The sequence below is a fragment of the Phaenicophaeus curvirostris genome, chromosome 1 (genome assembly GCF_032191515.1).
Source record: "Phaenicophaeus curvirostris isolate KB17595 chromosome 1, BPBGC_Pcur_1.0, whole genome shotgun sequence".
Lineage (NCBI taxonomy): Eukaryota > Metazoa > Chordata > Aves > Cuculiformes > Cuculidae > Phaenicophaeus > Phaenicophaeus curvirostris.
Genome location: NC_091392.1, coordinates 203,753,591 through 203,822,364, shown reverse-complemented (window position 1 = coordinate 203,822,364; position 68,774 = coordinate 203,753,591). Strand labels below are relative to the sequence as shown.

The 68,774-nt window shown below is 42.0% G+C and overlaps 1 protein-coding gene across 3 annotated transcripts; it reads left to right on the top strand.

The window, feature by feature from the left end:
* The first annotated feature begins 14,419 nt into the window (after window positions 1-14,419).
* On the top strand, window positions 14,420-62,674 carry ELMOD1 (ELMO domain containing 1). Of its 3 annotated transcripts, none has more exons than XM_069883437.1 (12): window positions 14,420-14,549; window positions 33,785-33,879; window positions 43,161-43,306; window positions 43,460-43,488; window positions 44,694-44,791; window positions 48,050-48,179; window positions 50,766-50,899; window positions 52,063-52,131; window positions 52,424-52,447; window positions 54,926-54,976; window positions 56,443-56,576; window positions 61,635-62,674. In XM_069883437.1, exons 2-12 carry the CDS (start codon window positions 33,863-33,865, stop codon window positions 61,805-61,807), a joined length of 1,005 nt encoding a protein of 334 aa, XP_069739538.1. In that variant the 5' UTR covers window positions 14,420-14,549; window positions 33,785-33,862; the 3' UTR covers window positions 61,808-62,674. The 3 variants fall into 3 exon arrangements, with proteins under 3 accessions (XP_069739538.1, XP_069739540.1, XP_069739539.1); XM_069883438.1 differs by lacking the exon at window positions 14,420-14,549 and adding an exon at window positions 39,554-39,694 and having other exon boundaries at window positions 33,864-33,879; XM_069883439.1 differs by lacking the exon at window positions 52,424-52,447 and having other exon boundaries at window positions 14,421-14,549.
* Window positions 62,675-68,774: the final 6,100 nt, after the last annotated feature.

Genomic DNA, 68,774 nt, shown 5'->3' with positions numbered 1-68,774 from the left:
AGTTTGGGTTGAAAGGCACCTTAGAGATCATCCAGTTCCAGCCCCCCTGCCATGGGCAGGGACACCTCCCACTAGATCAGGCTGCCCAAGGCCCCATCCAACCTGGCCTTGAACACCTCCAGGACTGTGGCATCCACAGCTTCCCTGGGCAACCTGTGCCAGTGCCTCACCACCCTCACAGAGAAGAAATTCTTCCTTATGTCTAGACTAAATCTGTCCCTCTCCAGTTTACACCCATTGCCTCCCCTGCTTTCTTGTAGCCCCCTTCAGGTACTTCAGGTTATCTCCTGACCCAAGACAACTACATCTCACAAATCGATTAAGCACATCAGTAAATTCTCATGACCCTAAGACAGGTTATCACTTGACCTAAATCTGCTACATCTTACAAGACAATTAGGCATATCAATAAATTCTTGCAGCTCTAAGGGAGTGTTTATTCTTTCAGGTTATTTATCCATGTCTGGAGATTGTATATATTCTCTTGATACAAGAGAGATTTATATTACAAGATAATTTAACATATAAACCAGATGCAGCAAAACATCAATTTTCACAGAGTGGTGGTAAATGGAGTTAAACCCAGTTGGACAGTGGTTACAAATGGTGTTCCCAGGGCTCAATGCTGGGTCCAGTCCTGTTCAATATCTTTATCGATGATCTGGGTGAAGGGATCGAGTGTGATACAAGAAGTAGTTACTATTACAAAACGTGGAATATTTTTATTTAAGCTAAGGTACAGTTAAGTTTCCTCTAAGCAGCTGTGTTTTTTGAAAGTTAGGATGTCCCTCTGATAGCAAGCTTTCTTCTCTGATAGCATGTTTTAGTTTAAACAGTGTTTTTTCCAGAAACTGTTCATTCTTTGGAGATGATAAAGTCTAGTGTGAAGTATGATCTGTGCTGATCAGATGTCCCTTCTTCTGGAATCACCTCTGTTTGGAGTCTCTCCCTGTCTCAAAAATAAGGTCAAGCAGCAAGCTGGAGCTAGCTCCAAATTAGCAAAGTTTTGACTGTTGCAAAGTTTTATAATAACATGAAAATTAGACCTTGGAAACTAATAGAATATGCATAAGATTTCTGGGAAAATTATACATAGGCATGTAAGTGGGAAATCTGTCCCCAGCTCTTGTCTTGCTGCACACAACTGATGGAGATCGCTCCCTTCTGTTGCTCAGGCCTGGTAAAGGTTGCTTTCTAAAACTCCAAACAAGTCTTAGAGAGTTTTATTTGCTGGCATTTTCAGTACCAAGTGTACCCTTAGTAAGTTTGCAGATGACACTAAGCTGGGAGGAAGCGTCTATCTGCTTGAGGATAGGGAGACTCTACAGAAGGATCTGAACAGGCTGGATCGATGCCCTGAGACCAATGGCATGAGGTTCAACAAGGCCAAATGCCCAGGCTTGCACTTGGGACACAACAACCCTGCGCAGCACTGTAGCCTTGGGGAAGAGTGGCTGGAAAACTGCCTGATAGAGAAGGACCTGGGAGTGTTCATTGATAGCTGGCTGAATATGAGCCAGCTGTGTGCCCACGTGGCCAAGAAGGCCAATTGCATCTTGGCTTGTATCGGTAAAAGTGTGGCCAGCAGGACCAGGGAAGTGATTGTGCCTCTGTACTCATCACTGGCGTGGCTGCACATCAAATACTGTGTTCAGTTTTGGGCCCCTCAGTACAAGGAGGACATCGAGATCCTGGAGTGCATCCAGAGGTGGGGAATGAGGCTGGTGAAGGGTCTGGAGCACAACTCTTACGAGGAGCTGAGGGAACTGGGGTTGTTTATCCTGGAGAAAAGGATGTGATGCATATTGCAATAACATTTTCTTTGTAAATGCATCAAGATTTTATTTCTATGAACAACATTCTCACACAGGAAGATCCCACCAGTTACAAGGAAAACAGTTAAAGGCTGGTTATAGGGTTTTTGAGGAGAGTGCCAAAGTTGTTGAAGGGGCTGGAGAACAAGTCTTAAGAGGAGCGGCTGATGGAACAGTGGTTGTTTAGCCTTGAGAAGAGTAGGCTGAGGGGAGACCTTATTACTCTCTACAACTACCTGAGAGGAAGTTGTAGAGAGGTGGGTGTTGGTCTCTTCTCCCAAGAGACAGGTGATAGGACAAGAGGGAATGGCCTTAGGCTGCACCAGGGGAAGTTTAGATTGGACATAAGAAAAACTTCTTCACAGAAAGGGTTATCAACCACTGTCAGAGGCGGCCAGGGAGGTGATTGAGTCACCATCCCCAGAGGTACATAAAAGATGGGTAGATGAAGTGCTTAGGGATGGAGCTGGTGATCTCAAAGGTCTTTTCCAGCCTAATGATTCTATGATTCTAATACAAGTTTATTTTGGTAAAACCAGAACCATTATTGCTGACGCACTATGTGGTCCCTTCTCAAGCTAGATAACGTGGATACAGACGCCTCCTACAGTTACCACAATGGTTAACAATATTGTCAGTGACTAACCCACAAAATAATTCACAGAAGTGGGGATCCAAATACATTTATATTTGATGTTAATATAATCTTTGATTAAAAGTGCTTTGGGACAAATCTTAGTATTTCTAAAAAAACCCCCATTTTTCATAATGATAATATTTTGTGTTTAAAATCCAACAGATAACACTATGGGGTTAGCTATTTTATCTTTGCAGTGTTCCCAGGGCAAGTGAAGGCATTTGGCTTTTACTTCTATATCCCCATCCCCTTGATATGATAATAAGTTAACATATGCCACCACTTCTGTTTCCTTCAATAAAATACAGGTTACTGGTCCATATATGGAAATTCAATCTCACTCCCTTTTATATCAATGCAAGCCAAGCCGTGCTTTAGCCTAATGGGATCACACTGGATTTCCATCACTTTCAAACCCAATTAAAAGAAAATCACAGGAAGATAGGATTTGCTGTATCAAATCTCTTGATTTAAGAAGCTGCAGTTTAAGAATCATGGCAAATAGGATATGTTTCAGGATAGCAGTTTGTTACAGATATAAGAAGAAACCTCTTAGCACAAAATCCAGCTCAAAATCACCCATGACTAGTACTGTAGCGGAGTACCAGAGTAAATTATGAGACACAAGATGGATTGTTCTAGGATAGCATTCCTGCAATACCTAAGGACTTTGACAAATATCTGTTGACCTGAATTCAAACTGTGCTACTGCTGCTGCTTCTGATAGTAAAATTCTGCATAATGAACCTCTGCAATGCCAAGGGATTATATTTTTCTGGGAGACAGCAAAGGCTGGCTCTGTGCTGCATGCCATTTTGATTGTGCGTTTCTGCTTTTCAATGCTAGACTTCATATTTATTTATTAAAAAAGAACAACAGCCAAAAAAAAAGTAAGAATTTTTTATCAATTGCATAAGACCAAAAAGAGATTATTTTCAAACTTATTTTCAAATACTAGAGAAGAAATATCTTTTATTCTCAAGAGACTTGAGACATCAAGTAATATCAATTTCTTGTCTGATTTCTAAGATCTAGACTACAGTCTCTTTATACCTTCAAGCTTTTTTCCACGAACATAAGACTTTGGTGCACCTTTTTCATAGAATCATAGAATCATACTATAGTTAGGGTTGGAAGGCACCTTAAAGATTATCCAGTTCTAACCCCCCTGCCATGGGCAGGGACACCTCCCACCAGAACAGGCTGCCCCAGGCTCCATCCAACCTGGCCTTGAACACCTCCAGGGATGGGGCAGCCACAACTTCCCTGGGCAACCTGTGCCAGTGCCTCACCACCCTCAGAGTGAAGAAATTCTTCCTTATGTCTAGTCTAAATCCGCCCCTCTCCACTTTATACCCGTTCCTCCTAGTCCTATCACTACAAACCTTTGTAAACAGTCCCTCCTCCACTTTTTCTTCTTTTTTTCATTTCTTTTCATTTTTTTCCCTTTCCTTTAATAAAAGCTGATTTTTTCCTTCAATCTCTATAGACTCAGGGTACTGGAACTCTAAGAAATAAATTAAATAGCATGAATCTTAAGATAAAGAATGGGTCCAGAGGAGGGCCACAAAGATTAGCAAAGGGCTGGAGCACCTCCCATATGAGCACAGGCTGAGAGAGTTGGGGCTGTTCAGCCTGGAGAAGAGAAGGCTGCGGGGACACCTTTTAATGCCCTTCCAGTACCTGAAGGGGCCTAGAAGAAAGCTGGAGAGGGACTTTTTACAAGGTTTGTAGTGATGGGATGAAGGAAAAGGGCTTTAAATTGTAAGATTTAGATTAGACATAAGGCAGAATTTCTTCACTATGAGCGTGGTGAGGCACTGGCACAGGTTGCCCAGGGAAGTTGTGGATGCCCCATCCTTGGAGGTGTTGAAGGCCAGGTTGGATGGGGCTTTGGGCAGCCTGATCTAGTGGGAGGTGTCCCTGCTTATGGCAGGGGGGTTGGAACTGGATGATCTTTAAGGTCCCTTCCAACCCAAACCATTCTGTGATAATATGATAAAATTTTAAGTTTTCAGAACTCTCGTTTTGTGGTACAAATGCATGATTATTGGCAAGTTCAATTCCATCATTATGATGTACCGTCCTCTTGTGAAGCACGTTTCCTTGGCACAAAACCACAACTTTTTCTCATCAGGCAGATTTCAGTTCTCTGTTGAGGCAGCTATAGATGTTGTTATCCAGCGAACTGAACTGGTCAGTGAATGTTTGGGATTGGGCAGAAGGGAGCTAAATTGAGCACTTGTGCTGTGCTGAGAGTTTGTATGAATGCAATGCAAGACATGGTATCAAGAGGGTAGAGGAACAGTTTTGACTTCTGTTGTCAGACAAGCTGCAAAGGTGTGCCTGCATCACTGGGTCACCATCAATATACTGCTAGAACTGGGAGTACGGTTCTGTAGGCTCCAATAAAGAGAAAGTCTTTGATCCCTTCCTGCAGAGTCCTCAGAAAATTCTTGTGACCTTTCAAGCACAAGACATAAAATACTGTAGTTACAGTGTGCGTGCCGCACACCTGAAGAACTTCAGTTATCACTACTGCCAGTCCAAAGCTCCAACTCTTGCAAGGTTCCTGCAACGTGTGCACACAGATGTCAACAGAGAGTTTCCTCATTTGATTAAGGAAGAATGTAGGAGATGTAAATTTCCTAAGCACAATTACCGGAATGCATTGTATCCATGAAGATCAACTAAAAACTCCCAATGCAGTTCCTGGTGTGTTGTCTTCTGCCAGCTTTTTCTGCTCATATAAAACCTCTCAGTGAATGGTCATCAGCATTCACAGTCCCACGTGCACCAATACTAAGCAAATCACACTCTGCAGGCAATTATTTTACCCTCAGTTTTAATTTTCTAAATTTTCTCTGGCCTTAATCAATCTTGGAGAATTAGGGCATTAAATTTTTCCAAAGCCGTGCCTTCTCTGCTTAGGGATTCTACTGACATTTCCACTCTCGTGCAGTTTGGAGCAAGCTGCCACTGTCAGGTTCTCATTGGGCACTGTGCACCTTTATCATCACAGTTTGTTTGAAAATACTGTAAAACTACAATACTACATGATAGGACTATGGACTGCCTACCAGTAGGCTTTGAGATTATTTTTAAATCCATAAATCATTGCTGAAAATGCTTCAAAATATTCCTGGATCCTCTGTGGTTCTCTACACATCAGGAGCTGCTACTTTCACTGCCCAGGTGACTTCTCCAGGCTGAACAACTCTCTCAGCCTGTCCTCATAGCAGAGGTGCTCCAACCCTCTGATCATCTCCGTAGCCTTCCTCTGGACCCATTCCAACATCTCCATATCCTTCTTACACTGAGCATTCCAGAACTGGACACAACACCGCAGATGAAAGAAAGTACTGGTAGAACCATACAAAATATTGATTGCCTTCCAGAACACTGAACCCATCAACACGTGGTTTAGTCCAGCCTTGAAGACATCACTGTTAGAAATAGTTGAACAAAATATTTCTTTTTTCTCTGTCAGAGAACTGGAAGTTATCATCTCTTCTTCAAAGCCTGCACGTACTTTATATTCTCTTTTTGCTCTTTATGCTTGTTTTCTATGATGAGACAGGAAATATTGGGGTTTGGAATTGCTGATTGAATTATATTATTCTCTTCTGTCCCTACAGTCAAAATCCAACACTAACCTGGCAAAACCCAGTTCTGTCACGTGCAATTAGGATTTGGTAGGCGTTCAGAAAGTAATGTGACCCTACTCAGGGATCCACCCTTGTATCTACATTAGGCAGACGGTCTGCTTTTCTGCATATCTTTTGAAACCATAATTTCTTACTGTTATCCTTCAGGGCATAAATGTATCATAAGGACTATCATGGAATATCAGGCAGTGAATTTGTCTACTTCATCAATCAATACATTTTTAAGGATATAGTGCTTGAAATCCAAATGCAATCAGCAAAGATAAGGCATAGTATTGTTTACATGCAGAGAACTAAATATTACAGTTCCACCATAAGTGAGATCCTAAGTGCCTCCAGTGAAACTGGAGAGAATACTGTAATGCATTCCTTAGACTGGGACTCTATCCTTTCAGCCCCTTTCAGGCATCATCCCAGGAGTTCTCATTAGGTGTTGTTCATGCAATAGATGCTCCTTCATTGGAAGAATAGCTATGCAACCATAAGTTAAAATTTTCTACATAAAAATGTGGGGAGTTTCTTAGGTCACCCCACATGCAGCTCTTGTAATCCAATTTCCAGTGACTTCTCTGGGCCTGTACACATACTCAAAACAACTGAAAATTACAAGTTGTAAGTTTTCCAGCCGAATAGGCAAAAAAAAGAGGTGCATTGAAACTTGGTGGAATTTGTTTTTACGAACACCATTTCTCTGTGTCTCAGTTTGCCAATCTGTATGACATTTGCATAAATGTTTACCCGACTCACCAAGGGTTGTGAATTTCCATGAATCATTGTTTGCGTAAGAGTGTGTAATCCTTGAATGAAACGTAGCATATGCAGAGTATGGATCTGATTAATAGCAGAGGATAAATGGAAAGAATAGATACAAAAATGATCACATCTTTTTTTTTCCCCTTGTTTAAAATCGGTTTCAAAGAAATTCTCTATTACAAATGCAAATCTTCCTTTTTCACACAGATATAATATGATCGGTACACATCTTAGTGAAGTATGGATCTGATTAATAGCAGAGGATAAATGGAAAGAATAGACACAAAAACGATCACATCATTTTTTTTCCTCTTGTATAAAATCAGTTTCAAAGAAATTCTCTATTACAAATTCAAATCTTCCTTTTTCACACAGATATAATATGATCGGTACACATCTTAGTGAAGAAGATTAGGACATAGTCCGATGTCAGTCAGCATATTCGAGTTCGTTCACTTGGATTAAAATAAAGCAGGTATTGTTAGCATATAGTATTTGAAATTCATGTCTACATCACTTTATTTTACTCTTTTCTATGTTGAAATATCACAAAGAATGATTTTAATTAAAACTATGTAACACTAAATGCTCTTTATTCATACATAGACAAAGTCCTTTGTGGCAAGATTCTTTATGTCAAGAGATGGGTAAACTAAATGAGCATACTGGCTGCTTCACTTCACTGTCATCTCTCTAAAGGCTGTATGAGTAAGCCTGACACACTTCATCTCTCATGTTATCATCTACATGATTTTGTTATTGTCTCTCATATTAAAATTTACAGCATCCGCAGTCGAAGTAATATGAGTGAAACAAAGTGTGGCACTGTAAATGAGCAAAGTAACTCAGAAGTTTAAGAAATAATCATAAAGGTTATGTGCAGGCTGCTTTAGTTGCTGTAATATCAGTGCATGAGAACCATGTAATACATCACCTCAGGACAATTCTGTATTTGATGCTTGTCCTGAGCTAGGCATAAAGAACCACTAGCCGCTCAATATTTCCAAGTAGAGTGTTGACACAGATTTGAGGCATCACAATGACTTCATAGTCATAGACTTCATAGACTTCATAGATACTTGAAATATATATTCAAATACAGCAAGAATATAGTTTTTAATTTGGGGAACCATATTCTTTTGCACAAACAAAATGATAGAAGTTAGAGATTGGAAAAATATTTTGTCGATGATCCGGTGGGTCTCTTCCAACCTGGTTATTCTATGATTCTATGATTCTATGATTCACTGCAGCAGGATGGTTTGTTATGACAAACTTCTATAGTATTCTGCAGCTCAGTTGTATGAGTGCATTTTAGGGGCGAGCATATCTGCATATCTCCTGGCTGTCAGTTACCCAGGATGATGTCCCAAGAACAGAATCAGCAGCTACTTGAATATATAATACATGGAGACCAAAGAGGGAGATCACATAATTCAGGATCATGCCCATTACCTGAGCACTGCTTGGAATGGGGAGGAATAAACAAACCCGAGATCCCACCCAGTAAATCCCAACATGGATATACTTGATTATGTAGACTAAAAACAAATGGCTCATATATATGTTGTGCATATGTTTTATCAAACATAAAACTGAGATGCTAACTCATGGTAGCATATGAGTAGTGCTCCAAAAGTGCCATAATTCTTATATATAAGCAAATCTACAGATGTTTAGTGTTCTGTTTGTAGATTCTCACAGATCCCCAAGAGGGCCTGTTTCCATAACTTTTAGGTTCTTATTTCCTTTATTAGAAGTAAATTACAAAGCTCCAGGCACAGCTATAAAAGTTTCTGGCTATACTGATGCATAGGAGTAAGAACTGTATTAGGAGCACCTCTCCAGCTGCATATGTAGTACAGTCCAGCAGCTAGAAATCAATTTGGTATAGACACCTTTCACTACAGAGCTCACTGTAGTTAAAGTACCTCTCACATGATTCCTGCTGTCACTGGCAGACTCCAAACCTCCATATTCCACCCCTGCAATGACCTTCACTGAAGAATTTTCTTAGCAAGTGATTTACACCTCAAATTCGTGTGTGCAGAATGGTGACAGCTGTGCTTAGACAAATCTTGACCTCCCATCTGCACTTACCTGAGTGTCCTGTTCACCTGGACCCTGTAACACCTTCCAGAAGACTTAGCTGGATATTTGCTTGATGACATCTTATACCTAAGGTAATCTGAGCTTGATTCTCCTCTGAACATCTTGACAAAAGCTGTACTTAGCATCAGACTCACTAATTAGGGCATTCTTCTGTCATCTGCTTACTGCTAACCTTGGAAAGGCTCCACTTTACCACATACCAGTGTTTGGTCATTTCTTACAGAGGTCTAACACCAAGAGCCTGTACAGTTTCATATAAACATACAAGTTTCCAAATGACAAGCGGCATGATGCCTCTTCCTGTGGAGTGAGGACAAATAGCTGTTTAAACTGAAAGCACACTTCGTGTGTTCCAGTACCAGGAGATGTGCTCCAGGCTCATTTCATGTGTTTCCAGTGCTAGAAGAATGTATAGCTTTTTGTAATGTATAGGTTTTTGTAATGCACAGCTTTTCCCCACAAGCAAAAAGGTGTTATCAGTTAAAGTAATGAAGAAACACAGCAGCTGGTTTTGCAGTACTTAACCTGCTATTGTTCCTTTTCTATCCCAAGTACATTATATTTAGGAGTATGCTTCTATTACAGCAGTTTTCTTCTAAGTGCACATCACTATCACCTGTTGCTTAATGCATTATGGTCTTTTAAATCACACCTGGGTTAGTAGAGCCAGACATCAAGCAGTAAGAAACACAAACCAAAAAAGTTTTAGCTGATTCTCAGGAAAAGTGCCAGCAGACTAAAGGCAAGGGTGTGATAAATCACACTGTGATAATGCCCAGCTGACAAAAAGATCCCTTGATGAAAAGGGTAAGTGAGAAGGCATAAAAGCAGCCTGAGAAGGTTTTAATTTATGCTGAGAGTAGCCTGTATTGTCCTGACTAAAACCTTGATAGGTGGATGATCTGGACTACAGGTTTTGAAAACTGAGGTAAGAAAGTGCCTTGTATGGGTGGGGAGTGGTTTTATTACTTCCTCGTCTTTCCTTATGACAACTTTTAAGACTGCTTTGGGAGTATGGGGCCAGTTAGGTAAAATATATTCTTTCTCTTTGTTTTAAGTAAAAGAGTTCCCATATGGCTAAAGTATGCTACTATCTGTATTGTGGCAAAATGGCAAATGTTCTTTGTTAACAAGAAAATAAACAATGCTGTAAAATATTAACTAAAGCGTAGCTCCTTATGGTGCATTTCATAATGCTTGTGTGGCTTGTCTTATGAGAGAAGCGCTGGATGGTGTGAAAACATATCAAATTCTTCACATGTACTCTTAAATGATCTTGTCGTTATCAGTAAATTGTGCAATAACAACAGTTTCTATCCAAAATAATGAGGAACTAGAGCTTTTGATTTTTCACCAATATCTTAGCTAGGTATGTTGCTGTCTGGGTTTTTTGCTGCTTCTGTCACCTTCTTTCTAGCTGTAAATTAATCATCCAGGTGACCTGGCTGGCTTTTATTACACACAGCAGGTGTATGAGCTATAGCTGGCAAGTGGGACATTGCTCAACTAGTGGGGTCTAGTATCTATTTTTTTCTAATATTGTCTATCACTGCAACTTCTAAACACAGGCCATATTCCTGCAGTCATGCACAATTTGTTTCATTTGCCACAAATTAAAAATAATTATGCTGTTAAAAGTACAGCATAGTGAATATTCTCTAACTGCTTGTAATCAAAGGAGCTGATGGGCTTTTTAATCCAGGCCCCTACTAGCTTTAAGACACTGTTTTGCCTCAACTTTCTGTGGGAACAATGATGCTGAGCAAAGGAGGTATAGTAATACAGGTAATATCCATCCCAAGACACTGAGTGAATGGGTACATCAAACTGCAACTTGATCATGGAATCACTAGCTTGGAAAAGACCTTTAAGACTGAGTCCAACGGTACCTGTCCACTATTAAATCATGTTCCTAAGCACTTAGTCTAACCATTTTTTAAATAGCTCCAGGGATAGTGACTCAATTGCATCCCTGGGCAACCTCTGCCAGTGCCTGAGAACCCTTTTGGTGAAGAAATTTTTCATAATGTCCAATCTGAACCTCCCCTAGTGCAACTTGATGCCGTTTCCTCTCATCCTGTCACTGGGGAGAAGAGCCCAATACTCGCCTTTCTACAACCTCTTTTCAAGTGGCTGTAGACAATGATAAGGTCTCCCCTCAGCCTTTGTTTCTCCAGGCTAAACAACCTCAGTTCCTCCTAAGACTTGTGTTCCAGCCCCTTCACCAGCTTCATTGCTCTTCCGTGGACATGCTCCAGGACCTCAATGTCTTTTTTTGTAGTGAGGGACAATAACATGGGTCTTGTAAACTCTTGGGTTGAGTCTGAAATGGCACAGCAAGACTATGGTATAGCCATATGCTACTGCTTCATTCTAGAGAAAAGGCAGGAGTCCATCTGGAAACTCCAAACTCGTTGCCCTGATACTCCAAGTCTGCCATAGCAGTAAGGGACTGGAATCAAATGGGCCTTTCTAGCTTACACTTTGAATTGCCTCACATTTGTAGAGGACAACTCTGTGGCATCTGGGACGGTAAAGATACTTCTAATGTAGACCTGGCTTTCCATGCTCATGATGCATCTTGCATAATTGTGATTACCTGATCTAGTGGAAGGTGCCCCTGCCCATGGCAGGGGAGTTGGAACTTGATGCTCTTTAGGGTCTCTTCTGACCCAGACCATCCTGAGATTCTGTGAATAAATTGTCTTACAAAGCTCTGTTCCCAAACTTGTTTTGGGAAGCGAAACTGAACTTGAGCCCCTGAAAAGTTTCTCAGTTCTGGGTTTACTTTGTTCAGGGAGGTAGTGACCTGTGGTGGCTCCTCCAATCTAGTGCTAGAGCAGTCCCTGACTGGCTGAGGCACTGAGAGCAAGGATGGGCGGTGGGGGAGGATATGGAGAGCTTGGAATCACCTGCAAAGCTGCAGTCTGATGCCCATCAGTTAGTGGGTTCCTTTGAGCACTGGACCTTGGCCATAGCAGAGGCTGCTGAGACCTGTCCCTGCCATTCAATCAGCCCTGCAGGTCACAGCATCTGCCTGCCAGGTGCATCAGGCAGGCTGATGTCAAAAAGTGGAAGAGAGACTCTATAGTTCTAGTTAGGAAGAGGGTGAAGCAGCGTTTCTGCTTTGCTTTAAGTGCAAGACATGAACACTGTTTCCTAGTCATTAAATGTTTAACTTGGTGACCCTGGTATTTTCACCATGCTTACTGAATGCGACAGTTGATTATGGGATCAAAATGACTGAAAAAAAGAGACTTGGAGGAAATGAAGCTGTGTCCCTTTAACAGGCATGTAGAAAGCTATTTTCAGATTAGGCGCAGAAAACGCTTTGAAAAAGAGGTTAATTAGCATCTCCAAAGGACAAGACTCTATCCAACGTTTTAGGGAGGCCAGTGTGGCCTTACAGCTTCAAAGGGACATCTGGACAGATGTGTACAGCAGTACAGATGAGCAGAAACCCAGACCATTTGCCTGCCAGCAGTAGTTACAGCACTGGGCAACTTCAAATGATTCTGTGGATGCTTCCAACAAGTGTCATTTATTCTCTTGGAGGGGAGAACCATACTTGTGATCCTAATTAGCAGATTTTTAAACTTGGAAGATCAAAAGCCTTCAGGACATAATGGTGGGGAAGAATGGATGCTTATCTTTGTCAGGTGGGTGGGATATGGAGGCAGGTTGCTGCCTCCCTCTATGCTAACCTAGCTAGGTAGGACCTTAACTGTACCCCTGGAGCTGGACTCCCCTCAAGCACAGGTAGGTATTGCCTTTCCTTGGAAGGTGTGGGAAATCAGCCTCATTTTTGGGACAGGAGAAGGTCAGCAAGGGAGGAAAGGTGTATCAAGGGCTGGGGATTGGCAGCAGTGGGCACACAGGGTACAGGCGAGGTGGAATAAAAGCAGCCTGAGAAGGTTTCAATTTATGCTGAGAGTAGCCTGTTTTATCCTGACTACAACCTAAACAGATTGATAATCTGGACTGTAGATTTTTGAAAACTGAGGTAAGAAAGTGCCCTGTGTAAGTGGCAAGTAGTTTTATTCCTTCCTTGTCTTTCCTTACAACAACTTTTAAGACTACTCTGGGAGTACTGGGGTAACTGTTTACTGTTAGGTAAAATATCTTTTCTCTTATCCGTTTTAAGTAAGAGTGCACATACCTAAAGTATGCCACCATCTGTATTGTGGCAAAATGGAAAATGTTCTTTGTAAAAAAGAAAACAAAATAATACTACCAAGGCATTAACTAAAGCGTAGCTCCTTCTGGTTCGTTTTGTAATGCTTGTGTGGCTCGTCTTATGAGGGAAGTGCTGGATGGTGTCAAAACACATCAGGTTCATCACATGTACTCTTTATCGATCTTGTCTCTATCAGTAAATCATGCAACAACAAGAGTTTCTATCCAAAATAATGAGGGACTAGAGATTTTGATTTTACACCAATATCTTAGCTAGGTGTGTTGCTATCTTTTTTTTCTGCTCAGCTCCCTCCTAGCCATGGACACATTCTCTCGTGTCTGCTCTACAGTATTGGTGGTGACATACAGTCATCAAGGGGTGGGGGCTCAATCTTTTATATTTGTGCATTTTATTTTCATCATTATTATTAGCATCCCATTAAAGTTGTAGTTTTAGTTTCCAATCTGCAAGTGTTTTTCTTCTCATTTCTCTCTCCCTTTATCTTGGGGATGAGAGGGGAGGGAGTTGAGAGTCCAGCTGCACTGGTTTGACTGCTGAATTTAGCTGAGCGGATGCTAAAAGCATAACACGCCTTCTTTCCATCTGTAAATTAATCATACAGGTGACCTTGCTGGTTTTTACTACTTGCAGCAGGCCATATGAGCTATTGCTGGCAAAGTGTGACCTTGCTCACCTGGTGGGTCCTGCATCTACTTTTTTTCTAATGTGGTTTTTCGCTCCGACTTCTAAGTACAGGCTGTATTCCTTCAGTTGTGCATGATTTGTTTCTTGTGAGAAAAGTGCTGGATAGTGTCAAAACACATCAGATTCTCCACATGTGCTCTTCTCTTTATCAGTAAATTGAGCAACAAGAGTTTCTATGCTAAATGATGAGGGACTTGAGCTTTTGATTTTTCACCAATAGCTGACCTAGGGATGTTGCTATCCTTATTTTTTGCTGCCTTTCATCTTCTTTCCATCTGTAAATTAATCATACAGGTGACCTTGCTGGTTTTTATTACTCGCAGCAGGCTGGATGAGGCATTGCTCAACTGGTGGGGTCCTGCATCTATTTTTTCTTTTTTTCTTGCGTTTTTTTTCTTTTCACTGCAGCTTCTAAGCTCAGGCTGCATTTCTGCAGTCGTGCACGGTTTGTTTCTTGCTAGGAAAGCGCTGGATGGTGTCAAAACACACGAGGTTCTTCCCAAGGGCAGAGCATCTGTGCTCTCCATCAATCTTCTCGCCGCCGCAGCCTCCTCCCGCACTCGCCGGTAGGCGGCACCGCCACCCACCTTCCTCCTCCTCCTCCTCCTCCTCCTCACCTTCGCCGGGTGACCCAGATCCTTCCCGGCGAGGAAGGACGGAGAAGGGATGCGGCGGTGCGGAGGGTGAGCAGCCGGTGCCCCCGCGGGTCGCTTAGCGACGGGAGGCGGCTCCGAGCATCGCCGGGGCGGGGGGACAAGTTTTATCTCTCTGGATGCGGGACTCCTCCTGGGAAGACCTTGCAGTGTAAGGAAAATGAGGGGGACGCTGGGTGCTTTGCGTGTTTGCTTGTGGGGTTTTTTTGTGGCTTGGTTTGGCGGGGGTTGGGTTTTTTTTTTTTTGTGTTGATTTTCCTAAATCCTCTTATTTTATTCAGGATTTTTTTTAAACATTTATAATTCGGGAAGGGCTGGGCGGTTGCCAAGTGCGGGGTTCTGCAGCTCTGCAGTGGGCTCCGCACCTGCCCCAGCTCTGCACTTCTGTTACACTGACAGCTGACAGCATAATGTTTTTTCCTTGGTGGTTTGTTTGTTTTGTTTGTTTTGTTTGTTTGTTGTTTTTTTGTTGTTTGTTTTTTCATGGCACAGTCATTCCCTGCCTCTTCCTCATCCTCCTCTCCTCCCTCCGCATGGTCATTGTGTATTGAAGTTACACTTGCTCCCGAGTTAACTCTAGGATTGATGCCGGTAGTCTTTTTGTGTTTCTCTTTGTCCTCATCATTTCTGCTTTTCTTACCGTTTCCATTAAAATGGTTGAGAGGGGAGCTGAAGTGTCTATCAGAATGGGGGTGGAGGTTGTGTGTGTGAACAACACCTTTGTCCCAATTCAGTCAACTCAACAGTGGGATCACAGCAAGCTGGTTTTTTACGACAAAGGCGTTTGACACAAAGGAGCCATTTTAGAAACTCAAAAGAAAATTATTTTGTGGCTTGGATGCTTTAGTAAATCCAGATTTCATTCTTCCTTCTTCTGCTGCTCCTGCCCCCGCTATCCTAATTTATCCTAAATAAAGCAGATTAGGAGAAATGGCATCTCTTAAATCCTGCATCATCCTGATGCACCACAGCAAGCTTGTTGTTTGGTTGCTTTAAACATTTCATTGTGCATTTTTAGAGAACATTATTTTGTACTGGTAGATCCCTGAGTAGTTGAAGCAGTTGAGCGTCTGTGTGTAAGAACATATTGTCTCTCTAAGATGAGAACAGCAAGAGATTCATTATGTGCTGAGTTTTGGTAGGTGCTGAATACTTATGTCTATTTAGCATTTTATTAGCAAGCTCAACTAAAGGAGAGCCGAGGTTTCTCAGACTTTCTTGGAAAATGTAGACCACTGCATTTCCCAGTCAAGCAGGTGGAATTACATCTAGAAATATCGTTTAACTTGTTCATTTACCATAATTTGCATATAATTTCAAGCCATATTTCAGCTAAAATGCAAACCTGTCTTGCTGTGGTAATTGACTTATCACCAAACCTAATAGATGCTCTGAGACAGGAAGCCTATGATTTTCAGGAGTGAAATCATGTGACAGCATCAGATGCTGTATGTATCACTCTAGTGCTTTCCTAAAGTGTCTTCTGCTGGTTTTGTCTAAACAACGGAAAACTGCATCACAGGTTATATTGTTAACTTCACTGCTGATTCACTGATACACAGTAAAATGTGTCCTGGTAGTGTAGAAACCTGTTAGGGGTAGGCATGTACCAAAATGTGAATCCTTTGCCTGCTCAGCTCTTGAGATGAGGCTTTACTAGCCATGGGACAGCATCACATTAGCTGTGCTGATTCTTATGAACCCAAGTATTCTTCTCTTCAAACATCCTTCTGTCACTCTTGCTGGGGAATTACAGCCCCTTGAGCTAAGCTATACTTAAGCAGGGAAACTTCAGGGTTATGTTTTAAGAGGTGGTTATTTTGTTATCTATCATCTCCCCCGTGCAAGAAAAGTCTTGCTGCTGCTTGCAGTGATGAAAGTAGAGAAAATGCTGTTGTACAAATGCTAGTGTGTGTAGGGCTCCAGACTGCTGCTAGTATTTAAAGCATCTTGTATTTTAAAGCTATCAAGAGAACTTGTATTTACAGTTAAGCTCTGACCAGCTGTAACTAATATTAGCAAAAATTCTGTTTAGTTGTACAGTCGGGGCGTAAGGGGTCTACAGAGCCAGGCAAGCTTTATTTTTCCCAAGGGGTCATTTGAAGTGTTAGCACAAAATTGCAAGAAGATTGAGCTTGGGTTGCCTGGAGGTCAAATCTTGTTGGATTTAATGCCTCCTAGCTCATAAGACTATTTTTCTTTTTTTTATTGAACATCTGCTCAGCCTTCTTAATTGGAAAGCTTATTTTATTTGACGTTCCTTTTGAAATCATTTGCTTGGTGATGGAGGCCTAGAGGCTGCATGAGATATGTTACCCTCCTTGAATACAGGCTTTGAGAAGGAGGCAAATCCAGTCCTTTTCAGAGAACAGGTTTTGCTGGAGTACTGGGGAGGAAGCCAGGTGGCGAGATTCCAATCGGGAAAGAAGGATTAAGTTGGGAAAAAGAAAAATTAGACTGATAGAAAGAGATGTGAAAATGGTCATGGTAGTGCAGGTCTGAGACCACAGTTCAGGTTTAGCATATTCAGCATCCACATAACATAAGCTCAAGTGCTGAGCTGTGCTGCACCGCAGGATTTGCCAAGCCTGAGCGTGAGGTGGAAACACTGCTTGCTCCTACCAGGCAGAGGAAAGAGTAGTCTGACAGCAGAGGCTGCGGAAGCAGCTTCCTGAGTCACTTCTCAGTGGTACATGGGACTGAATGAGCCCTCCTCCTTTTCAAGGAAAAGCGAGCATTTTAGTGATAAGCTGACCTGCTTGACTTTGCCTTGAAAGAAACTATGAATATGTTTACACTAGCAATTTGGCTTACATCCAGCTTGAGTCTCTGGCACATCCTCTGGAGACCTCCTCGAGCTGACTTGCAGTAGTTCAGGTCTCAGAGCAGGCTTGCTACAAGAGACCTGAACCTTCCCAATGAAGCTAGACAAGGAATCCTGCTCTGGGAGCACTTCCAGTCAGTTACCAAGTGGTGTGTGCAAGATATTGGTTTCTTAAAAGTACCTCTCAGCTGTAATTGAGTAATCAGTTCTCATCCACTTTAATATAAAATCAGAGCAACACATCGAGTTTGTTAGTTTTGAAGCCTTCTGGCAGTTTGTTCTGAAATGCTATGTCCGACTCCCCAGTAGAATGTGAGCAAGCACTTCTTAGCTTTCTGTTACAGCTGGGAGGACCTTCAAGAAGATAGTTTCCAGCACATATAGTAGATATAGTACCTGAGTGGAACCTAGTGGTTGAGTGTAGTGGTTTTTAACATGTCCTAATCTACCTGTAGGTCCTCAGGCTGAGCACTCCATTCTGGTTCAGTCAGCTCCAGTCACAGAAGTACAGAGGAGTCTGGAGAACAGGAGAAATGCAGAAGGTGCAAAGACTGGAATTGAAAGCAATCAGCAGCTTGAGCAGGTGAAATTGCAGCTTGTTAGAGCAGACTTAAGAGGCACAGGATACTGTGATTCTCATGACTGTGTTTATAGGAACCTGTGCATGCTTTTGAGCTCTCTCCTCTCTGGTTGTATTGTACTTAGAATTACTTCACAGGCATTTAGTCTTAATATACCCATCTACACTAATGTTTAAGCTGAGGGAAAGAATGTTGTTGAAGCAAATGTCCTAGTTGTCTCTTCCTTTTTGTTCTTAAGCTCAGTTTGTCGACTAGTCTTGGAGCACCTGAGGAAAAATGGGAGGAACTGTTTTGGGAGCACACCAGCTGCAACCTGGCATTCAGTCCCATGGACCAAGCTGGAGCTACTCCAGTGTCCGTATCGGGTGTTTTGTTTGAAAACAAACAGCCTTCCTCCATCTATATGGTTTCAATTTCAAGCACTTGGCATCATTTTTTGTCCTAGGCAGAGCTGTTTCTGTTGGTCTGTTATGTACTGATGTAGCTGTAGTGCCTGTGGTAGATATCTATTTGGTTTCTCTGGGGAAGGATGCTAAGGCAGAAATATTTAAAGGACAGGACCACAACCAAGAAAACTAGTTATACACGATCATGTCTTCACACCTCCTTGTATCATGCTGCTAATCCACTCAGTTAACCAGACTCTTCCGAAGGTGCATAAGGGAGAAAAGCTGCTTCTGTAAAGAGGGCTTATTTAGGACCTTCTGCAACTGGCTATCAATTTCACAAACATGAGACTTACTCTGTAGCGGATATAACATCTGCTGCACAAGCTCATGTTGTGTGCCTGAGTCTGAATCTGCCAAAACTGAACTGATAAGTTTCATAGGAGCTCAAAATTGTGATGCAGCTTGGATAAGCATCTTAAGCACAGGCTCCTGTGGCCAGTTCCAAATTACATTGGAACAAATGAAAGTTTTGCCACTTTTTTTCTTTTACATTTTTTAAAGTAGTCTTATTTATGTATTTTAAAACAAAAATAAATCCTACCTTTCATTGTCTTCCAGAATTCTTCATGTATTGAGACTTGTCTGTGATATAGCAACAGTTTGCTACATGAGATGATAGGGTTTTCTGTTCTAGGTGAAGTGAAGAGGGTGGTTAGCAGGACTGTAGCATTAAATTTCCAGAGGGCAGACTTCGAACTCTTCAGAAGGCTGGGTGGCAAAGTCTCATGGGAGACAGTACTTAAGGGCAAGGGAGCCCATGAGGGCTGGGAGCTCTTCAAAAAGGAAATCCTAGCAGCTCAGGAGAAAGCCATCCCCATGTTCCGGAAAAAAAAGCCAGCAGGGAATAAACCAGCTTGGTTGAACAGAGAGATCTTGAGTGATATCAAGAAGAAGAGAAATGTTTATGGGCTCTGGAAGAGGGGACAGGCCTCTTGGGAGGACTACAGGAGGGAAGTGAGATTGTGTAGGGAAAAAATCAGAAGGGCTAAGGCTCAGCTAGAAATCAGATTGGCAAAGTCTGTGAAAGATAACAAAAAATCTTTCTACAAATATATAAATAATAAAAGGAGGACTAGGGAGACCATACAGTCCCTATTGGATGCAGAAGGAACAACAGTGACAGGGAATGAGGAAGAAGCGGAGGTACTTAATGCCTTCTTTGCCTCAGTCTTTAATTGTAAAGAAAGTTGTTCCGTCTGTGTACAAACCCAGGAGCTAGAGGAGCATAATGAGGCTCCCATGATCCAAGAGGAGGTGGTCAGAGCCTTGCTAGCCCAACTAGACAGCCACAAATCAATGGATGGGATTCATCCAAGGGTATTGAAGGAGCTGGCAGATGTGCTGGCCAAACCCCTTTCCATCATCTTCCAACAGTCTTGGAAGACTGGGGAAGTCCCACTGGACTGGAGGCTGATGTTGTGCCCATCTACAAGAAGGGTCGCAGGGAGGACCCAGGAAACTACAGGCCTGTCAGTCTGACCTCAGTGCCAGGGAAAGTCATGGAGCAGGTGATCTTGAGTGCTATCATGAAGCACATGCAAGAGAACCGGGTGATCAGGCCCAGTCAACATGGGTTCACAAAAGGCAGGTCTTGCCAAACTAACCTGATCGCCTTCTATGGCAAAGTGACTCGGCTGCTGGATGAGGGAAAGGCTGTGGATGTGATCTTCATGGAGTTCAGCAAAGCCTTTGACACAGTTTCTCACAGCATTCTGCTTGAGAAACTGTCAGCCTCTGGCCTGGACAGGCGCACACTCTCCTGGGTGGAAAACTGGTTGGCTGGCTGGGCCCAGAGAGTGGTGGGAAATGGTGTGAAATCCAGCTGGAGGCCAGTGACAAGTGGGGTTCCCCAGGGCTCAGTGCTGGGTCCAGCCCTGTTCAGTGTCTTCATCAATGACCTGGATGAAGGCATCGAATGCACCCTTAGCAAGTTTGCGGACGACACTAAGCTGGGTGGAAGTGTCGATCTGCTGGAGGGTAGGGAGGCTCTGCAAAGGGATCTGAACAGGCTGGACCGCTGGGCAGAGTCCAATGGCATGAGGTTTAAGAAGGCCAAGTGCCGGGTCCTGCACTTGGGGCACAACAACCCTGTGCAGTGCTACAGACTAGGAGAAGTCTGTCTAGAAAGCTGCCTGGAGGAGAGGGACCTGGGGGTGTTGGTTGACAGTGACTGAACATGAGCCAGCAGTGGCCCAGGTGGCCAAGAAGGCCAATGGCATCTTGGCTTGGATCAGAAACGGCGTGACCAGCAGGTCCAGGGAGGTTATTCTCCCTCTGGACTCAGCACTGGTGAGATGTACTCTGCTCCCTCTGTATTCGGCTCCTCGAATCCTGTGTTCAGTTGTGGGCCCCTCACCACAAGAAGGATGTTGAGGCTCTGGAGCGAGTCCAGAGAAGAGCAACAAAGCTGGTGAAGGGGCTGGAGAACAGGCCTTATGAGGAGTGGCTGAGAGAGCTGGGGTTGTTTAGCCTGGAGAAGAGGAGGCTGAGGGGAGACCTCATTGCTCTCTACAACTACCTGAAAGGAGGTTGTAGAGAGGAGGGCGCTGGCCTCTTGTCCCAAGTGACAGGGGACAGGACAAGAGGGAATGGCCTCAAGCTTTGCCAGGGGAGGTTCAGGCTGGACATTAGGAAAAAAATTCTTCACAGAAAGGGTCATTGGGCACTGGAACAGGCTGCCCAGGGAGGTGGTTGAGTCACCTTCCCTGGAGGTGTTTAAGGCACGGGTGGATGAGGTGCTGAGGGGCATGGTTTAGTGTTTGATAGGAATGGTTGGACTCAATGATCCAGTGGGTCTTTTCCAACCTGGTTATTCTATGATTCTACGATACTGCACTGATAATACTTGCACAATTGAGTGGATGCCCAGGTAATAGGAATTGGGTACCATAATAAAAGCAGTCTTGTGGTCATGGAAACTGTAGCCCTCTTCCATATCTCTAGTAGGCAGTTATAAGAGCAAGTCACTTATTCCCTCTCCCACTCTGCTTTCACAAAGCCGCATCCATATCAACACTGGCTTGGATGTGTGCCATCAAACAGGTTGTGCCTCTGAAATGCTAAGATCAATGTGAGGTTTGTTAAATTTGGGCTTGCTAGGCCTTTGTGCAGTCAATATTAAGACAGCCTAAGTAGAACAGATGGATTGAAGGAGGAAAAGAGGAGTTCTTGCTGAACCATTTGAGGAAAGTGAGGGAGGCAGAAAATAGATGGTGCTCCTGAAAGAAGATACGGAAAATGGGACGTATTCTGAACACAAGTTAAGATAAGGCCATGAAATCTGCCCCTGCTCTTTAGTGGGGGACCACGATGGTATCTCCAAGGATGTGCGATAGTCATGTTCTTCTTTGAACCTTGTTTGTCCTGACCGTTTACAGTACAAATGCTTTTGATTAGGGCTTGTTGTTTCTATACAACAACTTTGGAGTCTTTATGCACCTGTGTGTGAATGAGATGCCCAAGAACTGCTGGACTGAGTTTTCCCCTTGGAGGGGAAAAAATGTTTTGGTGGGGTCTTTCATAACACAGGTTGGTTTAGCTGGACTGGCTTTTCTTCCCAACTTCCCTTAGTTATCATGTTGTAGGGATTATTTTGAAATGCTGAGGGATATTTTTTTTTTCCAGAGAAGGAATTTAGTTGCACAGCATGAGCAAGGCAGTGCTTTTGCACATTTTGAATGTCCAGTTACCATCATATGCAAACCAAACAACTCAGGACCAGCTCTAAAGCATGAAAGATGAGACTTTGGTCAACATTCAGTCCAAAAACAAATCAACCAAAAACAACCAACCCACTGAATCTGGATAAAACTTGGGTCTGCATATTGTGCATATTGTATCATACAGTTTACCATACCAAGGATGAGATCAGTTCATATTGCTGAATTGTTACGGGTATTTCTGCAGCAAGTGTTCTTTAAAAAGTTTTTTGAACTCACTTTATACTTGAGAGGTAAAGCATAGAACTACAAAAAAAACGTGTCCCTTATTCTAAGTAGAAAGAAATTCTGAGGGAAGAAGACTTCTAGTGTTGCCTTGCATTGCGATAGGTGTTATAGTGATGCTGTCCATCATCCTGTCCTGGCTTGTGTTCTTCCTGGCTCTGTTTTGGTTTTATTCTCTCTTGGTAGTGGTGTTGCAGGAACTGTTTCCAGTGGTCTTCATATTTCTTCTTTGTCTTCTCTTCCCATGTTGGCTTTCCCCCCCATTTTCCACCTTCTGCTGTCAAATCCCTGCCAGCATCCTTTTCTATCAAAGTGAGCACCTAAAAGAAAGCAAATAGCTGATAAGATCAAGCAGGAAGTGGCCTAGGGAAGGAGAGCACCATGGCAGCTCATACATCCTTGCCACTGACTTTTTTTATTCCTACTTGGTTGAGTAAGTGTCATCTTGTGCAATAATCACATTCCTGGGCCATACCTGGAAGTGTTTAATCAATCTTGCTTAACAGCTTGTGTAACTGTATTGGCCTTCAAACTATTTTGACCATCCTTACTTTTTACACATCTTCATCCCCTTTTGCTTCATTATGTTAGAAGAGTGTTTGTGTTATTGTATCCCTCCTTACTGTGAATGTCCCTCACGCTTTCTTGGCTTTCTTTCTACACCACTTAAAACCTGCTTGATTTTTGGTGCTACTTGCAGTTAGCTTAAGCTGCAGAAGAGTGAAGTGGGTCTAAATACAGTCAGCTTTACTGTTGATGATAATCCTTGTTAATGGAAACTGAAGTTTGGTAAGATACTTGTGAATCCTCAAGCTGGAGCGTCAACTGATAGCTGCTGGTAAGAAGTCCAGTCTGAAAAACAGACTTGGGAAGACTCCCCTAGTGTTTTGTGGGGCGTTTTTTGACCATATTACCATTCAAACCTCTTCACCAACAAAGGCCTTAAACCTGTTTCAGCTCAAGTATGGAGTTTACAATGTTTATTGCAGCAATTTAGTTGTTTTCTGGTTTCCATGGGCCAACAGACTTTTTCTGCCACTTCTCACCCCCGACTTTGGTAAAACCAGAGCAACCTACCCTGCATATACTCTTCTGGGCAGTAAGCATGTAACCAGAACTTTCAGCAAGGTCATGTACTTGGAGCTGTCCTGATTTCCTTCCCCTTGGGATACAGAACATCTCTCTGAGCAGCAAAGAGGAGATGAAATAGTAGGCCATGAAGTTTGAAATAAAACTGCAGTGGGAATTTTAGTTCTCTTGACTGCAGATTAAATGTTACTCATTTATTATGCTTCATCTGCTGATTGTTGGACCTCAGACAGCTAACATGTCATGCACAACACTTGCTATAGGATGTTTATTTCACAAATATGGCGCTTTGACATCATCTAACTGGCTTACTGCATGGGAGGTTAATCTTGAACTGTCACCTACGGAACAAGGAATCTTTAAAATTATAGAAGGATATGCAGAAACTCTTATGTACCTTATTTTTGTGTGTCTGTCTCAGAGAGCTCCGTGGGAAAGTTGTCATTTGCATGCCAAAGTAATCTGGGTGCAGTGATGAGAAAGCTGGGCACCACACGGAATGATTTTATGTTAGATCAGTATGAATTGTGTCTGACCTTCGCAGAGTTCCTGAGTGAATAAATTGCTTTATGCTCCTCTAGCCTGAAAGCATTTTGTCTGGCCTTTGTCCTGACACATCTGGCGTCCTTGTCTTAGTTGGGTTTTTTTGTTGTTGTTAGTTGACAAAATAAATATCAAAGTCCTTGGTCCTACATGCTTTCAGGCTGATGCACGGTGTGAGGTTGTATTGAGCTGAATTATCTGTACCTGATCCAAGCAAATATAAATGTTGGGAAGGTAGGGGAAAGGATTGAGCAAGCATCTCTGGTGTAATTCTATTGACTTTGCAGGTCTGCATGTGAGCCCTTGTTAGGGTGGTGTTTCTTCTCCGTAAACTACTGTGTGTTGGGAATTGATAGAGCTCTAAAGCAAATCAGGACTTCAGTTAATTTTGGAAAAAAGGGGACTACCTCATCTTTGACTTTTACCTTGTATCCTCCTCTCGTCTAGGCAGTGAGGTGGAAACCAAGAAGCAAAGGCAAAAGAGCATCAGTCGTTCACTTTTGGAAATAGTCATTTTGGTTTTTTCCATGGAGCTTTGCAGTAATTAGTCTGGGAGGTAAGCAGGCAGCCTCCTCAGATTTTATGCATCCAGTCGTGTAGGATTTATTGTAAACTTGAAGGAACGTTGCCACAAAGTGTGATGTTTTATTTAGAACAGGCTTCCTCACAGTACAAGCTGTTGTACAGTGTCTGGAAACAGAGCAAGTAGGCTAGAAACATTGCACTGCAAACCTTGTAGGCACACAGGAGCCACTAGGATGGTACTGCTGTTCTCCTGGGGGTACTCATCAGGGGTCAAGTGAAAGTTCAAGGGAAGTGGCTAAAAAAAGGATGCTTTTATAGAATGCATGAAGGGGGAAAAGAATTTGCTGTGAGTTGAAGGCTGTTTGCAAGAATGAAACTTCATTTTTAGCTGATGTATCATCTACTCAGGCCTCTTCAATAAGTAAACTTGTTAAGAGTGGAAACATTATAGACAGAGACAACACTTGGATATTTTAGTTCCTGCAGAAGTTAAGCATCTCATTCTACACCTCAGAGTACTAAAAGTGTAAAAGCTTCTTCTCTGCTTTTTAACTTCATATTTAGTGCTAGACATAGTTAGAACATACCCAGTGCAGTCTTCACTGATGACCTGAAGTAACTTCATAAAACTTTTTTCTGAACACGATTCAACATCGTAATAGAGGAGATCTAATAGAAATTGGTGGAAGTAGATCATTACCACATTTCTGCATTCAAAATATATCTGTCTGTATGTGTGTTTTCTTTGTTGCATTTTGGGGGATTTAGTTTGCTTTAAAAAGCCAGTTAGAGAATCGTAATGCTTTTCTTCTAAAGGGCGGATGTCAATGATGAAATGTGGAGGTGCTTCTACAATGCTGATTTTTGGTTTGTTGTTCTTGCTGGGCAAAAATCCACTGTGGAATTGCAGTGTGTAGAGTTAACATGGTGGTGTTGGAGGTCACTTGAGATTAACAGAATGAAATCTGGCAAGTTAGTTTTCTTGAATCCAAATGCAGGCCTGTATGGCTGCCTCTTCCAGGCATTGTAAGACCCTTGGGATGTTTCCTCGTTTCTGTCTTTTATCTGCGTGATTATCATAGAGTCATAGAATACTTAGGATTAGAAGGGACCTTAAAGACCATCCAGTTCAAACCCTGCTGCCATGGGCAGGGACACCTCCCACCAGATCAGGATGTCCAAGGCCCCATCCAACCTGGCCTCGAACAGCTCCAGGGATGGGGCAGCCACAACATCCCTGGGCAACCTGTGCCAGTGCCTCACCACCCTTAGTGAAGAAATTCTTCCTCATGTCTAGCCAAAATGTGCCTTTTTCCAGTTTATGTACCGCTTTAGAGAGGCAGTGATGGATTGAAGTGTTAACTTAAGACTACAGAACTGAAGACTTTCGAAACACTGTTCTGTGCATTGGTGTGGGGAGAATTTTTTGTGCTCTTTCTCTCTCAAGCCTGCTGTGATTTTTAAGCTTTTATTAGGAGCTCTTTCTTTGTATTGCCTAATCATGTTGTGTGTGCTCAGGCTCCTTTAAACAGGACTAAAATCCAGTGAATTTTAACTTCATGTGTAGCCTTTCCTTCCCTCTCCTAGTGATATACAGAAACATGAAATGTGTGATGGAGATTAGGAGAGGGAAAAATCTTATTACCTGTGACAGTGGGACTGAAGTAAAGTCTTGCTTATTAGCTTCCTCAATCAAGTGTGACATTTTGTTCCAAGACTTTCTTTTAAAGAAGAGTTGAAGCTGAATACGGCCTCATCTTGGACACACAGAAGTGAAAATATCCTTCTGAACCAAGATGGGAAATTGAATTCATACAGAACAGGCATCTGCTATTGATCTCTGAGGTAGGTCCTGTCTGACTCAACAGTTGCAGCCTCTGGCAAAGCCACTGCTGGGCCAATACAAAGCGTTCTTGAACTCCATGGAACTGGGGTCTGAGGTGGCTTGTTCCTGAGAGGCTTTTAGGAAATGGAGCTGTTTTCCAGGGTGTGTTCTGAGTGAGAGAAGTCTAAGCATTGTTCTTGCTATAGCAGTCACAGAATACTTTTGGTTGGGAAAGACCTTTAAGATCTACTCTAAACATCAATCCATCCCTGCTAAGTCCACTACTGGACCATGTTTTAAAGTGACTTTTATTTCACCTTTGGGCATGAACCCAAGTTGGAAGCACAAGCAGGCGTGCTTCTATTCTGAGGGATACTTGCTGTGAGTTAGTGTAGCTTGACCAAACTGGGGTCCTAGATTCATTGGGGGTTTATTTGTATTTTGGGGCTTATATTGATACCAGCAGAACTCTGAGAGTTATTGTCTTGAATTATACGTTCCTTTAGTTCCTTGTTTATGGTCAATTTGAGTGGTGGAGGATTTCAGGTGGAAGCTGTGGGGAAAGATGAGATAGGGGGAGTAACCTTGTTTCATCCTCAAGTTGAGCTTGTTTTACGGGAAACACTGCAAATTATACAGAACTTTAGTGAGAAGTTGGTAGCTCTTAAACTAATAAAACAGCAAGGTCTTTGACACCTGTCTGCTGCATAGAGTACTTGGGTATAACTCAGGATATCAGAGGTCTTCCCATAAGAGTTGACTGTAGGGGAAGCAGGGAATCAAAGGCTGGAAGAGGCTTCAGAGGGTCTCCAGCCCAACCTCCTATGGTCAGCTATCAGGTAAGGCTGCTCAGGGCTCTGTTGAGTTGGGGCTTGAAGCCTCAAAGGATGGGGACTGCACAACATCTCCAGGAAACCTGTGCTACTACCCAATTGTTCTCCTGTTATGGGGGAAATTTTGCTTTATATGCAGGCTGAACCTCCGCTGTTTCAGCTTATGCTCATTTTTTAACCTTACTGCCCTGCACAACTGTGAAGAGTCTTCTCAAAGACTTCCCTGTAGCTGCTGGAGGTGCTGTTGTGTTCCCCCAAAGCTGTCTGTGCCCTGAAGTGAACAAGGAACTTGGGCACTGGAACAGGCTGCCCAGGGAGGTGGTTGAGTCACCTTCCCTGGAGGTGTTTAAGGCACGGGTAGACGAGATGCTGAGGGACACGGTTTAGTGTTTGATAGGAATGGTTGGACTCCATGATCCGGTGGGTCTCTTCCAACCTGGTTATTCTATGATTCTATGAAGCCAATCTCCCCCAGCTTCTTGCCCCCATCATCTCCAGGGCTGCTTCTTAACTCTCTCTCCAGTTTACTGGTATCTTTCATGTATTGCTGGGGCCCAAAACCAGACAGTGTCTAAATGAAGTCCAGCGTGCTGAGCAGAAAAAGATAATCCCTTCCCTCAATCTACTTACTGGCTCTGCTTGTGTTCATACAGCCCAGAGTGCTGTTATCTGGCTCACGGCCAGCTTGCTATCCACCAGGACCTCAAGGGATGTTTCATAATGCGTATCAGCTGTTCTCCTCCTTTCTAGTTCCTAGTTATTGCACATTGGTGCTTAGAATAGAGAAGCATTAACTTTCTTGTGAGCAAAAAAAAAAAAAGGAATATACAGTAGCAAACCACTTTTGGTGATTGTAAGACTCGAGATTGTCCTTCACAAATAAATACACATAGGCATTTGAGGTGAATGTGAGGTACGTAGCAACCCAGGATGCTATTGGAAAGAAAATTTGCAACCTGAAATCAGTGTCATGATGGTACTTGGTGGCCTTCTGTTCAGAGGAACCCATTTCAAAATTATGACAACTAAACCTAAAAATGAATGAGTGAATTTTTTATCTGCGCTCAAGATGACTGATTCAGTTCTTGGGTTCTGTTTCAAACAAATTGCCTCTTCGTGAGGTGGAAAGTTTGGATGAATTGTTATCTAATGATCCATATAAATAGTCTGATGTTCAGCCACACTCGTCGTAGTGGTTCTGATGTTGTCTCTCCAACACAGCTATTCTTTCTTTATAAATGGAGTGTAAGACTTCTAAAAATGTGTGTGATATGCTAGGTGAGTCATTAGCTTGCAAGACAAACATTGTGAAGAAAACTACCTTGGTTTTATATTTTACTCTTTAAATATGGTGATTTATACTAAATATATTCTTTTTTCTCAACTGTATCTGTAGCTTTCTTGAAGATAAACAAAGAAAACCTTCAGCTCCAGATAAACTGATTTTTAAAGCTCATTCTCAACTTCTTGCACCGTTAACCTTTAAGATTGATGCATGTTTTGTTACATTACTTAGAAGATCGTAAAGAGCCACAGGAATCTAAATAGGTAATGATTATTCAAGGAGAGCTTAATTTATATCTTGAAACAGATCTTGCAATAGTATCACAGTTCAATGTGTTTGTAGTAGTACCTCTTCTCTTCCAAGAAAAGCTGCAGCTAGTTTTAGGAGGGGAAACTTCTTTGTGGTTTGAGACATGCTGAATGAAACAATTGGCAGGGAATGGGTAGGTGGGAGTGTTATGGGAGGGAGGAGGAGATTGATTTGTGGAAGTGGTGTGATAAGGGATAAAATCCTGCAAGCTGAGAAACCTGAGTGTACAGGAGTTCCAAACTGTATCCTTGCTTTGTCATCCTCAATCTAGAGCTTAGAATAGGTGTCTTTTCATGCCAAAGAGCATACTTTAAACATTGGACTAAGAAGTTTTCAGTGATGGATCTGTGTTGTTGGTGTAAACTGCTTTTTGGGAATTAATGAAAGATGCCTAACAAAGTCACACCTGGTTGTCATTGGGCGTACTCCAGCTGCATGACTTAAAATTAGCAAAGGTTGAAAAGCTGCCTACAAGAAGGAGAAGGGATGTGTCTTGCAAGTTCCTCATCAAGAAAATGCAAGTGTGTATAGCTTAAAGCTGGAATATTTTCTTAGGCTGCAGAAGGACACAACTGCATGTTCAGATGAGTGAAACCACGTAAAAGCACAGTCTCAGGCTCTCAGAGTGGTGGGTGGGTGCTGTGGCCACCAGGCTGCTCCCCACGGGTACGTGCTGGCTCTGGGTCTCCAGCTAAGAGTCTGGCACTTTCTGACAAAAGTAGCATTTCAAAAATGCAGCAAGTTGAGCCTTTAGAAACTTGTATTTCAGTCTCCCCAAATCTATAACTGCTGTCAGCTTCTGAACTGAAGTGTGTAATTGTGCTTCTTTTCAACAAGCTCACAAACGTTAATTGCACTCAATATCTGTCACCTGTAGAAATCTTTCTCATATGCGTCTTCCTTTCTCACAAGCCTTCCTGATCTGCAGACATTCAACTTGCTGAGGAAACTCTTTCCTTAAGAAAATGAGCAGCTGTAAGTCAAGTCCCTCTCCCTGACCAGAAATGTTTGTTTTAATTCCAGTGAAGTTTTTGTAGCATTTCAGTGAATAAGAGGAGCAGCCATAGATTTGGATGATGTTTAAACCACTTCAGAGTCTGCTTGAACTTTCAGTTAATTGCAATTAGGTGAGCTTTGGGTGTAAAAAACAAAAACAGTGTTTTTGTATGGGATATTGGGGTTTTCACTTAAATCTATTACATTTTGAGTGGAAAAGAGGTTGGCAGAAATTAGGTCGTATGGTTCTAAAGGTTTATGAATAGTTGAACTTACTTAGCTGTGAGTTGTAGTAACAATTCTTGTAAAGAGTTTAAACAGCATTTACTTTCCACTGAAAGTCTTTGCTGAACTCCTCTAGAGGCTCACTTATGAGGTTCATGGAAATGGTGGATGCTGCCCTCCAGTCCTACTTGTTTGAAGATGACTGTAAATTCTCGCCTCCTGATGTGGCTTCCCAGTCTAGCATGGATGTTAACAGCATAATGTCATGTATATGTGTGGCCAAATAGTGAATTGTTGAAGAATCGCAGAGCATGTCATTAATGTCTTCTAGACATTGAACCCTTTTGTTACCTTATGAATGAAGACAGCAGCATAGACTCTGTCTGTACCTTTGTGCTGAAGATCTTGTCTCTAGGTCTCAAAAACCTTCTTGAGAGTTAGGTGGAATTTGATTGCTTTATGCTCCAGTGGAGGAAACTCCTTTTGAGGCCATAGTCTTTCTAAGGACCTGGGCCTCTGCCGCAGGGGACGAGCTGTTGAAGCCTGCAGGGCAAATTGTTCCTCTCCAAGCTGGAAGGCTTTGATGTTGACTTTTATGGAATGAGAATTTCAGTTCTAAAGTTGTTTCTGGTGACTTCTCCCCCACTTACCTTTAATTAAAACTGAGAAAGCAAGTAGAATTATTCTTGTAAATCTAAGGGTGGGCTTTTAAAGAGATCCAAAATTGGCACTTTTAACCACTTGACACAACAGGCGTGACACTCAGTTATACTGTTTGCAACCAACACTCTTTCTTTGAGTTTAGCTTTCTGGGTGGAAGGCAGGGGATTATGAACAGCAATGTTGACTTTTTCATATACAGTTTTTGAAACAGTCTGATTTTTAATGAGCATTCAAACAAATTTATAACTGGCTGTAGCTGGTAACTCTTCTTGAGGGGAAGAGGATTGTGAAGTTCCTACCATGCTGCACTTGGGTGAGCCAGTTCTGGTGTTCAGGCAAGTGTAACTTCTCTTCCATTTAAAGCAGTAGTAAAGAAGCAGCATCACTTTCAGCAAAAGACCTTGGTCGGAATCAAGAAGGAGCTGACCTCAGAGGCTGAGGCCAGCACACGCTTTTAGCAGGGGTTGATTTGACAGCTCTTGGCACTTCTGGTGTGTTCCTTACACTGCTGACCTAACGGGTCAAATATTGTGGTGAAGCTTCCTTTGTTCAAGTTGATGCTAAAAAGCTGAGACTCAGCTGTGAGAATCTTTCACAAACTATATTTTAAACAGCAAATTATTAGACTGGAGAAGGGGAGCAGGTTACATCCCCTCCAGTTTTTTCCTATCTCCTGTGTGCTCCCTGTGCTTGCTGTTGTCAAAGACCTATCAAAAGCTATAGCAGGAAGTGTTAGGAACCTGCCTACTGTGTTCGTTAATGAACCAGAGTTTGATGTTAGCATCTCTCTGCCCTTGTGAGCAGGTGTCACTGCAGCCAGCACCAATTACAGCTGTATTCAGGGGACAGGAACATGATTCAGCCAGTCAAAAACAATATAAATGAATGAAGCTTTCACAGTTCAGGGATTATATATTTTTAGCAAGCTGTATGTGATGTAATCCAACAAGATAGCTGCATTTTTCTGAACTTAAATGCTTGTTCTGTTCCTGTCAGCAGGCAACAGCACAATGCAGAACTTATAAGTTAACAAAAGGGAAAGAATATGAGAACAAGGTAGGTTAGGAAGTGCTGGTAGGTTCTGCATAAGATAGATTTGAGGTTCTCTAGATTTATAATTTTGTGTCAAAAGAGGCTGTATTTTGAAGGCCCTCAGGTACTCTTCAGCACACTGCAGGGCTAGTGGGAAATAGTCATTAAATGATTTAACAATAACACAGCTTTTGTTCAGACCTGTGCGTGGTTTCTACTAGTCCACAGCTTGAAAGTGTAGTCTTGTTCCCCTTGAGTCTTGGATTAAGCTGTCCCAATAGTGGGCATGTGTAACGCTACTGTATTATGACAGCAAGTTGTTTTACTGTCTTTTATGGGATATGAAGTACAGTACTCTGAGAAGTCTGCATCTCTTAGTCGAATATTGCTTGTATGTGAATACTCCCTTTTAGAAATCTGAAGTAATGAAATGGTGACTGATGAGAGTCTACAGTATGCGGGCAGGGTTATATTTATGATATTCCTTCTCAAATTCTTCCCATTCCTCTCCTCTCTTCGAAATAAATGATAATATTAATGAAAATTAACTGTAGGACATCAGATGACACAACGGGTGGGCAACCTGGTCAACTATATCTATTTTAAGACCTCATCTGTATCATTTGATAAAGTTAGGCACCATGGAAGTTGATCACAGAATCACCAGGTTGGAAAAAAAGCACAGGATTATCAAGTCCAACCGTTCCTATCGATCACTAAACCATACCCCTCAGCACCTCACCTAACTGTCTTTTAAATACTTCCAGGGAAGGGGACTCAACCACCTCCCTGGGCAGCCTGTTCCAGTGCCCAATGACCCTTTCTGTGAAATTATTTTTCTGATGTCAAGCCTGAACCTCCCCTGGCAAAGCTTGAGGCCATTCCCTCTTGTCCTGTCCCCTGTCACTTGGGAGAAGAGGCCAGCTCCCTCCTCTCCAAAACCTCCTTTCAGGTAGTTGTAGAGAGCAATGAGGTCTCCCCTCAGCCTCCTCTTCTCCAGGCTAAACACCCCCAGCTCTCTCAGCCATTCCTCATAAGGCCTGTTCTCCAGCCCCTTCACCAGCTTTGTTGCTCTTCTCTGGACTCACTCCAGAGCCTCAACATCCTTCTTGTGGTGAGGGGCCCACAACTTAACACAGGATTCGAGGAGCGGTCTCACCAGTGCCGAGTCCAGAGGGAGAAGAACCTCCCTGGCCCTGCTGGTCACGCCGTTTCTGATCCAAGCCAAGATGCCATTGGCCTTCTTGGCCACCTGGGCCACTGCTGGCTCATGTTCAGTCGCTGTCAACCAACACCCCCAGGTCCCTCTCCTCCAGGCAGCTTTCTAGACAGACTTCTCCTAGTCTGTAGCACTGCATAGGGTTGTTGTGCCCCAAGTGCAGGACCTGGCATTTGGCCTTGTTAAATCTCATCCCATTGGAGTGTTTGCCTGTCCAGGCCAGAGCCTGACAGTTTCTGAAGCAGAATGCTGTGAGAGACTGTGTCAAAGGCTTTACTGAAGTCCAGGGAGACACATCCACAGCCTTTCCCTCGTCCAGCGGCTGAGTCACTTTGTCATAGAAGGCGATCAGGTTAGTTTGGCAAGACCTGCCTTTTGTGAACCCATGTTGACTGGGCCTGATCACCTGGTTCTCTTGCATGTGCTTCACGATAGCACTCAAGAGATTACCTGACATCTTCTATAATGAATGATCTAAGGACCCATGTAGCTTACATGCTACTTTACCCAAGGCCTCCAAGAGCTGTTGCAAGCTCTGTGGATTAGAGGACTTTCAGCAGCAGAGCAAGTCGAGTGTATCTTGAAACTACTACTTGGAAGCTACTTTGAACCAGACAGGTGTTTGAAGAACAGAAGTGTTTGAAATTTTTTCTTTTCAAGCTTCCTCATTTAATTCTGTATTTGTAGTCAAACTTTTTACTTTTCTGAAGGGTGACTTGGATAGTATTGCCTGGTCAAAATATGTGAAGAGTGTGAACAAATTATGGGGTTTTTCATTTTGTTTTTATTGACATGAGATTTCTTAAAATTTTTCCTATATATTTCCATAAATGTTTGCTTCAATAACAGTTTAGAAAACTGAAGTACTTATTTTTTCTTTTTTTTTTCCTGTTAGTAAATACCTATTGATTCTGTTTCTACAGCACTGAAATCACTTGCAAAGAAGAAATCATCAGTGATCAATAAATTACAGCTCCAGCAAGGCAAACAAGACCATCATCATGAAGCACTTCCTGAGGTAACTGCTCTCTTGTTTTTGGGTTTTTTTAAGTGCTAAATTCTTCTAATTACTTCTGTGCTGTAATGAGTTAGGTGTTTTAGCTGTCACCAGTAGTACATGAGGTATAAACTAGTTTATACTAGATTGCTTTCTGTTCACCTAGATTTCACTAATTAAAGCTTTATTTAATATAAATTTTCCTTTCCAGTTCTTTATAGAAGCAAAGAATGTGGGAACTGTCTTATGGGATTGGAGCAGTGATGTATCAAATTGGTAGTGCTCGGTATGTCAGGGGAAAATGGGAGAAACACTATCATAGAACTCTGTTTGGAAAATCTTCTGGTTTTTTTCTTGTTCTTGTTTGCTGTCTGGGTTTTTGAGGTGTTATTTGTGGAAGTGGAGAAGAGGTGATGTTTGAAAATGTGCAAATGTTTTTGAAGCCAATTTTGGGGGAGAAATGTCTATTCCTTGTTCCTAGATATCACTTGTAGTTGTTTCTCACTAAACTGAGGGTAGCGCGGAGGACTTGCAGACACCAGCTGTAGGTGCAGAAAGCTCATGTTGTCTTTGCTGTGTAGTCAGTGGAAAGAGTTGAGCACTCCTAGAAACTAATTCGGATCAAGAACCTGATTTGTGTATAAACCAAAAATCATATTCTGTCTGGATGGAAAAAAGCCTTTTCAAGAAGTCTGAAACTTATGGTTCTGTACAGAGCATTTGTCAGTGTATCTTTCTCTCTTTAGATTGCTTGTAGCAAAGAATCTTGTATACTATGGATATCAGCATTGTTACCTCTAGGCTTATCATCTGTAATGATTTTGCTGCCAAGCCAGCCTTGACTTAAGCATTTCTGTGGAGTGTTTGGGTCTGTTTCATCTGGTATATTGAGCCAACTGCAAAAGGACTCCGTAAGCAGGTCACTGGTTAAAACTTTAAAGCAATTATTTATTTGGTATTACCCACAAAAGACAGATAAGCTTTAATGAGCCATTAGGCTAAGCATTAATGTGCTCACTACCCTGACAGGCACCAGTCAGGATTGGGCCTTGCAGCTCTGTGGCCCAGATCCTGAATGGTCCCAAGTCTTCTACCACCTCCACTGATACTGGTCCAGTGATGTGATAGCTCATGAGTAGCCTGGCTAATGTCCCTGTGGTGCTCTTTCCCTTTATGATTTTATGGCATCCTATCTTGGAACCTTCCATCTTGGGTCATGCTAATGATTTCATAGAATCACCAGGTTGGACAAGACCCACTGGATCATTGAGTCCAACCATTCCTATCAAACACTAAACCATGCCCCTCAGCACCTCGTCCACCTGTGCCACCAGCTTCGTTGCTCTTCTCTGGTCTCGCTCCAGAGCCTCAACATCCTTCTTGTGGGGAGGGGCCCAGAACTGAACACAGTATTCAAGGATCGGTCTCACTAGTGTCAAGTACAGAGGGAGAATAAACTTCTTGGAGGTTTCCATCTCAACAGTCTTGCCTCTGTAATTCTTACCTTTCTTTCTCTGTACAGACTTGCTCAGTGGCCTGGCCCAAGGTCACAGGTTGGTGCTATGTGGGATCTGGGCCATGAATCCTGCATAAATGGAACCCCATTATACTGTGAATGGGGTGGGGGCCTCCAGCTGGAGTCATAGAGCGTGTTACAGCTTGCTCCCTCAACCATCTGGTATTGTTTGAGCACAATGTAACTTCAAATAGGAAAACTATTCTGTTTACTTACAAGCATAAGGATTTTTCTTATTTTGTTTTAATACCTTGACATGAACTGGTGTGAGTACTATACTCCTCATTTTGTAAATGAAGAAATATGGGGAGATTAAGAAATAAACTGGGGTCATCCTCCAAGAAAAGCACTTAAAACAACTTGCTAGTCCCAGTAAGTGTGTTCTGGTTGTAGGTTTGTGTGACGAGGAATAAAGCAGTGAAGTTCAGAGCTGCAGGGAGATCTGTGTGCATGACCAAGGATATTAAGCCTTCCAGCTTGGAAATCAACTGGAAAATAAACAAGTTAACTTATATTGTGTCCCCTAGTGTTTGTCTATTACCCATAGCAGCAGCCACTCGGGAAATTGCAAAAATCTTCCTTAATTGCCTGTGAAGATCAAATGCAGGGCTGAGTGTGGTGGTACTGGTGGTAAGGATCGCTCAGCGGTGCTGTCTTCCTTGTTGCACAAACATGGAGCAGATACCAGACAAGCCGATGCTGAAGGCAGAGATGATCTCCATTTAAAACCAATGAGTTCATTTAAGTCTACACAAACTGCAAGTCATCTTGTTGACCACAACGTAGAAAATGCTGCAAAACAGGTGGAGAAAGGAGCAGGGCTTTCATCTAAAGTTAACTCAAACTCAGTTGTGCTCTCGGAGCCGTGACAGCAGTTTACCTGCAGCAGCTTCATGGAACAGATATTCACCTGGAGATCTAAGGAGGGCTTGCAGCAGTGCCTTTCAAATCCAGTTTGTTATGAGAGAAGACTCTCACGTACAGGCTGCCTTGCCACTCAGCTTTTGGTTAGGTTTGTGTACTGGAAGCACGTGGTAGTCTCTGCTATTACTGTCAAAGAGCAAATCTGCATATGTTGCATCAGGGCTCCATGACTGCTACTAGAGTTTGTCTTCTAAACCAAACAGTGCTGGTGTGAATAAAGATGAAGAGGAATTAGTGCAATTTGCATGTTGCTTTTCCCGTGCTTACTAATAATCTACTGGACCATTGGCATGGCTTTTTATAACCAGTTTGCCATCTCCTGTCTCTTTTGACATATTGTATTTGGTATTTAATGTCAGTCAATTGTCTTCTCTTCCCCCTCGCCCCTGGCCTTTCTGCTTAAGAAGCCCTTTTTTCATCTTCAACCAATCTGTGATTCTCTGGTCAGTAACCTACAGGACTCCTATACTTGTTTCTCTAATCCAAGACAGTGTCTAGATGAAAATAGATTTTAGGTTGTCTGGGGTTTCTTTTCTTTCTGAGCTTGCTCAGATATGAATTATTCCTGAAGTCTGAAATATTACTTATGAAATAATAAAACTGTTTCTCAGTGAAATATTTAATCTTTCAGTGATTTCCCTTTTTTTCTAAAGGAACCTTGAGAAGTCTATCAGTGACACTACCACTTTGACTGTAACTTATCTTAAACATCTGAAATAATAACAACTTGGAGAACCAACTGTATCAGACACTTAAGTTTTTTCAATAAATCCTAGAAACTTGACGCCTTCTCTTGATCTACTGCAAAACAGTCTGTAAGCACTAGCAGATTTTAAGCGTAAGTTCTGTCTTACTGGAGTCACATCAGATAAAATGAAAATCAAGTCAGCAAAAAAAGAGAGCAGGGAAAAAAAAGCGTGGAAAGCTGCTGTTAAAAGCTACTCTCATCTTCCTTTGTTGCCACGGTGACTTGCTTTCATGTCTAAATAGAGAGATAAGGTAGATTTCAGTTGTCAAGTCTACAAAGGCACAGAGTTAAAAAACATTTCTTGTGTTTTAAAGGAGCTAATAGCAAGCTTGCCTGTGGCAGAAATGGTCCTTGGTTCATTACTTCTGGGCTGACCTTGTGTGTAGACTGCAAGTTATACAAATAAACCAAGGATAGTCAAGTTAATTAGCTCCTGACAGGGTACTATCACTTGCTTACTCACCTATTTGGACAGCTTGTTGTGTATAAAGAACTTGTCCTTGACTTCTCAAGCCGTAATTGGAATTCTCGAGAAAGAGAAGAAATTGTCATGCGTCAATATTCTGAGCTGAGCACGTCCTTCAGGAAGAACACTTGTGTAAGAGTCTTTCCTATCCATAGGACCTAAACCAGGACACTTGGGAGGGGAAAAAATTATGTGTAGATTTGGCAACTTTTATTTCATTCTCTTATAGATTTGGGGTGAGGTTTGGTTTTTACTTGCCTCTTTCACCCCACTTTGACTCCTGTTACTAGCATTAGGTATCTAGTTAAAGTTTTCATCTTACACAAAGTATTTTTTTCTGGTTTTCTGTTTGTTAGTAGGTCTGAAAATACTAAGGTTCTCGGATTACTGGGAGAGGGGAATAAACACCTTCTATTCCATTAGTTTCAGAAATACTGCACAGTAATTAATGTTTACTTCCATTCCTGTCAGTTAAACACCATGTTTCTTTATACATCTTGCAATTTAGGTGAATATACCTCACAAAGGAAAGAGCTTCACAGAAACATTAGATAACTTTGGAAACCTTTTCTCAGGTTTGCTTCTGCCTCTTCATTGTGGTTAAGGCTGGCTAGAGCCAGTCAGCTTTATGTAAAAAGCCCATTTTCAGGGAAATGTGTTGCCATTGTCATTGGAGAGACATGTAAGTTCTATCAACTATCATATTTGCCTTTCCCATCTCACTGACCCCATATTAGCTGGGCTAGTCAAGGGCAGATCTTGAGATCCTTTGTTGGGAACTATTTGTCCTTCCCTTTGCAAGTCAGGGTGTGAAACAATGTGGTCAATTCTCTACTTTTGCTGCTGTGTCCTTTCTTAGCACATGCTGGGGAGAACAGAATTGTTGTGACTGCAGCAATCGTACTCTTATGTTGTGCTCTCTTTGACTCTAAATTTCATTGTCTTGCAAGGATCCTAGCAATTGTAGGATCCCTTTCCTTCATCCAGCTTCTTGTGAAAGAATGTCTGCTGAGTTGCATTATTGCTGATATATTTTGGATGAGTTTGGTTGCTTGCTTGGTTTTGTGGCATTCCCAATAGTCCTTGTGAAGAACTGACTGCCTAATTCTTTTTTTTTTTATTTTTTTTTTTATTTTTATTTTTTTGGTTAAAGCTCTTCTTAGCAGAAAATTAGAGCTGAGAAGTAGTGACAAAGAGCAGGGAAGATACGAAAGATTTCTTTTCTTCTTGGAACTCAAGTAAAAGTACATTTTTCTGTAGTACTGATCTCAGTTAAATCTGTGAGCCAAGTTGGAAGAACTCTGCTGAGTTGCGCTGTTATTGCTCAGGTACCAGGTAGCTTCTGATAGCCAACTGATTGGCATCAACAAATGGGATTGTATAACCCTGATTTGTCATGGGCAGATGGCTGTGTGTGTTTCCACTTGTACAGCATCCTTGGCCAGGGAACTGCCTGGTCATTGGGTCTATGTGTACCAGCATCTTATTATGCAGGGTTTTCTCTTTGTATTACTGGAATAAAAGTTTGCATGAACTCTTGTAATGCACTTTGCATGCATAAACACAAATTTGTAGGTCTGGACAGCTGCGTGTAGTGCAGGAGGAAGAGAAGGAGCTTGTATTGGGATGGGGAAGAGTAGAGTGCAAGTCTACTTTATTTCTGTAATGACCCAGCTCACTTCAGGATCTGAAGCATTGCTGCACATGAGTACCCAAACTGCTAGTGAAGCACAGTATTTTCTGTGCTGAGAAGATCTTCAAAGGTTCAAGCAGGAAAAAAGGCTTAAAAATACAGCAGAGATTGAGCGGAGAAGAGATTTGGAATCAGACTCTAAAACAAACCAGAAGTTGATGCCACTGTACCATAGTGAAGACACATCACTCCTGCCGTGCTCCCACATGGATTCTTGTTCATGATATGCTGTTTTATAGCTGTTTATTTTATAGCTGCAAGTGTCTCCACTTTGCTTACTTGAACTGAAGTATGTAGTGGCTAAAAGAAAACTTGTCCTTTTTAATCACTAGTGTGCTTTTATTACAGGACTTCTGCAAGCAAGAGTTTCCTTTTGTAAAGGACATCTCCTCAAAAACAAACTTGTGTTACTTTTTGTGCTGTTCACTTTAAAAATGGAAGATTTCAACTATTGTAAGCTTGAGGTGGATGAGTAGTAGAAAACTAAAGGTATCCACAAAGGCTAACTTTCTTCTATAAGCTACGTAGTCAAAACTAGAATTTATTTGCTTGTAGTAGTAGCTGCTATGTAGAGTGAATCACAGGTGTATTGTTTGTGTGCTGTAGTGATACGTTTTAGTAGACGCATTTTTATTAGTTAATCTTTGTGTAAACGTAGCAAAACTTCAGTGGGTAAGGTGGTTGCAACCATGGAGAATATCACAGCTCTTCTCTTTTAGAGTGTTGCCTTTGATTTGCATATCTGTTACTGAGCTTAAAGGAAGACGCATATAATCCAAATGCACCAAACACCTACTCCCACCCATACGAAATTTATCCACATCACATGATGCAGTGAGAAGCAAGATATTGAGTAGTGAAATGGGTTGTGGTGTTTCAGCCCTGAAGGCAATTAATTGTAGACATGACATTTCTTCGAGGTGTGGGGTTTTTGGGAGCAATCTTGCTCCTTAACAGCCCATGTGAGAAGATTCCCTATTAACATAGAGTTAAGTGAGTATTTCCTCCCCTCTTTCCATATAAATGAGCTCTCTAGGTAGTGAGTTGCTGTAACAGAGACCTAACCTTTGGAAACAAAACAGGACAAAAGAAAGCAAGTTTAACTTTTACTCTGAAAGTGTGGTGAAAATGCAGAAATTTGTTTTACTATGCTCCACCTTTCAGTTTGGCATTGATCTCTTGTGTTCATTCTTCTAGACATTCAGCCTGAGTACAGAGCTGGGATGTGCTGAAGAGGCTGTGGTATGGCTATAGGCTGTGTTTGGATTCTTCAGAGATGATGGGCTAATTTGATTTCTAAAGGCTCATATGAAATGTCTAATGGAAACCTAAATAACCCAGTAAAAAACCCTGGGAATTCTTTTTAAAGCCACTGTGAAAGACTGCAGTTGAAGGCATTAGTCAACTTTGAGACTGACTCATTAACTGACTTGCATTTCTGACTGTTGGAAACAAAGAATAGCTGCTTGGCTGATGATGGGCTTGCTTCCTGATAACTGGTCTTGGTTTTAGTACAGTGACCACCTGCTGTGAAGCACATATGGACTCCTCACAGTATTGTGTTCTGGCACATACTGGGGGGGACCCAAAATATGTTTCACTGACACGAGCTGCAACTTTTTTGCCTGTCTGAAACTTATTGCTAGTGTGGGAGTGATACCTCATTCTTTAGGTTTCACTGTGTACCTAAAATAGAGGCTTCCTGTTGCATAAAGACAGGGGGGTTGCCTGCATACAGGCATTTAGGAGTGTTAAGTGAATTAAGTAAAAGTGTGAGATAAAGTGGATGCTTTTAAAGCATGTTAAATATTTGTGTGGGTGCACTCCATTTAGACATAAAATGGCTTTAGTTCTCTTAGCTTAATCTTCCTTCAAAGGGGATTAAGCTAAAGTGAACATAAAGCAGATTAAACTCCTGTGTGGACTTTAGTGTGAGTTAATTTACCTTCCCTTCCCTGAATGTCCTTCTATACCATGCCTTTCAGGATGTTTTAGGAAGTGATGAAGCTCTTCAAGCTTTATTAAAGCTATAACTGATTTGAGTATCTGATATTCGGTATTTCAGAATAACCAGCATGCTCCATTGAAAAGGATAATGCAGAGTCTCCTAACCAGTAACTGTCCTTGGAAAGCATCAACAACATGTGGAAGAGTTAAAGGGCTAATGATGAATATGCACGTACACAGCCTTAGAACAAAACGGATCAAATTATTTTTGACCATTTAATGACAAGCTCACATATTAAAGCTGTATTGATGTTTTACCATAATATCATCACAGAGTTTGGGGTTGAAGAGGACCTTTGGAGGTAATCTAGTCCACCACTCTTGCTCTACTAGGGCCACCTAGAGCCAGTTTCCCATGACCATGTCTGGATGGTATCGTTCCCATTGTTAGGTCTTTGCAGTTTACCTTTATTGAGATGTGCTTCTGAACCCAAGGACCCTGGGTGATCCTGTCCCCTGCCTCTAGTCCTGATGCTCTCCATCGGGGCTGGCAGTTGAGTAACTTGGCATGATCCTTGCCTTATTAGGTTTCTTGTTTCTGCAGCTATATTGTGTCCAAATAAGTCGTAGCCCATGGAATCTGATTTTTTTGTGTGCCTTATGTAACTCTGGTAGCAGTATGTGGGCTTTGGTAGCAGCTCCTATGCTAACAAACTTTAAAATAGAGCATTTCTTATGTATGAAAGCCTGAAAAAGGCTGCATGTGATTCCAGGAAAGTTCAGGCTTGGAGGGACCTCAGCACTCTCTGGTCCAACCTCCTCCTGGATGCACAGCTTCTCTGGGCAACCTATGCCATAGTGTGTCTCTAGTGGAGGGGGGAAAAGCTTCTTCTCATATCAAAATGGACAGGCGCACACTCTCCTGGGTGGAAAACTGGTTGGATGGCCGGGCCCAGAGAGTGGTGGGAAATGGTGTGAAATCCAGCTGGAGGCCAGTGACAAGTGGGGTTCCCCAGGGCTCAGTGCTGGGTCCAGCCCTGTTCAATGTCTTTATCAATGACCTGGATGAAGGCATCGAGTGCACCCTGAGCAAGTTTGCGGACGACACTAAGCTGGGTGGAAGTGTGGATCTGCTGGAGAGTAGGGAGGCTCTGCAAAGGGATCTGAACAGGCTGGACCGCTGGGCAGAGTCCAATGGCATGAGGTTTAACAAGGCCAAATGCCGGGTCCTGCACTTGGGGCACAACAACCCTGTGCAGTGCTACAGACTGGGAGAAGTCTGTCTAGAAAGCTGCCTGGAGGAGAGGGACCTGGGGGTGTTGGTTGACAGTGACTGAACATGAGCCAGCAGTGGCCCAGGTGGCCAAGAAGGCCAATGGCACCTTGGCTTGGATCAGAAACGGTGTGACCAGCAGGTCCAGGGAGGTTATTCTCCCTCTGTACTCGGCACTGGTGAGACCGCTCCTCAAATCCTGTGTTCAGTTCTGGGCCCCTCACCACAAGAAGGATGTTGAGGCTCTGGAACGAGTCCAGAGAAGAGCAACAAAGCTGGTGAGGGGGCTGGAGAACAGGCCTTATGAGGAGCGGCTGAGAGAGCTGGGGGTGTTTATCCTGGAGAAGAGGAGGCTGAGGGGAGACCTCATTGCTCTCTGTAACTACCTGAAAGGAGGTTGTGGAGAGGAGGGTGCTGGCCTCTTCTCCCAAGTGACAGGGGACAGGACAAGAGGGAATGGCCTCAAGCTCCACCAGGGGAGGTTTAGGCTGGGCATTAGGAAAAAATTCTTCACAGAAAGGGTCATTGGTGCTTTGTGTGTGCTTTTGTTGTTGACTAAAAAGCAAAATTTAACACTTACCAGGGTAAACATTGTGGTGTAAAAGTTGCTTTTACTTTAAAGGTCCCCCTGAGAAATGGGAATTTGGAGTGAGTAATTACCTCCTGCTTAGGTGGAGACCTTGTTGAAACATTCTCTGCTCAGGATTCTAATTTTCAGGGTTCTTTTTTTTTCAGGATGTTTGTCCAGGTATGCCTGTACTTCTACTGCAAATGCTTGTGGCGCTGCCTAAAATTTGTGGTCAGGAAACTAACAGGTCGATGTGAATTGCAAAGAATCTGTTACAATACTAAACCTGGAGCTGCCAGAACTATGAAAATAGGTAACTGCAGAAATACTTAGTTTTGCATGTCTTTGCACCTTTCTGCGTGTGCTAAAAATAGTATCACTTCATTCTTATAAATAAACTGTTAAATGATTCCAATATAAAATTAGCTTGTCTGACATGATGCTTTCAAATACTGTTCTCTTACAGAGGCATCACTGAAAGGTTCAAAAAGTAAGGTACGTAAAAGATCTCATTATTCACTTTTTCTCTTGTGTCACATGGAGTTGGTTTGTTTAGTCTGCTGTTTGCTTACCATGGGAAAAAAAAAATCACTTTAGGGTTTGATATGAATTTACATTAGAACCATCTTCTACTGAAGAGAAGAGCTCTGTGTCTGCAATAGCAGGGGATCTTGTGAAGTCAATCAGAATACCCTGTGCTCCAGGGACAGGCATGCTGTGCCTCTTATAGAATAAGGGGACCACAGGTCATTGTAGAGTCCATGAGAAGGATGTGCTGTAATTAGGGTTTTCTTGGCTTGATTTCTCATCCTGTCTTAGAATTTCTGCAGTCAGTCAGTCACTACTTTATACCTCAGTTTTTTTGTCTTGAAAACAGGGATAAAAGAGGCTGAAGGCAGCAGTACCTAGATAGCCAAGACAACTTTATTCTCTGCTTTCTTTTCAAATATGTTAATGGAGAAGAGTGTTTGTAACCTTATCCTCTCACTGTAGCACTGATTGTGCTAACCCAAATACTTCTCACAAAGCATTTGTCTATATGTTAAATAACATGGTTCAACCATTTATTTCTCTTTAGTTTGAGAGGCAGTGGTGTTGGAAAGCTTATCTCGGCATTAGTAAAAATAACGTTACACAACTCAACTCATCATGGTGCTTCCAAACATACTTCTAGCACAAACAAAAAGGCAGAATCTTATTTAAAAGTCTGCATTTAAGTGACTGTGTAGTTTGACACAAAGCAGCAGAAAGCTCAACCTTTTAATTTTTTGGAAGGCATGTTGATTTTTGAACACTAAACTTCCATAGACCTCTCTACAAAGTATAATAAAATGCAAGAGAAAGGAAAATGTTTTGCTGCATTACTGCAACGTGTTGGGAGAGAGGGTGTCAAATGAAGGCTAGCAATTCCAGTGTAATTACGTGGATGGTTTGAGGCTCCTTCTTGAATAAAGCTTCAGTAAGAGTCGTCTTCACTGGCAGCTGCCACAGAAATGTGATAGACTACAAGGGCATCATGAAGCGACTCAAGGTTTTACAGTGCTCTGGGAATAGTCAGTAGGGTTGATTAGACTGGAAAACTGTGTGTGTATTTATTGAGTTGGGCCTTCTTGGGCTTTTGGATATCATATTTTTACCATTGTGAACTTCAATTGAATGATGGCTTCTATGAGAATTAATGTTTCAAAACCTCTTTTTAGCGGCTGCAAACTTCAGTAAGTGTTCACCCTGATGCTATTGAAAAAACTATAGATGACATCATGGAGCTGAAAAGGATTAATCCAGATATAAATCCACAGTAAGTTCATGGTTTCTTTAAAAACAAAATAAGGGGAATTATCGCTTCCTTGAGCACCTGGGTCCATGGAGAACTGGTTCTCTATAGCTACAGTGGCACACAGTTTGAAGATTAATTCTGCCTGTCAGCACAGAACTGACTTAAACTTTGCTGTCAAAAAGCTGATGGAAAAATGAATGATCTTTTATGATGACTGTAATAGACAAGTCCTGAGTCTATTTATCTAGCTGCTTCCTGAATCGTGCTGTCTTGGTATACTGTTGATGCATTGATTTATGGGGGCCACCTCCCCAAGGATAAAATACAACCAAGGCAGGTGGTCCTGGCAGTAACAGTGATGGCTTCTCAGCAAGCTGCATGTGGTCTTTGAGTAGGGAAGAAATAGTCCTGGTGTAATGGATGTAAACATCATACTGGTTTACCTTTTAAAACTGCCTTTAATTATCCAAACAAATTCTAACAATACAGTATAGCTGATACTTTTTTAATGCTACAAGGTGTTAGTGCTAAGAAGAGATTGACAGCAGACCATTAAGCAAGCCCCTGACTTAAGGCACAAGATGGTTTAGGTCAGAAATCAGTGGGAGAAATGTTGAGGGTTGTATTATTCAGGTTATCAGTCTGAGGTTCACTTTTATTCCCAAGCCTTAAATGAATATCCGTAAGTTAACTGCTTTTCTTTAAGTGGTCAGCCGCATCAAGAGTTAAGTCCCAACATAGTTCTAAGGTCTTGCTGCAACAATGAAACCTAAAACCTCAGTTGGAAAAAGATTATTTTTCTTGTTTCATTACAGCAATAATCCTCAGCCCTAACCACCCATCTCCCTCCCTGTCCTTCCCTTGCATAGTAGAGACTTAAAATCTCCTGGGGTAAGGACAAGGGGACATGTGTCATACTCTGTGTGCTTCTGCAAATCTGTAAGCAGTCATTTTTGTTAATGTAGCATCTTTACAGAGCTGAACTAGCATCCCAGGGGTGTTTGTACTGAGCTGCTTTTGAAGGCTGTGGGCTACCGTGACCTGAAGAGGAGGTGGCCCACATTAATTTCCCTTTATCAGTGCCTCTGAAATAAGTGTGTATATTTAATGGTGGGAACAAGTAGGTTAAATAGCCAGGTGGTGGCACATGCAGTCTACATTAACTATGGAAGCACTGCATAAAATACTCCTGGTTTTGGAATGGCTCCAGGTTTTCCATGAGATGGAGCTGAGTACGATGAGGGTACAGGCCCTGGCAGGTTGTTTCTGAGCTCTAAGAACTGCCACTGTCAGCAGAGGGATGGCAGAGAGGAGATGTGGGGCATCAGCAGCTCACCCGCATCTTCTGGTGAGGAGAGCAAAACCTTAATGTAAGTAAAAGTGGGGAAACTAGTTCCACCCCATGAATAACATTGTATGGAGCATTTGACTGGCTTTAGGTATATGAAGAAAACCACATTTACACTTCATGTTGTGTAACTTAAGCATAAATTTATTTTCATTAATATAAATTTATTCTGGTTCATGACTGCCTATAGTGCTCTGGTCTGAATGACTGTGAGCTTATAGAATCATAGAATAGTTTCGGTTGGAAGGGACCCTAAAGATCATCTAGTTCTACCCCACCTGCCATGGGCAGGGACACCTGCCACCAGGCCAGGCTGCCCAAGGCCCCATCCAACCTGGCCTTGAACACCTCCAGGGATGGGGCAGCCACAGCTTCCCTGGGCAACCTGTGCCAGTGCCTCACCACCCTCATAGAGAAGAAATACCTCCTTAGGTCTAGTCTAAATCTGCCCCTCTCTTCTTTATACCCGTTGCCCCTAGTCCTATCACTACAAGCCTTTGTAAGCAATCCCTCCCCAGCTTGCCTGTAGTCCCTTCAGGTGTTGGAAGGTCACCATAAGGTGTCTTCAGAGCCTTCTTTTCTCCAGGCTTAACAACCTCAGTCTGTCCACATGTGGGAGGTGCACCAGCCTCCTGATCATCTTTGCAGCCCTCCTCTGGACCTGTTCCAACAGTAGTTAAAAACATTTTGGCTATGGTCTGGTGACGACAGCAGCAAATGACATGCAGTCTTGTCAGGCTTTTCAGCTTTCTCTGAAATGCAGCCTTCCTGGAAAACTGTAGGGTTTAGCAAGTGAAGCATGTAGAAAAAAGCAGAACAAAACAAAAAGGACCAACAAAAAACCAAAACAACAAAACAGACAACAAACACCGTAGGTTATTCTGAAAGCCCAAATAGCATGAAAATGCAGCAAGAGAGAAGTGGCCTAATGATGACATCTCTGGTTCTGTAGAATAATCTCAAAAGATAAGTGGTGAAAATCTCTCTGCTCAGAAAATTTAACAGTGTTATGGAATAAACAAAATGTTTCTGTATCTTGGACAAGTCAAATGAGGAACCTGTGCAGCCTAATATCAGTGCAGTTTGTGTTCCATAGAGGAGTGTGGGTAGAGATTTAGCTGTACCCTCTGAATTCATTCTAGGCACTTCAATAATTTCAGACATTAAAAATTCAAGGGTTTATTCCTGTATATTATTAAATATTATTATGAGCGTGGCAGTTGTGTACTGCATTACTTTAATTTACTGTGTTGTGTTTATTATAGAACCTTAACCTAAAACTGAATAAGCCATTGTAATTTAAAGCCTTGGAGGCCACGTGTTTGGTGGGGTTTTGGAGGGTTTTTTTGAGGTTGTTTTTTTGGTGGTGGCTTTTTTTGATGCATCAGGAAATGTAAAAAGGGGTCAGAATCTGCATTATAATGAAAAGAGAGCCATTTTTGTGATGCATTACTTCAGGGGTTTGGCTTCTTTATTCTAGCTTTTGTGACATTGAAGCAAAATTAATATTTTTTGTTTTGCTGAGTTTCCTGTAGCCTTCACCCTTTAGTAAGTTCACATCTCTGGTCTCAGGGCATTGTTTGAGAAGCTGCCATTTGAATGAGGGGAAAGATTCAGTGATGTGCTTGTTGCAAAAGCAAAATGCTGCTGTGTACAGTTATGAGATTTCAATGTAAAAATTCAATCTTCATATTTTTAAGAAATCCCGAATTTTACCATTTAAGGAAGGCGCTAAATGAGACCATGCATTTCACGAGGCCTTGTTTAATGTAATTTACTGGAAATTCTCCTGTTGAAATGAATGTATTAGTTTATGTATTCATTGATGTAAAGTTACTCAGGTGAATTAACTGGGGATACATGCGGTGGTTGTGTTACACAGCAACATATGTTTGAATTGGGTTATGTTGCTCCTTCTCCTTTCCCCTCAGGTTGGGAGTATCTCTTCAAGCATGCCTGCTGCAGATTGTGGGGTACAGAAATTTGATTGCAGAAGTTGAAAAGCTGCGCAGAGAGCCATATGATTCCGAGAATCCACAGCATGAGGAAATGCTTCTGAAGGTACGTGCTTAAGAGGTACCTAGAGGGCATCTTTTATTCATGTCAGCTCCAAACAGCCTGGTTTATAAACGTCTTTAAAACATCTAAGAGGAGGTATTGTCACCTTCCTCCATCATGTACCTGTTTAAAGATAAAGTTATACAGCACACTAATCTGGTTTGGGTGTAATACCTGCCAAGCAAGCAGCTCACTCCATGACTGATGAATGCATGTCCCCTGGCTGGAGTCGATTAAGGCACTGGATACCCATCTCTTGCTGCAGATAACAGCTCTGCACTGAGCTCTGGATAAACAGCCTTATGTGCTGTTTCAGTACCTCTTTTTCAGCATGAGAGGCATGTTTCTCTGTCTTAAACAGAATAAACGTTTTTCTTCAGTTCCTTGTATTTTTGAAGACTTATGTGTATCCCAATGGCAAGCCTCTAACTTTCATTGCATAGGACAGAAGGGTGGGAGGTGATGACTTACGTGTTTATGTTTACCAAATATATTTTCAAATGTAAACAAAATCAAACTACTCTTTAGATAATACATGCAGCATAGCATAATACGTAGCAATGGGGTTTTACTTCATACTTTCAGCAAAGCCTTGCACTGGAGCAAATAATACAAGTATGTTTTTTAGGAAGGTCTTCTTGAAACCATAAGCAGGGGTAAAGCTCTTATATGAGAAAGGAATTGAGGGAATAAAGTGGGTGGAAAAGAATCTAGTAGCAAGTCCCAGTATTTCTTCAGCTTCTGTTTCTGACCATAGGTAGTGCAAGATGCTTCAGGTAGATGGCAAGAAACATAGAATAGTGACAATGAGCTTATCTGCAAGCAAAATGCCTTCTTACAGAATTTTAGAGATTTTGTAAACACATACCACCTATTTGGGGCCTTTTTGATTATTTTAAGCGAAAATATTGAAAACTTGAACGCTACCTGTGCTTCTGCCCCCATCTGACTTTGTCTGGGATTTTTATAGCATAGGATGATGGAGCTGCCTTTCTACTCTGCCTTGAAGTGTAGTGCTTTACGTAAGTTATAGTGGGACCCTCTGGAAAATTTACCCTAGTTACTTGAGCTTTCACATACTTCTGAAAATCCCAGCAGGCATCTTATATAAGTGCTTACAGATGAAAAAAGTATTTCTAAAACACCTCAAATGGCCAAAGAGTTCCTGTAGGTGTCTGGGAAGCTGACTTTAAGGTTGACTCCTTGCTGGGAGGTCAGAGTCTCACCCAGGAGGAGTCAAAAATCCAGAGCTGCCCCTGAAGCAGTGCTCTAGCCACCAGGTAGGATGGGAGAGGTGGACATTCATTTACTGCAGGTGTTTTGCTTTTGCAAATTCTCATGTCAAATGGAAATATGTCCAAGGGTTTTATTCTGCTTCCAAATGATGCTGGGGAAGAATAGGCCTGTTGGATCTCATCCCATGTAAGTATTCTGCTGTGTAGTCCCTGCAATGGGTAATTCAAGATCCTAATGTCTATCATTTATTCATGTTTACCAGGAGGGCACTTTATGAATGAGAGAATGATTAACTTAATGTGATTGAACTAATGAATAATATTGTACTTACTGTTGATGGATGAACAAGAAAGGTGCCTAACATGATTTAAACAATGATATCTTATGCAGTCATTACAAATAGAAATCTTTAAAGTTTTAACCTTCCTACGGCAATTCATTTTAAATGTAGTTAGAATTGTTAAAATTAATGCAATTTCTGGGTTGTTTATTCGGGAAATTTTCATACAGCTCTTTCCCTTGGATAGGCTTTGTCTAAGTGCTTTTCTTGAGGCCCCACTCGCCAACTCATGTTTTATGTGGAACACCTCACTTGATACGCTTTGGAGAGGATGTATGTATGGTATAGCACATGAGGTGTCTGGAAATGTGTGTATCTGTCACATGTCAATTTAGGCAACTTTTGGATGCTTAGCAATATGATATTTAGGGACTGAAGTTGCTGGACTAGTCCAGCTAAGTGGATTTATTCCAGCTGAGTATCTGGCTTGTTAAATCACTTTGGTCTTTTATTTTTATGCAAGATCAATGGATGATTCACCCCTTAGTTAAATGCGAAGGTGGAACATGCTATTTTTGTATGGTTTTTTTATTTTTATTTTTTTTTAATGTTCTCTGATTTGCTTTTCAGCACTATGGTAGCCAAGTCAGCACTCTTGATTTATAACCCTTCTAGAGATCTGCAAAAGATGTTGGAGAAAATATTGCTGCAGAGCCTCAGGGGCCTGAGGGCTAATTGCCTGCTGCTCTGTCAGAGATTTACAACCAAATTCTAGCCTGTTCCTGTCTCTGCTTATGGAGACAGACACTAGTTTGATGCACAAAGCATGAAAAAATCCAAGTCCTTCTGTGAGGCATTACAGCAGCTGCAGATAAGGTCAGAAGGGCCTCATAAGGCTGGAACATCTGCAATATTTAAGAGCAGTTTTGGCTTTCTCCCTCATCATCCCTGGGAGTTTGATTTGCTTTTATGTTTGAGTTGCCATGATGTTACATGAGAAATTAACTTGGTTGAAAAAGAAGTAAGAAGAAGGATGTGGAAGTTTAATTATGTTTTACCTCTAATCTTCCTAGTTGTGGAAATGCTTGAAGCCTAATTCACCACTGAAAGCTCGGATTTCAAAGCAATGGTGTGAAATTGGTTTCCAAGGTGATGATCCTAAAACAGACTTTAGAGGGATGGGTCTCCTGGGCTTATATAACTTGGTGTAAGTATGTTCTTCTGTATATGGATTTGTGTGCCTGAAATCATGAAAAGCAGCGTTACTGGAAGATTTTTAGCAAGGCTGTTGGAATAACTTGGAAGTTTTACAGGCTTCATATTAAAAAAAAAAAAAAGAGAAAATTAATTTTCTAGCTCAGCATTTTGGGGACATCTCTTCTGGAAGGGGTATTTCTTTTGATATTCCTAATTCAAATGGATGATGTGGCTCGCTAAGCCAATTTTTTGTTTGTTTCTCTGTGACACAGTAAGTTAACGCTCTCTTCCCACAAGAAAAAAAATGTAAAGTATGTTTTCGCCAATATCTAGATCTCCTTAAATGAAATGCCCTGGAGTGGGTGGGTGGGAGGGTTATGTTACCGTTCAGCTTTCTTGTTTGGGAATTTCATGTTGACTTCTTAGGCAAAACACTTGAAATGTAGCCACCAACGGTAGACATCTGTAGTTGGACTACTTCTTTGGTTTCTCTTAATACCCAAAATCAAGCAGTCAGTTTACTCTTCCATCTCGTGCGCACCAGGTGTTGGGACCCTATCTGTGGTTGATCATTTGGGAGTCGATCAATGGCTGTTATTTCATCCAGTCCTTTTATTTACTGCAGGTAGTTCTGTAACTTAGAGACATTTGGTACAATAACCTCTCCTGGGCTAGTGGGTGGAAGAAATGTTTTGGGTTGTTTTTTGTTTTTTTTTTACTTTACATATTAAAGGACATCAATCATCCACTGTCCATCTATCCCTCTCTAGCAAAGCTCAGTTGAGGATCACAACTCTTGACTCTGGCTTTGAATTGCCATTGGAGATGAATCCCTACCATATAATTTCTCAATCTCCTGTGGTGACTTTTACCTGTTTAATGAATCTGCCAGGTCAAGAAGCCTGAAGTGCATTCTGTTGAGCTCAGCACCAGACATGCTTTAATAATAAGCAACTGATTTTCTATAGGGCGTGCAATTATAATTTGAGGCTGCTTTTATCTTTCATTTTGAGTGTTAGCTTAATGAATATAACACATGATATGCTACTCATACTTCATAAAATGTGTAGTGACCTTTAAAAGGGTGCGTATGGACAGCTTAGTATGATTTAAGATGCTTTTTTTTGTTGTGTTTCTCTAACAATTCACCCTAAAATACCCTTCATTATGCAGGTATTTTGCTGAATGGGACACTGAGATAGCTCAGCAAGTTCTCTGTGATTCTCTTCAGCCAAAATACAGGTAATACTGGAGATCAGAAAAATAAACTTGAGAGACTGCTGTGTTGACTGGTGTGTTTGGGGGGGTGGCTGCTTTGGGTTCCCCTTTTTGTTGGGCATGGGCTTGGATAGTGCCAGAGACTTGTGTTTTCAGGTGCTGATCCTGAAAACTGCTGAAATCCCAGAGGCAAACTTGTATAGTGAATTTTATAAATAGTTAAACTTAGTGTTAATCGTTTTCACTTAAATTTTAATTCCAAGTGATTTTTTTATTCTTTTTATTTACCTTTCTTTTTGTCTTTTCCATAATGAAGGGAAGTCACTAAGAAGGAACTAAGGTATTTTTTTTCTTTTTATCTTAGTTTTATTGGACCCTACGTGTAAATAAACATCAAACCGTACTGCAATTTGGCATGTTATAAACTGAAAGTCTCTGTTACAACAGCAGGAGGTCTATATTCCTTTCTCTGAAGTTAACTCAAACAGAGCTGATGTTGCAATACTGAGTACATCTGAGCATGCTTGTGTATAAAGAATGAAATCAACCTTGCTTGATGTTGCTAAAGCACTGTATGCTAAACCTACTTAGTCCTGGACTCATTCAACAAATTTTGGTTGACTTTTATGTGTAGGGAAAAAGTCTAAGAAGTGCCACTAAGGTCACAGCAGCTGTGACTGACTTCATAATCAAAAGTAGCCTTGGCCAAGGATTTGTTAGCACGGTCAAAGAGCCCTGTGATTTATAGTCACATAGTCTAGCTGCCTTGGCTAGTAATGAGTCTAATCTGTCTAGTTCGATGTCCTGACTGTTTAAAGATGAGATACCTTCAAATGACAAAATTTGTTATGAACTCTTTAAGGGATTTATTCCATAATTATTGAAGGGAGGCAAAAATGCATCATAACCAGTCACATAGTAATCAGTTGCCTCAAAAGACACTTTTCTTTTGCCATTGTGTTAAGTATCCATATAGCAGGTCCACATCTGTATCGTGTTGAAGCTTTTGATCTCCTTAGTATGTCGTGGCTGAGTTCACAATGTTAATTCTATTATGAAAAGCACTTGAAGAGTTGGGGTGGGTGGTGTAAACCAACAGACTTTGAGCCCAAAACACAGCCCTGAAATTTAGCTTATCTAGGGCTTTTTTTTTGATATATTGGTGTTCAGTCTCTTCCTGTGAGCATGACACTCCCACCACCACTAATTTCAATCTTATCTTTGTGTTGCCCTTGGATGATTTTTATTAATGCATGCTGACAAACAGGGATTGTCAATGAAGCTTAAGCAGAATTGTAGAAAATAGCAAAGAATTTTGTTTAACTGAACTCTTACATGTGAAACTCAACTATGCTACGCAGATGTTGATTATTCAGTGCTGACACTGTGAAGCAAGGAATCCCATTAGTGTTCTTCATTTAAATGTTTGATTAGCAAGGGCTGTTTTGGAAGTGCTGTGTGAGCATGTGCCATTTCTATCCTTTGAAAGAGCATTTGGTAGTAGATAGATGATGCTGATGGTGCCTGTTGTGTTCTTCCTTGAGTGGTTGCTTAGCAGCCGTGCTGGTTTCTCACATGATTGTGATCAATGTAGTTTCTATTTCTGTTGATCTGTATTGCTCTTCCCCATCCTACATGTGCCACCTTTACTATCCAACCTTCACTTAGGTTTTTTTTAATTGATGTTATGCCACAACCCACAAAGATGGCTAAGATTTTAGAGGATGAGCATATTTATGTAAAATTGTAGCCATTTAAGAGAAGATTTATCCTCACACATGCCCCTGGTAGTAATCAGGTCAGGGTGGCTAGGAAGATATTAGCATCTTTGATACTTAATAGCAACAGCTTTTAAATGCTATATTTATGTGCAGTTCAAGGAATTGTCTTTAATGTAATATATCAAGTATAGCCCAAGAAAAGACCCTTTCACACATAGATATTTATAATTTGGGGCCTAAACCCTGCAAGGTCTGATTTTGCTTTACTAAGGCAAAAACTCCCACAGGCATGTCTAAGTTGTAGCAAACTGGTAAGGGTTGTTTACCTGCCTGCTTTTAACTGCTGATAAATGCAAGCAGTGATGTCTGCTAAAAACTTGCTTCATTTGAGTAGGTACAGTTAAAGTCTGGTTAGTGGGATATCGGCTGACTGGTTGCATCAGGCAGCACTTCTAAGAGAAAAAGCTGAACAGAAATTTAATCTAAAATCAAACAGTTCCTTAAGGTATTCTGTCTTGAGGGAGGGACCTCCTGTTTCCTTGTAAACTTCTTTGTTATTGCGCCAAGTAGTAGAAAATACTATTCCTTAGTTTTGGCTGTTGCGTGGTTTCCAATTTGCCTGGACATAAAAACTTCCTAACAGAGGACTGTTTTTCATGTTTACGTCTTCAGGTGAATCATGCCTCCAGTGCCAAATGTCACTTATATTTCCAAGAAGACAAAAGGTCTGATTAGTTAAAAGAAATGCAGTGTTTTCAACTTCTTTTGTAGCTCAGGCTTCATTGAGGTGGATTGTCTTTGTGGTCAGTATAGAAAATAATTGTCTTTTACCGAGAGCATTGATGTAGATGCACACTTTGTAATGATGAGAGAAGCTTATCAGTGATGATACAAAGCACCTTAACCATTTCGAGTCTTTTTATAACAATTTCTTCAGTCAGAAGAAGAGCTAAATGTGATTAGTCATAGCAATGGAGGTAAAATGCCTTGTTCAGTTGAAGTGATAGCATTGAAAAAATTGAAAGAAACTATAAATTAGCAATGCATGGCAATATCTGCTTTGATTTTTATTTTTAATTTTTTTTTTTTGTCTCAAGCCAATTCAGCAAAGCCGAATGGGAGAAGAAAAAATTTGATAAGGCAATTGGGTAAGTTTAAAAATGTTTTTAAAGCTACCACAAACACAAGATTAACAATGATGCTGCATGATTGAGGGGAACAAGGTATTTTCTGGTCATCTCTGTGTACATACTAACATGTATTGTCTTAACTACACCTTCATTTTGATTAAAGATTACAGGAAAAAACAGTTTGAAGTAAGAAAAAAACTCAAGATAGCTGTAGCAAGGAGAAGCTTTCTCGCTGTGCTATGAATAGTGCAATGATTAATATCTATTCAATCCTTCTTAACACATGATGTGATCAAATTTCACTACTTATTGTCAGAGACATGTTCTGATCTGCGTTCAGGAAAATATAATAGAGAAATAATGCTGACTTTTTTTTCTTCTTCTTAAGCAGTGGGTTTGGTATAGCTGCATTATTCATGAGTATGGGACTGGATGTTCCTTATGAGTATATCTGAAACATTATTCAGCTATGAGTATATCTGAAATGTTATACAATGTTTTAATGCCCATATTTAATTTCTCTGTGAAACTTGCCATTAGGTTCACATTGCAGTTAATGTCTGGGTTTGGTTTGGGGTGTTTTTCCCTCAAAATATGTCAAAGTTGTTGGTTTTTCAAAGAAGGATAATATTTTGGTATCCCTGATTGAGATAATAGAAAAAAATACCTAGGATAATCTACAGAAGGCAACTGTGTTTTTGGAGGAGGAAAAAAAAAATCGCCGTATAACAGAACAAGTTTGCTTTTGTTGCTAAATGTCAGTGTGGGACTTCATATGTTTTCTCAGAAATTAAGAAAGAACTTCCAATTTCTGGATTCTATTGTGCTTAAATCTACTTTCCTTGATATCTCTTAACAGGACAGGGATTTGCTTCGTGAGTCTGGATTTTCTTTTTTCAATGTGCTCTGATTTAGGTTTTTGCCTGTTTTTTTTTCTTGCCTGTGTATCTAGTTCTCAGTTAGGAAAAAAGTGGAGGTGACTCAGCTGGGTCTTTTTCACAGGCTTTTTAGCCATATGAATGTTTGTATAGGAGGACTTGAAACCTGGTGTTCCTAACAGTGGGTAATGAATTCCAGTGGGGCAAATGAGCTGAAATAGTAAGTGATGGATCACCCTGCAGACACAGCCACCGCGTGGAGTCCTTGCCCTGTGTCAGAGGCAAACGCAGGAGCACAGGGATGCTGGACGGCTTGTTCTTATTCTGTAGGAATGAATCTGTGCTGCTCCACTGAAAATTCTGGCACAGTGATGAAACTCCTGTTTTTGCTGCGACCATATGTTTCACAAAGAAAACACTGTGATTCGAGTGTGCAAAGCAGGCAGGATAAATGTTTTTCTTGTTTTTCACAATCCATCTTGGAAGCTCGTGAAGGAGAGAATTAATGCACCTCACTAGCACACCAAATCTGCAGTGTCAGTGTTTCTTAGTGTGCTGAAATAAGACAAACTCTCAACAAATGTGGCTGCTTCTTTGTTCTTCCAGGTATTCTTTTGCTATTGTGGGCATTAACATAACAGACCTCGCATACAACCTGCTTGTGAGTGGAGCTCTGAAGACCCATTTCTACAATGTCGCTCCCGAAGCACCAACACTAACACACTTCCAACAGACATTCTGTAAGTGGCAGGAGGGTGGGAAATAGATAATTTGCACTCCTGCTAACACTGTAGTTAAATTCCATGCTGTGTCAGATTTATCGTGCTAGTCTTACTCTCCTGTCTTGAGGATGCTTGGATTCAGTTCTTAGCTGTGATGGATGCCAGTACAAAACCAAGGGTGTTAAGCAAGTGAAACAGCAACAGAGCAAACAAACAAAACAACAAGTGGTGTCCCCCAGGGCTCAGTGCTGGGTCCCGTTCTAGTCAAAATCTTTATCAATGACCTGAGCAAGGTGATTGAATGTGCCCTTAGAAAGTTTGAGGATCACACTAAGCTGGGAGGAAGCATCAATCTGCTTGAGGGAAGGGAGGTTCTGCAAAGGGATCTGAACAGGCTGGATTGATGGGCTGAGATGAACAGGATGAGGGTTAACAAGGTCAGGTGCCGAGTCCTGCATTTGGGACACAGCAACCCTATGCAGCGCTCCAGGCTTGGGGAAGAGTGGCTGGAAAACTGCCTGGAGGAAGAAGGACCTGAGAGTATAGATAGACAGCTGGCTGATGATGAGCCAGCAGTGTGTGCAAGTGGCCAAGAAGGCCAATAGCATCTTGGCTTATATCAGAAATGGTGTGGCTGGCAGGACCAGGGAAGTGATGATTGTGCCCCTGTACTTGGCACTGGTGAGGCCACACCTTGAATCTTGTGTTCAGTTTTGGGTCCCTCACTACAAGAAGGATATTGAGGTGGTGGAGCATGTCCAGAGAAGGGCAGTGAAGCTGGTGAAGAGACTGGAGCACAAGTCTTATGAGAAGCCCCCGAGGGAACTGGGGTTGTTTAGCCTGGAGAAAAGAAGGCTGAAGGGAGACCTTATCACTTTCTACAACTACCTGAAAGGAGGTCATAGCAAGGTGAGTGCTCATCTCTTTGCCCAACTAACAGGTGATAGGACGAGAGGGAATGACCAGGGGAGGATCAGATTGGATAGCAGGAAAAATTTCTTTACTGAAAGGGTTCTCAAGCACTGGCAGAGGCTGCCCAGGGAGGTGGCTGAGTCCCCATCCTTGGAGGTATTTAAAAGGTGAGTGGATGAGGTGCTCAGGGTTATGGTTTAGTAGTGGACAGGTACATTTGGACTTGATGATCACAAAGGTCCTTTCCAACCTAGGGATTCTATAATTCTAAGAACAAAATGTCTGAACAAGTGACATTCTTATCTTCTTATACTGGCTTTAAATAATAGTAAGAAACTAAAGAAATTTTAAAGAGCTTCTGCGTATTGCTTCCCCATAAATCCAACTGCCTTGAGATATTTGCATCTACATCCCAGTGTTAACCTCTACTCTCCCAAGTTGTACCCCCTCAAAATAATGCTTTCCCAGCTATTTCCCCTATATTTGAGCACCCCTTCTACAACACAGACCTGCTGTACATCTGTGCACAGGGGAGCAATATTTCTAATATTGCTCAATGTATAGGCAAGAAACAAAACAATGTAAAATGAAGAAATAAATAGTCAAGATGCACTATTTTTCCACGTTTATGACAATTGGAAAGGTTCTATTCATTCTTTTGGTGGTTTTTTGCTTTTTTTGTTTCTTTAAATTTGTCTATTTAGGGAACAATTTTTTTTTTTGTTTGGCAGTTATATTTTCTTATTACTTAGCTGGATAAACAGTGAGTGAATATTAGTGTCCTGTGCATCTTTTTCATTATAATAGTATAGACTTTTCAGAACAAGTCTATATTTTAGAATAAGAACAAGAACAATTTAATAAGATTAATTCACCCAAAATCTTGTGTGGGCACATGTGATACAGTAGCAGAGCTCTCCCTTTTGCAGTAGTTTCTTGGTGGTTGCCTGGTTAACTCTAGGCAGCTTATCTGCTAGGCTTTTGTCCTTGGTGTTTAGCTTGATAAATAAAGACAAATAAGTATCTACCTAAATATCCACCTATGCATCTTCAGGTCATCTTTTCATTGGAAGGGTTACTCTGTCTTTTCACCACATTTCTGACATGCCTATGTCCTTGTGAACAGATGTATCATATTAGTTTGGCTCCCATATCTCATGATAGCTAGCCCTTGTCCTTGTGGGGGACTTCAGTCTAGCAGATATCTACTGGAAATACAGTATAGCTGAGAGGAAACAGTCTAGGAGATTCCTGGAGTGTGTGGAAGATAACTTCCTGACACAGCCGATGAGTGAGCCAACTAGGGAAGGTGACCCACTGTAGCTGTTGTTTATGAACAGAGAAGGACTTGGGGGTGATGTGAGCATGATTAGAGAAGGGCAATGAAGCTGGTGAAGGGTCAGGAGCACAAGTCTTATGCAGACTGGCTGAGGGAGCTGGGGTTGTTTAATCTGGAGAATAGGAGGCTGAGGGGACACCTTATAGCTCTTTACTACTACCTGGAAGGAGGTTGTAGTGAGGTGGGTGTTGATCCCTTCTTAGTAACAAGTTAGAAGACAAAATCAAACAGCCTCAAATTGTGCCAAGGGAGGTTCAGATGGGATATTATGATCAACCTTTTTACCAAAAGGATTGTCAAGCACTGGCACAGGCTGTCCAGGGAACTGGTTCAGTCATCATCCCTGGAGGTATTTTAAAGACGGGCAAATGTGGCGCTTGGAGCCATGGTTTCATGGGACTTGGCAGTGCTAGATTCATGGTTGGACTTGAAGATCTTTAAGATCTTTTCTAACTCTAAATGATTGTATGATTCTATATAATTTTCTTGGTTCTAATTTCTTGCCCTGTCTAAAATCCACCACCACTAAATTTGAGGGATGAAGAGACATGTTTTAGAATCATAGGATCATAGAATAACCAGGTTGGAAGAGACCCACTGGATCATCGAGTCCAACCATTCCTATCAAACACTAAACCATGCCCCTTAGCACCTCGTCCACCCGTGCCTTAAACACCTCCAGGGAAGGTGACTCAGCCACCTCCCTGGGCAGCCTGTTCCAGTGCCCAATGACCCTTTCTGTGAAGAATTTTTTCCTAATGTCCAGCCTAAACCTCCCCTGGCGGAGCTTGAGGCCATTCCCTCTTGTCCTGCCCCCGTCACTTGAGAGAAGAGCCCAGCACCCTCCTCTCTACAATGTCCTTTCAGGTAGTTGTAGAGAGCAATGAGGTCTCCCCTCAGCCTCCTCTTCTCCAGGCTGAACACCCCCAGCTCTCTCAGCCGCTCCTTGTAAGACCTGCTCTCCAGCCCCTTCACCAGCTTCATTGTTCTTCTCTGGACTCATTCCAGAGCCTCAACATCCTTCTTGTGGTGAGGGGCCCAGAACTGAACACAGGATTCGAGGAGCGGTCTCACCAGTGCCGAGTACAGAGGGAGAAGAACCTCCCTGGACCTGCTGGTTGCGCCGTTTCTGATCCAAGCCAAGATGCCATTGGCCTTCTTGGCCACCTGGGCACACTGCTGGCTCCTATTCAGTCGGTTGTCAACCAACACCCCCAGGTCCCTCTCCTCCAGGCAGCTTTCTAGACAGACTTCTCCCAGTCTGTAGCACTGCACAGGGTTGTTGTGCCCCAAGTGCAGGACCCGGCATTTGGCCTTGTTAAACCTCATGCCATTGGACTCTGCCCAGCGGTCCAGCCTGTTCAGATCCCTTTGCAGAGCGATACCTTTAATACCTTTACAGTGTTTTTTTGCCACTGCTAAAGTCTTGGCTGCAGGAGGGACTGTTCTGCTGGCTAAGCCTGGGACTTAATCGCAGGTCCAGTGTGTGTGTTGACCAACGTGATTAGTCCATTATGGTGATGTTGGAGGGAGAGCTGTTTTTGACAGCTCTTCCCTCTACAACCCATGCCCGTATGGGTTGTGAAGTAGAATAAAACTTGCACGACTATCTGGTGTAGTAATGGACCAATAACAGTGGTGGATGCTCCTACATGGTCTGCCTGCCATCCTAGGAAAAACCTGAGGTCATCAAGTGGATGTTATTGTAGAGAAAGCATCAACAGACAAACTTGCCTAGAGCAAGGACGATTCATCCAGAGATTACCTGTTTGAGTCTGACAAGTCTCTGCTCTTATGCTCTTGCAGTTTCTCTCCTTTCCCTACTGCAGTCATCCTTGGTTTCCTTCAGACTTATGTTCAACTTAAATTTCAAAGTATATTAGGAAAATAGAACTATGCAACTATACCTTGAAATTTAAGTTAGAAGTACGACAATTACAAAACAAATACAATAGAAATAAATGGAAAAAAGATATTAAGCCTTTTATACAGAAAATACCCTCACTTTCTGTAATACAGAAAACTCACTTGCACATTTTGCTCTATTGGAGTGGAAGATTATGCTGTTTCAATGGTTCATCTGCTGCGGAAATGGGGATCAAGAGATTGGGTCCAGTTCATGCTGGATGTAACGGTTTTTTGCTGTCAGTGAAACTGAGTCCAAGGATGGCACAAAACTGAGAGCGTAAAGGCCTTCATCAGAACCTGGAGATTAAACCCACTTTGGAATCGAGATTCTTCTGTAACAGGGATATCTTAAAGCTGGTGGTTCTGTATATCACTCTATCATTCATCTTCTCAGGGTAGTAGGTGTACGTGTGAAACAATATTTCCAGCAAGGTCATGCATACATGAGGTAAAGTTGTGCATGAGGAGGAAGTGTTAGTATAGAAAGATGTTATGGTAAATGTTACATTACCTATGAGTACGCGCTTTTTTAATGGAGACTAAGCAATGTTCCTGGGATGAAATATCGGTGAGGCAGAACTTGAATATAAACAAAAGGCTAGTGGAGCAGCGTCTTCCCCTGCTTTTATGCTCTTTGATTTAATGTTTTAGTTCATGTACCCACAGGTCAAGACAACTACTGACTCCTTGTATTTACTATGAGAAATTCTGCCAATGTGCAATATTCATCAAATTTTGGGTTTGTTCAAAATGGGTTTAGTCTTGTCCCTGCTCAGTGTTGTGTGCTGTCAGACCTCAGTGACCAGAATTCTCTGTGTAAATAGTAATTGATAATTGCAGCTTTCTTTTCTAATTTTGTATGTGATCTTTACATACTGTACTTATCTGTTCTAATTCTTCTTTTAATTATTTTGCAGGCTATTTAATGCACGAATTCCACAAATTCTGGATTGAGGAGGATCCACTGGACATAATGGAGTTCAATCGTGTTAGAGAGAAATTTCACAAGCGAATCTTGAAACAGCTTCAGAACCCAGAGATGGCTCTGTGCCCTCATTTTGCTGCATCAGAAAGTTTAATCAATATGTAGTTACTCATTTGATTTTATTTGGAAACACTGTCTCACTCTTGTGTTAGATCACTGGTTAGACCATCACTAGCACACTGAATGACCATGGCGATTGTATGCATGTTTTTGGTGCCGTATTCATCTGGTTTTGTCACACATTTTAGATCCCCTTATGTTTCTCTTGTTGGGGATCTCTCATTTGAAATGAGTGCTCATATTGCGGCATTATGCAGTGTTGCATTCTGAATTGATGTCCAGGTATCAGAGTTTTTCTATTTTTTTAGATTTTCCTCATAATTCAGCATTGGCAATTGAATTGTATTTCTCTAGCTGTGTTTTTGTATATGTGGACTAAGTAGCTGGATCTTGTGTTGTGAAAGCTTTTTAACTTCTTGGTATGTTTCAAGATAACTATTGGCATTTCAAGCAAAATATGTGTTTGGACTTCATCTAGAGGATAATGTGTGTAATTTAATCTGATGCAGGCAAACACATTAAAGACCAATTTTCTCCATGCAGCTATATATGCTTAATGCAGAATTAATGAGGTTTGAGATACAAGTTTCAGTGAGAAGAGTTCATGCAGAATTACAATCAGGCTCCACAACTGCATGAATACCAAATGGTCTGGTGATACTAATACTAATAATATGGCTGGTTAAGGGATTGGGAACACAAGCAGTGTTCTTCTCTATCCCACCAGTTGCAGGGAATTGTGAGGGGATAAACAGGAAGAGCTAGCAGATCAATGCTTGCCTCCAAGACTAGTGCCACAGGCAGGGCTTTGGTTTCTTTAATCATGAGTTGATTTACATGTCACCAGGTCTGCTGGCAACTGATGGGTTACACCTGACTCAAAGGGGGGAAAAGGGTCCTGGGATAAGAGTTTGCAGGGCTCGTAGAAAGAGGTTTAAACTAGATTTGAAGGGAGAAAGCAGACTCATTGGAGATAAACCTGTTGGTAAAGTGCTGATGTTTGTGGGGTGTTGGGCTAGGGAGGTTCTTCAGTCTGTGGTCTTAGTGGAGGCTGGGGATAAAGATCCACATGGCAGCAAAAGACACAAATGTTACTGATGGATTAGTAACTGTGGAAGCTCCTGAGAATGGCCTGGTAGGAATGAGGCTTTCTCTCTGCATAAAGGTGCCAACTGAAGTGCATCTACACTAGTGCATGCAGCGTGGGCCGTAAACAGGAGGAACTGGAAGCAATTGTGAGGCAGTGGAGCTACAATATAGTTGCTGTCACAGCAACATGGTGGGACGATTCACACAATTGGAGTTGAAGGGATAGGCAAGGAGGAAGAGGCTACGGGGTGGTCTTGTATGTTAAGGAATGCATTGATTGTCTAGAGCTTAACTATAGTGACCATTGGGTTGAGTTTTTATGGATGAGAAGCAAGGGGATGGCAAACAAGGCAGATATCATGGTGGGATTTGGTTGCAGGCCACCCAGCCATGATAAAGAGATAGATAAAAATATTCCATAGACAGCTACAAGAAGTCTTATGTTTGCTTCCCCTTGGGAGAATTCAACTTCCCAGATATCTGTTGGAAATACAATCCAGCAGAGAGGGAACAGTCCCAGAGGCTCCTGGAGTGTGTGGAAAACACCTTCCTGACACAGCTAATGAAGGAATGCACGATGGAAAGTGACCTGCTGTTTGTGAACAGAGAAGGTCTTGTAAGGGATGTCGTGGTTGGAGATAATCTTGAGCACAGAAATTAGGAAATGATTGAGTTTTCAATTCTTGGAGAAGGAAGGAGGGGAGGTAGCAGAAGTGCCACCTTGGACTTCTGGCAGGCAGACCTTTGCCTGTTTAGGGACTTGGTTGACAGAGTCCTTTAGGCAGCAGTCCTGATGGACAAAGAAGTTCAGGAAAGCTGGGTACTCTTCAAGAAGGAAGTCTTAATGGTACAAGAGCAGGCCATCCCCCTGTGCCAAAAAACTAGCTAGTAGGGAAGAGCAGCATCCTCACTGAACTTTGACTGGTGCTCAGGGAGAAAAAAAAAATAAGAGGGGGGGGAGTTCATGGTCTTTGGAAGAAGGGGCAGGCACTTCAGGAGGACTGCAAGGTTGCTGTGAGACTGTGCAGGGAAAACCTAGAAAGGCCAAAGCCCAGCTAGAACTTAATCTCGCTGCTGCTGTTGAAGACAATAAAAATTGTTTCTATGAATACATTAGCAACTAACATGCAGACCAGGGAGAATCTTCATCCTTTATTGGATGTGAGGGGAAACATAGTGACCAGGGATGAGGAAAAGGCTCAAGTACTTAATGCTTTCTTTGCCTCAGCCTTTAGAAAGAAAAACAGTAGTACTCTGGGTACACAGCCCCCTGAGCTGGAAGATGGGGATGGGAAGCACAATGAAGCCCCTATTATACATGAGAAGATGGTTAGAGACCTGCTACATAGTAGAGATATACACAAGGTTATGGGGCCAGATGAGATCCATCCAAGGGTCCTGAGAGCTGGAAGAAGTGCTTGCCAAGCTACTTTCCATCATTTATCAGCAGTCCTGGTTAGCTGGGGAGGTCCTAGTTGACTGGAGGCTTGTGAATGTGATACCCACCTACAAGAAGGGCCAGAAGGAAGACCCAGGGTACTCTAGCCCTGTCAGTCTGACCTTGATATCAGGGAAAGTTATGGAGCAGAACATCTAGAGTATCATCATGTGGCATGTGCAGGACGGCCAGAGGATCAGGCCCAGTCAGTGTGTGTTCAGGTAAGGCAGGTCCTGCTTGACTAACCTGATCTCCTTCTATGACCAGGTGACCTGCCTAGTGGATGAGGGAAAGGCTGTGGACATTGTACACCTGGACTTTAGTAAGGCCTTTGACACTGTCCCTCACAGTGTTCTAGAGAAGCTGGTGGCTCATGGCTTAGATGGGCATTTGCTTCCCTGGGTAGAACACTGGCTGGAGGGCCGAGCACAAGGGCTTGTGGTGAATGGAGTTAAATCTAGCAGGCAGCCAGTCACAAGTGGTGTTCCCCAGGGCTCAGTGCTGGCCCAGTTCTGTTAAATATCTTTATCAATGACATGGATGAGGGAATTAACTGCACCCTCAGTAAGTTTGCAGTAGGCACTAAGTAGAGTGGGAGTATCGATCTGCCTGAGAGTAGTCGGGCTCTACACGGGGAACTGGACAGGGTGGATCAATGGGCCAAGGCCAATTGGATGAGGTCCTGCACTTGGGTCACAACAATGCTATGTAACGCTACAGGCTGGGTGAGGAGTGGTTGGAAAACTGCCTGGAGAAGGAGGACCTGGGGGTGTTGATTCATTGATAGTTGGCTGAATGTGACACAGTAGTGTAGCCAAGAAGCCCAACAGCATCCTGGCCTGCATCAGGAACAGTATGGCCAGCAGGACTGGGACTGGGGAAGTGATTGTGCTCATGTACTTGGCATTGGTGAGGCTGCACCTCAAATACTGTGTTCAGTTTTAGGCCCCTCTCTGCAAGACAGACATTGAGGTGCTGGAGCATGTCTAGAGAAGGACAACAAAGCTAGTGAAGGAACTGGAGCACAAGTCTCATGAGAAGCAGCTAAGGGAGCTGAGGTTGTTTATCCTGGAGAAAAGGAGACTGGGGACACCTTATCACTGCCTACAACTGCCTGAAAGGTGGTTGTAGGGAGCTGGGGGTTGGTCTCTTCTCCCTGGTAGTGACTGGCAAAATGAGGGGAAATGACCTCTGGACGTGCCATGGGAGATTTAGATTGGATATTCAGAGGAATTTCTTTACTGAAAGGGTTGTTAGTTAAGCACTGGAATAGGCTGCCCAGAGAGATGATTGAGTTGCCATCTGTGAAGGTGTTTAAAAGATGAGTAGATATCATACTTGAGAACATGGTCTAGTGGTGGGCTTAGCAGGGCTGAAGTGATGGTTGGACTCTTAAAGGTCTTTTCCAACTGAAACTATTCTATGATACATTCACAGTGAACTGCAAGCACCCTCACAACTACTGGGTACAGGCAGGGGCCAAAAATGAGATCATGAGGCTGTTGTCACCAACACCACCATGCTGAACAGTGGTCTAAATTTCTGCACATTCTTTTGAATATACAGGGGTTAGTATTTTGTGTTGCATGTTGGAAGGCAACGTGATTTGGTCACGTTGTGCTTGGTGAATTCAGGGGAGCAAAAATCTATATATATTTTTTGAACTACTGAAAATGTTGCTTTGGTCATCAATTCAGTTCCTAAGAACTGGGAGAAATAATTGATTCAAAGGTTTAGAGCAAAACCACTTGAGTTTCCCATTTAAAAAAAAAAGAAGTTTAAAATGGCAAACTGCCTTTTTTTCTAAAAGGATAAATGAGTTAAAGTGTCTGACTCTAAGACTGTGTAGTATATTGAACAGCATCTACCATGGCATTTCATACCCATGGTATTTTTTACCTTTTAAGCAATCAATTTTAGTATTATATGTTTGTGTAAATCACTTGCATAAAGAGATTAAATTGAGTAGTGTCCAACTACTTGTGAATTATATGAATAAATTATATGTCATTCTAAACTGAAGCCCTGTGGGTTTTATTTTTGAGATATGTGGTAATATAGGTGAAAGCTCTTCTACGTTAATGGATCAGATAAAAGGGGATGTAACTGCTCTGTGTTATTTCCTTACTCTGAAGGGTCATCTGAACTTCCTCAGATCAGGTTCTTTATGCTATTTCTAGTTACAGCTTGGGCCATCATTTTAGCAATGGGAGTGGTTAAAGATCTTGGGAAACTCCTTGGATTTAAGTCCTCTCATTTCTTTGCTAAAATATAAGATGGGGACTCTGCAGGCCTGGAAACTTGCACTCCTTGCAGAGTTAATCAGCAAAACTCTGTTGGTGGTGTTATAATTAGTCTTTTCCAATGAATTTGGAAATACAAAACTGGAAATATTAACTATTGCATATTTTGCATGAAAATACAAGGAATAAAACTTTGCATGTTTAAGTTAATACCATTGATTTTTGGAAAGTGATTATTCATAATCATTAGATATCAAGGACTTCTTTGCGTCACTCTTGAAGCTTCTAAAATAAGTTTCTAGCAACAGATTTTATTGTTTCAAATCTTAGACTTGCTTTCTTTCCTTGCCCCATTCTGGTTTAAATACTTTCTGCAATTTGTTAGACTGCGCTGGTTAATTTTCAATACTCTGCGCTGGAATTCATGGAGTTGGGGGAGGAATGAAGGTCCCTGCTACCTTCCTACTCATGTGATCCTCTCAGTTGTTATGCCTTGTCTCAAGGTGTCAACTTCAAATAAATTCATAAAATGTCATCTGGCTCTGTGTCAGATTGTGTCACTACAATGTAGCTGCTTTGGGCGATTGCATTTCCCATCTTGCAGGGAGGTGGATTTAATGAAGCTAAGTGTGAAATTCTTTCTCCTGCGGAGCCCCTGCATGCTGGTGCCTGCAGATCTTGTCGTCCTGCTCACTCTTGCTTCAGCTTTGGACTGTGACATCCTTGATCCCAAAATTCTTGTCAAACCTGGGGCAGAGAATGTCCCCACTGACTGCAGAGCTATCTGTGCGCTGCTGGGGGAGGATGTCTAGCTGGTAGTGCCTTCCCTCCTCCCCACGAATGGCCACTTACTACAATGTAGACCTAAACTTTTCTTTACAAAATTAGAGTTTATGCTGTTACCGATACATATTGATACATTTCCAAACTGACCTGTGAGGAACTAGATGCTGCTTTCCCTAAGGAAGAGAAAACAAAAGAAATAGGGTGGGGAGGAAGTATTAAAAGCTGTTTCAAGAAAGTAGAATCAATATTTACGCTCACCACAGGTTGCAGGTTTTGGTTTAATTAAGAATAGAGAAGATTTAGATTGGATCTTCTGAAAAGCTTTCCACAGCCTCACGATTGCTGACTTCACCTGTCATCTCTCCTGGAGGCTCCTGTGAAGCCTGCTGGATGCCCGCTGCTGGGAAAACATCATCCCTGGCTCTGCACGGCTAAGGCAGCAAGGGCTTCCTGCCCAGTCTGTAACACTCTGTGGAACCTTTCTTTTTAACAGGTATTTAAATAATACCTGATGTAATACCTGATACATATTTAATACCTGATATATATTTAAATATACCTGATATAATACCTGATATACTGATACTACACAGTATATGCCTTGTTTCGCATGGGCAGATGAAAATATAGTTGGTGAAAATGTGATATTGGTAGGTTGTATGTGATTTAAAATGCAGAAATATTTGCCTTGATCTGCTTAAAGTCAGAAGGGCCACATAGTGTTGTGGTTCTTTAATTTTGTATACAAAATTCTACAAGGGTGGCCTATATTTCTCTCTTCTACAGCTTTGGCCACTTCCCATAGCACTTCCTTATCCCAGCAAACATGAATTTAAATTGTTCCCAGCACTCCTTAAGTAACGTAGGTGAGCACTGATTTGTTTTCAGTAACCTCAGTGCTCTGCCAGCACCTCTGGAGCTGGGGCTGTGAGTGCTGGATTTTGGTTACAGTCAGGAGGACAGCAAGTGGCTTGTAGCCTTTTTCTTTCTCTAAGGAAGGGAAAATTACTTTTACTGGTGTTCTTTCTGGCTCTGAAAAAGAACTTTTTAAAATTCTGTTACCAGTGATATTTCTATGTACTATTTTTAGAAGCAAATAAGCCTGTCTTATTCATGCCGTTTGTCATGTATCTTGTGGCTGTTTCCTGGAGCAGCACTGAAGCTGGACTGGGAAATTTTCTGTCATGTAGAGGGTAAAGGGAATTAATCCACTGTCCTTGTAAATGGAAGAGCAAACTTTAAATGCATCTTTACCTGCTGTGTGCTCTGTGCCCTGTGGAGCACAGCCAGGTGGCAATGGCTTAGCAGTACTGCCTGAAGCTCTTTGCTGCAAGCGGAGAATTTTCAGCATGTACGCAGTTGAAATAAGTGCTGTTGGGTGGAGCAGGATGTATGTGAACAGAGTGCTGATGCTCAGGTTAACGAAGCAAGATCTGCCACTACTGATCCAAAGAAT

Bases quoted from the DNA above. Each gene is read 5' to 3' on its own strand.
- ELMOD1 (XM_069883437.1), top strand. The intron at 50,900-52,062 runs GTAAGTATGTTC...TTCATTATGCAG, and splicing joins CTGGGCTTATATAACTTGGT to GTATTTTGCTGAATGGGACA. The intron at 54,977-56,442 runs GTAAGTTTAAAA...TTGTTCTTCCAG, and splicing joins AAATTTGATAAGGCAATTGG to GTATTCTTTTGCTATTGTGG.